The following is a 72,089-nucleotide window of genomic DNA, read 5'->3' on the forward strand; positions in this document are numbered from 1 at the left end:
TGTGATCCGAATAGCTGTGGCTCTACCCGGATTAATTCCTCCACCATGACCCTGAGTTCCTCCTCATAAAACCTGGGGTGTCTTTGCGGTGCCATGGGGTGGTGTGGGTGATGTGTGAGGGTGTGTGTGTTGTGATGTGTGGGGTGATGTTTAATGGTGTGTGGTGTTTTGTGCGTGGATGTGTATGTGTGATGGTGTTGTGTGCCTCTGTATGCTGGGGGTGTCTTTGCTCTGCTGTCTCTCTGGGCTTCGTCAACATTTTTGGTAGTAAGGGTTTGTGGGTAATGTGGGTGTGTGTTTTATATTGTATTGGGTGTGTGGGAGTGGTGTGTGTATGTGTATCAGGTGTGTGTATTTGGAATTTTCCAATGTGGTAGTGTTTTGTAAATGTGTGTGTATTTTGAGCACGGTGGTGTGTACCGCCAATGGAATACCGTGGTTGAAAGACCATTAGTGGGTCGTGATAGTGTGGGCGTATTCCTGTTGGCGTAACGGTGGAGGTTTTTTGTTATCGCCAGTTTATCACTGACCTTTGGTGTGGCAGACTTGTGTGGGTGTCTAGATTTTGGCGAATTCCTAGCTGTGGGTCGTGATAGCTGTGGCGGAATTCTGCGGCCGCGGCGGTGTGTTGGCGGTCTTCTGCACAGCGGTAAGCGGGATTTACCGAAAATGTTGTAATGAGTGCGTATGTCTCCTAAGTTAAGCCTTGTCGCTTGTTGCCAAGCTACCAAGGGTTGAGCTGGGTTTAATTTACTGAGACCTAAGTGGAGGTTAGTGGCCTATAGCTAAGTGTAGGTACCTACCTGCCCTTACCAATAACCCATTTTCCACCAATATCTATATAAGTAAATATTTCTGTCCACTATATTCTGATTTACAACCCAAAAGTCATCAGGGTAAGCATCTACGCAGGAGATTCAAATGTCTTATAATTTATACCCTCAACAATTCACAGGTACAATCAATCCAGACCAACAGGTGTTTGCTCTAATGTTCTGTTTAGTTAGCGTCTCACTGCTGTTTATTTACAGACCATGACCCAAGAGACTGCCAGGATTAAATTTTTATTGTACCTTATGTAGATTGACTGAACCTCAGCAGATCACAGGAGCAAAACCTGATCCCTCATTGCGAGTGGCCTTTTATTTCACACGGGTCAGTTAATGTCACTACCAGGCCCCTGGAAATCATGGGATCTACGAAAACACAGCCAATCCATTTTGTTTCACAGCTGAAAGTAGACAACATCTATGCATAGGTGCCAGGGTAAACAAGTGAATCAGTTCAGAAGCACACATTTCTGCAAATTATTCCCTGAAAATCCATATTAGATAACTTTTCCATCCCAGGAGCTTTAAAGCCCCTGGTCTACATGAAGATGGGTGGGGAACAGGGGTGGGTCATATGAGACCGAAATCTGCCTGGATTGAAACTCCACCCATAGCTGCATGTCATCAAGGCTATCTCTTGTATTAAAGATTTGTGCTATTTACTGCCTACGCCTACTTCATGGTGCCTCTAATCTGTTTCCTGCCTGTGGCCTGCAGAATGAAGGATCTCATGTAACAGCCTGGAACTAGGTGTAGTCTTTCTGACAGCCTGAGCCTTGGCTAGTCAACTTCTAACTCTGTCCACTGTCAGAATTTTCACCGAAAATCTCGTTCACTCTCAGCACCGACACCACCAATAACCATTCTAGTGCAGTCATCCATGTAAATGCCATTTTAATGTCAACCTACAGAGCACTGTTTACAATGATCGGTTTAAAGTAGGTGGTGTAATGCAAGAAGTAGGGTGATGGGATACAACCAGAAAGGTGTGAGTTTAAAATTTAAAGGAGAAGGTGCAAAAATGGAAATCTTCCTAAGCTGAGGGTATTTCTGATCGTCGGAGCACGGAGTGTTTTGTGAATCTTCATTTCCCCTCTGCTTTTCCTGATTTTAATTTTGGTGATGTTATGGCCTTGTATTGGGTCTACTTCACATATGTTCCTAGTGATAGTGCGTCAGAACCTTGATATGTAAACTTACAAGGAGACACGCCTAGGCCGATGAACCTTTTGACCACGTTCGGGGACTTCCCAGTCCGAGATAACTTTCTGGCATCACAAAATCAATAGATCAATAACCCCATCAATATCCACAGCAACTAATCAACAAATTAATCAATAACATTTAATAAGAATCTATATAGTGAACACACCATGACCTTTCAGTCATGAATAACCACACCAATCTAGTTAAGTGTTAGGATATTTATTTCCCTATTAGTTACAATCTAATATTCATCTCCGTTAATCTCATTAGCAATCAATCTCATTAGTAACTCTTCAGATTTTATAAGTAGAACACAATTAATCAATGCATAGAGAATATTTGTTCAGCATTAACACATCATTAATAAGAACAGTTTAGCAAAGTCTCAGAGTGCAAGATTCAACAAAGCAAGAAATCAGTCATTTGTCTATTTGCGTCAGGTATTTGTGAACACCTTAACTAACCTCGAATTAGCATCAGCATGTTGGGCTTCATGCAAAACAATTTAGCAAACACAAATTTGGAAAACATCTAACTATGGCCTCTATCAAAAGAGCAGTTGGTACCTAGAAAGAAAGGGCAAGCAGACAATTACAATTTTCATCAGATAGTTACCCATCTAACGAATCAGCAAACAGCGTCAGACTTCGTCCTCAGGACATCAGTCGATTCACCATCAGCAAAGGTAGGACAGGGCACAGTCTCAGTATGGCACAGCTAAGGACTAAGGCTCTTCCCTCATATGAAGGAGAAGTAAGTATAAATAAGGACTTAGATAGAGGAAGGTTAAAGTATCAGGAAGAATAAACGGCAAAGTCTCAAAAGAATAATGGCGAGGTATGGCTTAAAGTAGAATGTCCGAATAATGGCTGATTTCTCCTCGGGTTATGCGGTTAAATCAAAACTGTCGAACTAGCTCTTGATTCCCCATTGGATAATATTTGGTGCATCATTGTCTCTGTCCAATAATTCTCCAGGCACTTCACTAGAATTGTCCACAAAACACAGTTCTCATGTCATTGATTGGCCCGTGTTATTGACGTCTTCATCTGTTGGAATGTCAGGTAAGAAAAGTTACACTTTACGCTCCAGTCAGTAGTCCCATTATTTCTCCTACTCCAGGCAGACTTGCACCTGTTACGAATTACACCGTTGCATTCAGCAAGAATGTCTCCTTGAACAAGTCGGGTCCCTTGAGAAAGAATTTACTACAGCTACACACACATCTAGCTTCTAGAAAAGTACAGAGTTGTGTCCTTCAGGAAGACAGCACATTGCACGTTAGGAAAAACACCGTTTAATATGAGACCAGGCAGCTAGGCCCAGACCCTCGCTAACTAAGGCCTAGTCATTTAGTTTACAAACCTCCAATACATAACTCTAATTATAATATGCTAATAAAAATTCAGAACATTAGTACATTATTAATTCATCATTAATAAGTTTCATTAATCTTCGCATACATTGGCAGCCACTCCCCGTGGGCACATTTCAGACATGTGCATTTTTTTTTCTACGTTAACACATTTTCTCTGCAGCTTAATTACACAATATATTGCAAGTTTTACATGTTAATATTGCTTTTAAAAGACACACTCCAACACTAGTCGCTACACTATAGCCGTGCAATTAGTAACGCTCCAGTTTTTTCCGTTTATATGGATTTATATTTACTCATAAATGTAGTGACAATCTATTTGGTGTCTGTATTCCTATTTAAAAGTGTGTATATACAGAAAAACTCAGAGCAGGACATTCACTGTCTCCCCTTGTTTGAAGAATGAAAGGGTGTATTTCTCAGGCTGCATCGATTCACGTTCTCATGGAAATGTTAATGAGGCGCACAGAAGAAAGCGTTAAGACCAAACACTTTGAGTGTGACACCAGACCTGGCAATTAGTAGCTAAGAGCTGAATTCTAAGGTGACCTAAAACAAGCAGTTGGACCAATTTTGAGCGTTTTTAGAGCCACTAGAATAGAGGTCTTTCACTGTTTTCAGTGTTTTGCACTGAGCACTTCAAAGCACTTTAGGCCAGTTTTACAAGGCCCTTTCACCTTTTTCCGCCACACAGCATCCTTTTTTTAAATGTTAATGTTGTGTTAAGGAGGCCATTTCCCCCACGCCATATTTACAAAGTGGCTCCATGCTTGCATTGCGCCACTTTGTAATCCCTTGCGCCACATTATACTTACACCAGATATCATGTGTGCAAAGGGGGCATTCCCACACAAGGAGACCTCAAAAAATGATGCAGTGATATCTACAAGATTTCACTGCAACATTTTTTTTTGTCATTTTTAACATTTTAACACTTTTCTCGGGGCAGGCATTAAAGTGGCGGGCCATAGTAACCTATGGGCCTCCCTAGTGCTTTGATGCTATCATTTATGGTGGTGGTGAGGCATACTGAAGCAAAAAAACAGGACAGCATGGAGGAGTACTGAAAGAATGGGCAGCAGGACAAGGGCCGGGGGAATCCAAAGAATGGACAGCAAGGTGGAGGGGAGAAGCTGGCATGCAGAAAAGAAAGAAGACGGCATGCAGCGAAGAAAGGAGAAGGCATGCAGTGTGGATAAGTGCTTGTTAAGAAATGAAAAAAGAGGTACCTTCAGCATCGTAGCCAGAGGAAGGACACTGACCAGTAGCCAATGGTAAGTGACCAGAAGAAGTACTTGGTCCTGAGGCAACACAATGGCATGGACGGCAAAAAAAAGCAGGAAGTGAAAGCAGACAACGTGCTGGCCAATCAGAAACATGTAAATTAGAGTGACGTTGGACTACTCCAATGGTAAGTTCAGATAAGTAAGGGGTGGGTTCTAAGCCCCATTTAAGTTTTTTTAATCAACAAAAGATATTGCAAGCACAGCATGCAAGCGCACGTGTGCAGGTGTAACCTAAAAATGAGCCCCACATATCTCCATCTTTTCAACTCTATTCATGGATCTCTTCATTTCTTTTTTCTGCTCGGAAATTACTCTGAGGCCCCAGGGGTTCAGAGGATAAGGGCTCCGCATCTGAATGCAAACCTACTGGCCTCCATCCTGCCAACCCCTGGAATCTCCTTTTTATAATAACAACCTTCACTGAAGGGTTTAGACTGACCTTGAGGTGCCTCTGCCTGAAAGTGAAGGGGGTGGAGTCTTTCCTGTACTCTGAAGCCGAGAGAGGGACAGAGAGCTGAAGAAGAAACAAGCCTTCTCACCCAGGAGCCTGCAACCTGAACGAAAGGTGAATGTGCAGTATTGGTTGATCACCAAATACAAAGGTTTCTTGGGGACTAGTGTAGGCTTTAATTAATGAGTCACTTGTAAGTTCATGGAGACAAAGATTTATTCTTTTTGAGAGGTAATGCAGGAGTCTTATCACCTGAGTGTTGGAGTGCATCCTTTTAATCGAAACATAAAAATGTTTGCACTAGGTATAATCTGATTATTCATTGCTAAAACATATATTTTGAAAGCAGTTATTTTATCTTAAACATAATAAACTAAAAACGGTGTTCTCTCATTTTACTGAGGTAGGATTATCCCTTCTCAATCAGTCTTTGAGTTGTGGCTTGGTCCCCAGCTCCTTCATGGAGGCAGGCAGCAACAGTAGTTCCACTGCTTAAGAAAGTCAATGATAATCCACCTAACCTAACTTAAAATCCGACTGTCCCATATCTCTGCTTCCTTTTTTGGCTAAAGTGCTCGAGGCCCATGCAGCAGGGCGCATATGCCCTTTTGGGAAGGAAACCAACTTCCTTGATCCCTATCAAGTCGGTTTTCGGCCAGCCCATTCTACCGAGGTGGTCATTCTCTCAGTTGTAGATGACTAACATGACGTAGTTGACAAGGGTACTACCCAGGCGCTGGATTTTTGCTGTCTCTAAGCAGCCTTTGACACAGTCGACCATGAGATTCTGGTGGACTGTGTTGAGACCCTGGTCTCCAGGGTACTGCTCAGGAGTGGATTACTTATTTCCTGAAGGACCCATCTCAGACAGTGAGGCTCTCTTCCTTTTGCTCTCCCATGGCCGGGTTAACCTGTGGAGTACCTAGGGGTCCTCCTTATCCCCCTACTTTTGTATTTATATATATATGTCCTTTAATGCATTCTTTGAATAAAATTAACGTTAAAGTGTACAACCTTGTGGATGACATGCAAGTGATTTTCTCCATTCACAACTCATCGGAATCCAAAACATCTTTTCAAAAACATATAATGTTATTTATCTGTGACCGGATGAACAATAATCAACTTAAACTAAATTCTGATAAGACTGAGATTGCCATTATTGTAAGCAAACCCGACTTGTGGAATTCCACATTTTGGCCCACCACAATGGGCTTGTAAAAGAGAGAGAATCCAGGGAAGATTTTGTAGGTTCTTTATTAAGAGTATCCCATCCACAGATCAGGAACACCTTCAATATACATCTCTCCTCCAGTCCAACCGCCTTCCACAAGAATCCATCCAGAACTCCCACTCCCAACACTGTAATGTGATGTCAAAGAGAACACAGTCCATTCTTTAGCATTCTACCTATCCTACAATCTAAGACACAATCTACCACACACCTTCCATCTAGAGAAAATAAAAAAAATAATGTTACATTAAAACGAAATAAGAAGAATGCAAAAGGTACGAAAGGGGTACATACAGGATTAAATTCATGAACCTTTCTTTTAAACAACCACCCGATTAAGATTCCACACTCTCCCATCTTTGATCTTTACAGCATTTCTAAACAATTTTATAACTTCAAAAGGACCCATAAATCTGCTTTCACATTTGCGCAACATTGGTTGCTTAATTAAAACTTTGTCCCCCACTCACACATCAATGTCACACGTGTTCTTCTTATCATCAGAATACTTCTTCCTCCTCTGCACACATTTCCTTTCATGTTCATCTCTGTCTCTCATATCATCCCACAGCACGCAGTCATTCTTTCCCCAACTTACCCAACCTGGTGCTAATAAAGTATTGCCTCTGCGTCCTCTAAAGAATTAAAAAGGAACCTTACCAGTTGTAGTGTGGGGAGAAAACCTATATGCATGCAGAAAACTTTTAAGACCCTCCTTCCAATTCCTGTTGGCCGCAACCTCCAATTGTATGCACTCCTTAACACATCTGTTAAACCTCTCGACCATGCTATTTCCTTCAGGGTGATATAGAGAACACTTATTGTGTCCAATTCCTCTTTCTTTAAGATAAGATTCCATTTCCCTTGACACGAACTGTGGACCATTGTCCGTGACAATAGAATTGGGGAATCCTTCACGATTAAAAATCTCGCTCAGAAAATCAAGTATTTTCCTTGTTTCCATACTGCAACCAATGCATAGTTCTGCCCATCTAGAAAATTGATCAACCAACACCAAAATATAGTTACAACCACCCTTCACATGAATAGGTCCAACCACGTCTAGAGCCACACCCTCCCATGGTTTATGCGATTCTACTCTAATTTCCATAGGGGGTACTCTGGTCTTATATACTTTGTCACTATTGCAACAATCCGAACAATCTCTAATCCTTCTTTTAATCGTAAGATCCATCCCTGGCAACCAGTAATTAAGACGAGTCCTGGCTTTGGTTTTACCCATTCCCTGGTGCCCTTCATGTCCTAAGTCTATTATCTTCTCCCTCAATTTGGATGGAACTACTAATCTCGAACCACGCAAAAGCACACCACTATCTACAGATAACTCCTCTTTAACTTTGACAAATCCTTCTAATTCCCTCTCTCGCTTGACATCCACACTCCAACCCTCACAAAATTTTTCGCAAACTCGTTGCAATACCTCATCTTCTACAACTGCCTTCTCCCATTCTTCTCGACTTACAATCCCCTCTGTAATACTACACACACTTATTTCATTTTTCAAACTCTTTTCCAAACACACTTCTGTCTCTGTACTAAGTCTAGATAAACAGTCAGCCAATTTATTATCAGACCCTGGAACATAAAGTACTTTGAATGCAAAGTCCTGTAGGCCAGCAACCCACCTACTAATTCTACTAGAAATCGTTTCAAGACCTTTACTCATAAATACTTCCACTAAAGGTTTATGATCAGTGAAGACCAAAAATAATTTTCCCCACAAAAAATGTCTTAATTTGTTAACAGCCCAAAACACACTCAAGGCTTCTTTCTCAATCGTGGAATACTTGATTTCAGCTCCACGCAATGTTCTGGAACAATAAACTATAGGTTTGAGAACCTTCTCATCTGTTTCTTGCAACAAAACCGCACCTAAACCTTTCATACTCGCATCCGTCATAATGACACTTTGTTTATCTGAATCAAATGACATCAAACTTTCAGCACCTGATAGATCCCTCTTTATACTCTCAAACTCTTTCTTACATTCTTCATTCCAGATAAACTCACAACCCTTCTTAAGTAACTTCCTCATGTGCACTGTCTTTGAGGCCAAATTTGGCAAAAATTTGGCTGGAATTCTACCATTCCAAGAAATGACAACAGTTCCTCTTTTTTCTCTGGATTGCGTAGATTTATAATGTTCGTTACGAGGCTTTCCTTCGGACGCACTCCTTTGGATGTTATTTTGTGACCCAAATACTCCACTTCCGTTCTGCAGGAAGAAAAAAATTTAAGCTTCAAAGTTAAACCATGCTCCCTCAAAATGGTAAGAACCCTCCTGACTCTCATCTCATGTTCTCTTTCCGTTCGTCCATGAATTAGAATGTCATCTTGGAAGCATTTTACCCCTGGCTCAGAACCAAACAAATTGTACATAATGCGTTGAAACACCGCAGCTGCAGACACCAGACCAAACAGAATCCTCTTATATCTGAAGGTCCCAAACGGCGTGATAAAAGTTGTGTAATCTCTAGAATCACGATCTAGCATGACTTGATGATAAGCTGACGTTAGATCCAACTTGCTGTAAAACTTTGACCCGTGAAGCAAATTGACCATCTCAGTGATGTTTGGCAGAGGGAATTGATCACTGACAACGCACCTGTTTAAATTTCTTAAATCCACACACAATCTGATTTCTCCTGTTGGTTTGCGTGCGACCACAATGGGCAAAACCCACTCAGATGATTCCACTGGTTCAATAATGTCTTCATTACACAACCTTTGTATATCCTTTTCAACATCATCTTTCATTGAGATTGGGATGAGACGCACCTTTGCCACCACCGGTACTGATCCTTCTTTAATTTTTATATGATGAACATACCTTTTCAGGCAACCCAACTCGTTATTAAATACCTCACTGAACTCTTTAACAAAACCAGGCGGCTCCTCTACATCACCATCCTCGATGGAGACTGCAGAAATCTTTTGACACTTTGCTATAAATTCTTCTTTAATCATAACTGGTGTGGAAGAATTAGGATCTAGAATAATGTTTAGATCCCTTTGGTGTGGCCAGCTCAAAACACTGTCCCCTTTGATAGGAACATAAATCTTCCCGAATACAGTGTTCATTTTAAATGTGATCTCCGATTCGAAATATCCTCTCACGTCTATGCTCTGACCACCGTAGGCACCAGGAATGACATCCGGCTCTTTCAACTCAACTTTATGGCTAAAATGTTCGTCAAAGATTTCACTTGATATTAAGGTTGCCCACGCTCCTGAGTCAAATAAGACTTCACTATTGACTCCTAAGATGGTAACCCTATCCTTTGGGTAATTTTTATTTTTAACATTGGAGGTGACGGACAATACGCAATCCTCAACCACCTTCACCGAAGTTTGACTTTTAGATGATTTACAGCATTTAGTGAAATGACCCTTTTTGTTACAAAGTCTACAGGTTACATTAATGGCTGGGCATTTCTTATAGGAAGCGTAATGTCTATTGTTGCCGCAGCGAAAACACCTTGCATCCTTGAATTTGGGCCATTGTTCTTGAGCATTTCTGTTCTCTCCTTTGTCACAATCACTTTCTTTCTTTACATTTTCCTTTTTTACAGAGACCTTATTTATTGATAGGTTTCTCTCTCTTTCTAATTCTTCGACACATGCTAAGGTATGTTCCACACTTTTAGCCAACATGATAACTTCATGTAAAGGTGGGTCATCTTTACTCCACAATTCCTGTCTCACTTTATCACTCAAACATCTCAGCATAAACTGGTCTCTGATGCGCTTGTCGATCATGCTTCCAAACTTACACGTAGAAGCTAATTTTCTTAAAGCTGTGATATATTCTTCTACAGTTTCTCCGGGTTTTTGTTCCCTCATCCCAAAATGGTACCGCTCTAAGATAGTGCTAACCTTGGGCAGGAAATGCAGATCTAGCTTCTTTAAACATATTTCAAATTCGTTCAAATCTGTACCTTCATCCCCTGGATCTGGTAATGTCTCAAAAATCTCCTGCCCTTCACAACCTAAACAGTGCATAAGCAGTGCTGTTTTCCTTTCATTGGATAAGTTGGTGCCACATACTCTGGAATAATGAAGAAATGTCTTTTTCCATTTTGACCACTTGATAGGTGGTTCCCCTGGTATAGTAAGGAAAAATGGAGGAGGTGAAATATTCTGCATGTTGTATTTTTTTTTTTTAACTTCTGTATGTTAAGAACAACAAATTATTATTATTATTTCTATTTTTTTTTAAAATGGGAAGTGATAAGATGTTCAGTATATGAAGCAATTCAAATTCCACTTTAGTAGCTTCTTCATGTCGTTGTGTATACCATAAACTTTTCTGATGGTTTCTTTAGGAAAGACTCCTTGTTTCAGCCTCTTTTTTTTGTTTTTTTGTTGGAGAAAGGAAGACTGGACTGCCAGAAGAAATTCAACTCGAACAGAGCTGATCCAGTAAGTTAGCTTTATATTAATTATTTATTCTGTCTGCACACCTTCCGCTTTTACACAGCCTCGTAACAATGTGCATGATGCGGGACACGTAATTGTGGAACGAAGATTTAAACAAATTACTTTTTACGCGTTATGTTGTACGCGTTCGGTACTTGGGATAAGCAATGATAAGTAAACTGCCGGTACACGGCTTAGTGCGTGCGCGCCCAAGTACACGCGTGGGACACGCAATAGTGTACTTGAAAGAAAACTGTGCACGTGAAGAGACGTGCGATGAAATATTTTGTTCTCTCGCGCTTAGCACAGTCTGAGCGCGCAGCGGCACGCGTTCATTTCAAACCCAAACACGTGTGAGCCGCAGGGAAAAGCAAAACTTTAAAAGAAAGGCTCACCAGCAAAAAGAAAAATCTTGATGGCAGAAGGAGTAGCTTTGTAGAATATGGCTTGAAGGAGTGCCTCTGCCCTGTCCAATTGAAGCAGATAAAGTTCCATAAAGGATAAAATCCAGAAATTCTTTGTATTCCTGTGTTAGGATACTCCTAAGGTCTTCTCGTTGCCAAATTGTAAATGAGAGAGAATTCAGGGAAGATTTTGTAGGTTCTTTATTAAGAGTATCCCATCCACAGATCAGGAACACCTTCAATATATATCTCTCCTCCAGTGCAACCGCCTTCAACAAGAATCCATCCAGAACTCCCACTCCCAACACTCTAATGTGTTGTCAAAGAGAACACAGTCCATTCTTTAGCATTCTACCAATCCTACTATCTAAGACACAATCTACCACAGGGCTCCCCTCCTCAGCCCAAGAAGTCAGTCAAGAGCTGTCAAGGGCAGTAATTTCATGTTGCCTCTTTCAACTTTGCAAAATCAGGAAGATTGATAAATTTTTCTACTTTGAAGCTCTTACTCTTGTTATCTATGCATTGGTCATTTTTAGATTAGACTATGCTAACTCCCTTTAATTGGGTCTTTCTGGATGCCTGAATTAAGACTCCACTTAGTACAAAATACGACAGCCAGGCTTTTATTCCAAAAACCCCGGGAGTGCCACATCACCACGCTGATAAGGGTATTGCAGAGGCTCCCATTAGAACAGCATTCTGCCCTTAAGACTGGTTGCGTTATGGTTAAATCACTACGGAGTTGTAGTCCTGCTTTCATCTGCGTTCAAAATCAATAATACATTCCTAGCCATAATTTGAGATCTATGCATCTGACCTGCTCATTATTCCCTCATTTACAAAAAAGACACGGGATGGCTCCAGATTCTTTGTGCACCCCACCTTTGGAACACCCTCCCCATCTGATATCAGGTCCTCCGCCTGCTTTTCTGAATTCAGGAAACTCTTGAAGACTTGACTGTTTAGATTAATTTATGACTAACCAGTATGTTGTTTGCAATGTTTCTGTTACCTCAGTGCCATGAAACCGACCAGTGTACATGCACTGTATAAATATGAGTAACATAACATAACATAACATAACATAATTTTGAGGCAGCTTATCATTTACTGTGTAATACAATTTTAAAATAATGACATACGTAATTACAGTGTTTTTTTTAACTGCTGGGACCTGGCAGCAGTATAAATACATATGTGTCACTATTCCCCACTGTACCAACTAGAATTAAATTCTGCGACTCTCTGGTCATGCACACAGACATATGCAATGATACCTATCCTCCCCATCACAGTCCATTACGCTATGAGGAGCTCACACCTCTTCCACAAAGCCAAGCTATCAATGAAGTTCTTTTTTCCGTGTTTATGCAGGAAGCATCTTCCTTTCCCTCCACATACATCCACTCCTCACTAACAATATATATTTTTTTAAGTTTCTGTGCAGGTAATACTTCTTTGGGAAAAAAGTTGTTGCATTTCAGCATTTCACTTTAGAAAGTGATACATCATCCATCGGGCTGCTCCAGACTTCCCGTCCATGCATTGGCTGGGATGCGTTGTATTCATGCTGAGCAGCCCGGAAGAGCCGTTCTTTCTCCCTTAAAGAGTTGGAGTTTTACATAGTCTGTCAGTCTCCTTCAGGAGTGTGGGTCAGCCAGTGAGGCACAGCACCAGGGGAGTTTCCAGAGCAGTGAGATCTCTTGAGATGGGATCTTGCCGCTATAGAAACTCCTCCAAACAGGAAACCACTGCTAGCACAGAGGTTATTAGCAGTTCATTGCAAGTGTTTCTGAAAGCAGAAGCTATAGAATATTCCAGGAGCTCATCAAAAGGCACCACAGGGAGAAGCAGGAGAAGTAGGCGGATTATGTTGTGATCCTATCAAGATCAGACTGCTTTATCTTAACCTGCTACCAAGAAGCAGTTATTGGAGTGCTCTAATGACATGGGGCTAGAGAGGACCCAAAGGGTAATACGTACAAGGGGCTCATTTAGAGCAGATGCTGATACACATAGGCGATGTGTTCTGTATGTAAATCCTACTTGAGTACCAGAAGAGTGTAACTTCTCCAATATGAGGACCACAGAACTTATCAGCAGCATTTTCGTAATGGTTTAAAAAAACATTGCCTTGAAAGAGTAAGATGACATTGATAGATCTAATGCTCCACATTTCCTCAATAAGAGATATGTCATGGAAAGATTTGATAATGACTTTTCCCTGATACCCAAAGTCAATTCCATACTTTCTAGTAGTAGGGCATCATCTTCATCTCTGGCCTCCAAAGAATCTCTTTTGTTGGAGACGTGACAAAAAGTAGAAACCCTAACAAAGTGTTCCTATACTGCATCAAATGTTGCTGGAAAGATGAATAGATACGTGCCACATGCAGCACTAACCTTAATAAAAGACTTCCAGTCCCTATTCGATTTTTTACAAGAAGGGGAAGATCTTACCACAGTTTTTATGACTATGGATTTACTGGCAAAGTTTATTTCTGGCACAACATTTGACTCTTTGTGGTTTGCTTCAACATCAGCAGGGTAGTTGGTGAAAGAGGCTGCTATGGTTAAAATATGGAAGTCAGAGGTCATTGATTCATAAGCTGCCCTTTACAGGTCACAAGCTCTTTGGGGCTGAGTTGGATGAACAAAGATGAAAAAAGATTCTTCAACAATCTGCTCTGAGCAAGAAAATCTTTTTTCAGAAAAAGTTAACTTTACGCCTCTCTCAAGGCCGAGCATGAGCTCAGGGGGCTGCACAAGGAGAGAAATCCCCAAGGGCAGCTCCTCCGTGAGAGTGGAGGAGGTTTCCCCCACTTGAAAAATGACCTAGGGCAGCTGAAAAACAAAATAGTAATAACATTTATTACCATTTTATTTTTCAGCAAACTGTCCTGAACCCAGTGTCAGGATGGGGTGGGTCAATTGCTGCTGAATGGCAGCAGGGAGCTGTGCACTATGTTTAAAGTGTGCTTGTCAGTTTGGCTGGCCATCTTGGGTTGGTCAGCCTGGCATGCACACACTAAACTTCTCTAACCCAGAATGCAAAGGACCTTAAGTGCTCTTAAGAGTGTTGAAAGAGCCTGCTACCTCCAGTCCTGATGCTTCTCCTATGCTGTTTAACAGCATGAGAGCAGCGCAGAATTGATTAGTACAGTTTCCTGGGTCCAGAGCTTCGAAAACAGAAGACCCCCGAGTGAGGAGGACATTGTGGCAAATAAATAAGGTAAGTGTATTTTTTTATTATTATGGTTTTATTGCTACCCCCCACTTTATATGCCACTGGAAATACCGACCTCAGGTGCCCTAATACCAAAACCAAAAGTCATAACTATCAACACAAGGTTATTGAGGCAAGCTTCTTGACTGCCGCAGCAGATGAAAGCAAGTAATCAGTGACAAATAGGTTCTTACAGTTATAAGCAGTGGTTATTTTAGTGGTTTAGAAGAAAAACCATATACTTGTTTTCAGGAAACACCAATGACCAGAGATAAGGTAAAAAGGATTACCTGTTGAAGGTGCTAGAAAGTCAGTTGACAAAAAGACAATACCAGAACTTCCAGTAGTGGTGAGGAATCAGGGTGTTTTCTCAGTTTTGTTCTTGATTCCCAAAGAGGATGGGTCCTAACACCCAGTTCGAAACTTGAAGAGAGATTCCATTTAAAATAATGCCACTGCAAGAAGTAATTCCATTGGTAACAAATGAGATCACATGGTGACCCTAGATCTCCAGGGCACATACTTTTCAAGTACCCATCCATTGAGAATGTCAGCCCCTGCTGTGATTTGCAGTACAGGTGAGTCAATTTCAGTTTGAAACTCTCCCTTCTGCAATGACAACTTCGCCAAGAGTCTTCACAAAGGTATTGGCACCTATGGTCGCTCTATTAGATTTAGGCAGTATTCATGTGATGCTGGTCCTAGATGACTTTCTAATTGTGTATTCTTCTCTCTCTAAGGCCTTGATCGATGTGGGAAAAGTTGTTGAGTGTTTCTTTAAGCTGGCGTTTGCCCTTAACGTAAAGAAGTCACACCAGGTGAAATCACTATAGAGAGTTAGGAGCCCTGTTAGACATGGTCAAAGCAAGAGTGTTCTCACGAGAGACAAGGGCAGAGGTGTTGCAAATTACTTTGATTAATCCCCTCTCTTGTTAGGAGGCTCCAGCCAGAATGTTCTTGAAAGTGTAGGGGTTGATGGTGGTGATGACAGCAGTAGTTCCATGTGATCATTCCTATCTAAAGCATTTGCTCTGGCAAAGAGCCCTCTAATAGGGCCTGTCAGGCGTTGGAGTGCCGGCCTTACAAGGAGCATGGCCCGATGATGATGCATGTCACCCAATGGTGAGTGAGGGCTACTGTTCCTGTAAGACTAATGCATGTGGTGACTGAAAAGATCCCCTACCCTAATTGGTTGAATGAAGTCAGTTATTTTGGAACATTGCATCTTATTTCAGTTATAATACTTAAATACAACTTCCAGGCTGACTCACTCATCAGAAATGTGCTAATATCAGTGAACTTCCAGTGGGGCAAGAGGTGCTCCACCACATTGTGAAAACATTTGGTCAGCTGTCACTGGAGCTTTTTTGCTTTCCCAAACAATGCTCTTCTTTGGCATTACTGCATGAAGATGAGAGATAGTCAAGCTTGGGAGTAGATGCTCAGTGCTTGAAGTGGCTGATGGGTCAACTATACATTTTCCTCCATTCCCCGTCTCGAGATGATGCTACAGAAGATATGGGAAGATGGATTAATGGTATTCTTAATGGCACCACATGCCCCAGTCAAACACGGTTTTCAACTCTGAAACATTTGGTAGATTAGGATGTAATTCACTTTCTTCTATCTCCTAATGCAATCAGCTTTCCACATCTTTCTCACAAGGCTGTATGCGTGTTAAAGCTATTGGCGTTTAAATTGAGAGGAGGGGTTTGCACGTTTTATCTTGTTCCAGAGAGGTGGCCATATCAGTTGAGAAGTCTGGAAGCCATAAATTCTGTCAGCTTATGGAACATACTGGGACAATTTTGAAAAACAGTGTTTACTCAACAACTGGGTGGCCACAACATGTATTCCTTTTAGGATGTTGCAATGTTTGGAGGAAGGATTTCAAAAAGGATCATCTCCTTTAACATTGTCCTCAAAGTAGGCAGCTATTAGAGTTTATCGTTGCTCATTTCTGGATTTTGCCAAAGTTGCCCCATTGTTAAGATGATGCTGAGAATTTCAGGAATAAATTACCTATCGAGTCCTCAGAGCCCTCCTTTTCAAACCTTTGGAGTTAGCATCCCTGCAGAGACTGACAATCAAAGTAGTCTTCCTGGAGGCCATGACATCAACCAAGAGGTTGAGGGAATTAGGATCCCTTCCTGTGTCATACCCTTACACCAGTTTGTTTTACTGATAGGGTTATTCTCACTGTAGACCCTGCATTTGATCTGAAGGTACAGTCACAATGCCACAAATACCATGAACTAGTCCTTCCAGTATATCAGCTGGAAGATAGGGTTCGATGACAAAAGAGCATTGTTCATTTACTTAGGACAAACAAAATTCAAGATATGAAATTCTTTTTTTATTTTCCTTGGCCCTGCAAATAAAGGAAATAAACCATCTACAAAGACTATTAGTAGATAGGTACGCCTGGCCATTTGGAAAGCCTACTCTAATTTGCAACTACAGGTTCCATGGTGCAGTTGGGGCAGGTCACTGAGAGGGATTGCAGCGAGTGAGTGGTAGCAAAGGAGGTTCCCCGAATGGCAATATACAGAGTCTGCACATTGAGGCATTAGAATAATACATTGGGTATATCCTCATCAAATAATGGACTATGATGGGGAGGATAGGTTTTAGGGCAATGAATATATTATTTACCAGTGATGTTCATTACCCAAAACCTTAGTCACCCATTTCACAGTCCAAAGTTCCCACCTCCTGCCCTAGATTCTTAATTTCTCAATACATCATGGAAATAAAAAGCAAGGTTGTGAGGGAGGAGAGTTCTTATGTGGAGGGTAGGGAGGATTCTTCCTGCATAAACATGGAAGACAGACTGCAGGGATAACGTTTCTGTGGAGGAGGCAGAACTCCTCATAGAGTTTTAGAGAAGACTACGGTTTCAGGTAATGAAGATCAGTGGAACGTATTATGTTCATTATCCTACTATGATTTCATAAAGCAAAAGAGTATATTTCCCATAAATTATTTTAACTTGCATTTATTTTTCATTTAAGGTGTGTGTACATTACTGTATAGGTAGTTACCTAAACGTGAAAAAACAGCAAAATACTTGCAGAATATTTTGTTCTTTTTAGCCACATCTTTGACCCTGCCACCATGCTCACTGACCCGGCCTAAGGCCACCAACTAAACAAGGTTGTACTTCCAGGTTTTCTTTATTTACAAGTACTTGCCAGTGCTTTTGCACTCCCCTGAAAATACAGCCTCAAACTCCAGGTGAGCATGCCCCACAACTTGCCGACCTCTGCCCCTCTTCACATTACCCAAATTTCAGAAATATATGTTTGATTCAACAGATTGGTGTAAACTGCAGAGCTGTGTGAAAAAGGGCTTATTTCATTTTAAAACACCAATTCAACTGTTTTTGAATGCATTAACAACCAAAAATATCTATGTAATGAAATGCTTGCAGCACAAATCACAAAAACTTCAAGACTTTACTGATCTGAGGAGGATCAGAATGAGGGTTTGTTAGAAATAGTGTTCGATATGTATATAACGGGAAATGGAGGCCAAGAGTAATCCCCTGGGCTAACCACTGTCGTAGTTTGGACTCTTGCTTTGAACAAGAATGCTGGTCTCAGGATGACAGTACTTTCGTTCGTAGGTGACTAGGTCTCTTCCTACAACTATTTGTAACTGTTGTCCAAACCTTACCGGCTTACTAGCAGTACCTCACCGAAAACACAATAGTAAAAGGTGATTTGTAGCAGTCGCTTACGCATGGACTCAAAATACAATATCTCAGGGTTGTCGTGGTTAAACGGAAATTACCCTTTTCTCACAGATTTATAATGTCTCATACAAACAAAGGCAATAACACAGATGCAGTAAAGTTATAATAGTTTTTATTCAACATAACTGCAATTTGTGATAAGTTGCATGAACTGCAATGATTAGGATAATGAATATACCAAGCAACAGTGTAGTAAAGAGGAGAGTCATTGTTATAAAGACCCCCACCATTATGCAATATAAGATAAAAATATATGTATATGTAAAAGATGGAATAAGCCCTAATACCCTAAGGAGAGTAGGTCTAACCTTCTACCTAAAAAGGAAGAGCTGGGTTCGTTAAACCTAATCTGCCAAAACCGTGTCCATGAGAGGAGCCCCCAACCCTCGTTACCTTGGAATGAGGTCTCTATCTCAGACTCCGCAGGGACACGAAGACTGGATCAGTGTCAAGATGACTGCAGCATCGGTATCAGCGATGGTGGCGATGCCCTCTGGTCGGAATCCCTCTGATTATCTGTCTAAAAGTGTGTTGTATTTATACAGATCTACAAGGTCCCCTGTCATAAGTGTCATTCATAACAATAGATAACAGGCATGCTTGGGACGGCAATTAATATCAACAATCCCTTGAAAGTATAGAGAGGGAAAATCCCTAAGTGTGAATGCCTACTGTATGTTTGTCTTTCGTGCTTGATCTTGACGCCTTGGCGCAGTGACACTGATAATAGAACCCATAACAAGTGGCCTAACTATAAACAAGGCCGCCATTTTAAAGGAAAAAAATAATTAAATGGACTAAGCCAGAGCAAGCTAAGTAGGTTAAAAGTCACTGGGTGACGGGGGCACGAGTTTACAAGCCTATGGCTAAGCTAACTCCTGTTAACCCGTTAAAACAAACTAGGATTCACTACACCACCTGTGACAAAGGGACAAGTGTGGACATGAAGGTTTATTCCCAGAGGTGGAGAAGCAAATGAAAATCAATTAACACCAGAGCATAATGTACACTGGCGTGACTAGAATCACGCCCAAAGTAAATGGACATCACTGACTGTTACATGACATTGCAGAAACACACAAGGACCACGTCATTTATTGTAGAAAATAAGATTTAGATCTAACCATACAAAATATACAAACTATTCACAATGAAAATGCTTAAAAATATTAAACTAACTAACTCGACACCCAGACTAAATATAGCAACCCACACATTGCCCTGGATAGGAACCATCCCTGTAGGTTACTGCGACTGTCAGCATAATATAGCGGAACATACATTCAAACTCATAGCAGTCTTGTTTCTCTTTCAACAACGACACGGAACTACCATAATTTGCTCAGAGGTACACTTTGCAATTGTTGCAAAACTAAGACTCTGGCTTAGCTCCACAAGGTTTGTTTTCACACTCCCAGGTGACATGAGTGAACTTCAATGCAGCAACACTGGAATGTGAAAGACAGGTTATTGTAGCCCCACCCACTAGATAGCTTAAGTGGCGTCAATGTTCTTGGGTTACTAACAGTCCCTAAACAGGGATCTTGGTGACTGGAAACAAACCTGTTTCATTCTTTAAAATATCACACACACAAACTGTACAAGGAAACATAAATTTTAACTAAAAGTGTTCATTATAACAGTCTGAACCCCGTGCTTTACAGCTAAAATAAACACACATAATACCATTAAAATAGCACAAATGCATGTTGCAAACAACTAGAATAAAATGAAAATTTCTACCATAGTTTGAATGTCACCTGTCAACCTAACATGCTAAAACCTACTGCTCTGCCCTGCACTAGGAGCACTTCAAGAAGCATAACTTATTTCTAGAGTTTCTTTAAGGAGCGTTAACACACTGCATACCTGTTTACAGCAAAGCACTGTAGTTATCAGAAATTGGGGAGGCAGTGTTTCCTGTGAAATGCAAACACATGACGCATCAGCTCTTCTATTCCTAGACTTGGCTTAATGTCAGTTTTCAGCAGGAAATGCATTGCAGCAGCATTTCTTGCAGTCAAGGTATCATCTGACAGTATCTTTCACAATAATCTGGACGAAGGACTTCTCCTGACAAGCGGTCAAGTGGCAGACATTATACACAATATCTTAAGATGGGAATGTCTGACTCAACTTTAGGAATGTTTAACATAACCTATGTCCTTCAAGAATCTAGGGGGTTATTACAACTTTGGAGGAGGTGTTAATCCGTCCCAAAAGTGACGGTAAAGTGACGGATATACCACCAGCCATATTACGAGTCCATTATTTCCTATGGAACTCGTAATACGGCTGGTGGTGTATCTGTCACATTTGGGACGGATTAACACCTCCTCCAAAGTTGTAATAACCCCCTAGCCTTGGACACATTCTTATAAAAATATTAGGTAAACACATCAATTCAGGCTACATTGTTTAAGTTATTGTTCATGTCTGATCTTGAAATAGAGATAACAAGGCACTTGCCCAAGATTGGTGATGCATCAGATGTTCTTATTGATGTCATTATCTGTGCATCAGGTGTCTTATCTGTGTCACTGTCATTGCCTGAGTTATTTGACACTTTCACAGGCTGTTTAAAAGATAAAGACAGACGATGTCTGCATCAAAGGCAGACTACAATAAATATGAAAAAGTAAAGAAAATGCAATCTCTACCTGCTCACGATAGAGGGTGGCCCTATGGGCTTTACGTCAACATAAGCCTTGGCTCACACTTTAATCAGTTGTGACGAAAGGGCTATCCCAAACTTGTTTAGGTTGAACTACTGTATGCAAACTAATATATTTGCGGAAAATATATGAATATTTTGTATAAGATTGAAAGAGGAAAAATGCCAGCTGCTTTGTTGTTACCCCCCCCACACAGAAAGATTTACATGTGGATACCTTGAATAAAAAAATAACTACAAACTGAAATCTCAAACAATAAATACCATAAAACCTGCAATCTTAATTATGAGTCAGATCCAATGCTTATCTTGTTTGCCAGTGGGGATCACTGCCACTCGTTTTTGGGAACCTGTACTTATTTTTCCCGATCAGACATTTCCCCAGAGCTAGAGGGAGAAAAACACACAAACATGAAAAGAATGAGGAAGATAAAGATGGAAAAATGGTCACAAAGTGAATTAACAGGAACCACATGCACTAGACTTGCTCTGCTACTATGCACAGCTTATAGCCTTTCGTATTACATCACTTATATAACATTAGATCATAGCATTCATAGCAACACTTACAACATCTAAAACAACATCATTTATTAGAACTAATGTCTTGGTAGCAGGATGAAGTACAGTTAATTTAGTTGGCCTAGTAAGTTCGCACTGTGAACAGAGGTCTGCATGTTATAGTAAGTTTTGCCCGGGGTTTAATTTTTAACTTTATGTAAAAGATATAACTTTAGAATTTCTAATGTTTGTGTAGCTTAATTTCTTTTGTATAAAAATAATCAAGTTTTCCTAACTATAACAGATCTTTAAACTTTATTTTTTTATTGAATATACGTATATATACATATATATATCTCAGAACCCCTTTTAATGGGCCACGTGGCTCTCAGGGGCTACTGAGTCCTACCTGTGGAGGTTGAGGCCTCTTACTACTGTAGTCCTGGGGCCCGACATACTATGGATCCAGAGCAACTGGGCCAGGTACCCCTTCTGCACTTGACACTCTGTTGTAGCTGTGAAGAAGTAGTCAAAGGCTCCCTCAGCGGAAAGTGTAGATACATGTAAGTGAACACGACTCACAACTAAAAGTTTAAAAAGTACAAAGAATAAAACAACGTTCAGTCAAATATTTGCTTTTATAAGAAAATAAATATTTTATATCTAACACATGCAAAGGAATAATGATTTTCAGAAGCAACAAAACAATCCCCTTGAGGTCTGGGATCCAGTAGATGTCAGTCAAATCCCTGTCCCACCCTCTTCCTTGTAATGTGTTCAGGGTTATTCCCTATTCACTGGTGGCCGCATCCAGAAAATACTCACAAATAGGCCACACTTAAGAATTCCCCTTTGACTCTTCAGAAATTAGTCAAAAATGTCTAGGGGTGCTGCAACACTGTTAGCAGAGAGTCACCTGGGGCCCAAAAGGACCGGTACAAGTCTTACCTGCTCCTGCAACACTGACAGGTTCAGTGTTTTAGCGAGTGCCCTCAGCACGAGCACCTGTCACTTCTGATCCTGCTCAGAGAAGTCAAGCTGCATGTGGCCCACACCCCAGAACCAGCAGAACAGCCTCTATCTCCTGAGCGGGGCTGCCAGAGTTCTCCAGTTATTGGAGCAGCTCTCAGGTCACGAAGATGTGGTAAGCTGACCTTCCCTAGTGGAGAAGCCAAGGGGTGAATCCTTTCTTCAGCTCCCAATTGGAGCCCAGCGACAGTGTGATATCATCTGCAGCATCCTCGACAGTGCACAAGGTTATGCCAGGATAGTTGTTAAGCTGTGTGGGATTGACCTGAAAAATGCAGTGGTGCAGCAGAGAAATGGTTGCTACCTTTGATGTCACAATGTTGATCTATATGTGACTAAAACAACAGACCCCACCTGATTTTGGCCCGAGAGCCCCATTCCACGGGGTCTAGAATAATTTATTATGAAAGGGTGGCACATGGTCACCCTTCCCTGGCCAATTTCGGCCCCAGAGACCCCATCTGCTGGCACCTGGCATTATTTATTAAGGTAGGGCGTGTTGGAGAAAATATAATATATATACATATATATATCGCCATGCATGTACCTAGAGATATGATACTTTAGTTCCAATTCTCTCCTCCATTATCTGAATCCCAGTAAGCTATTTATTCTTTTCTCTTACCAAGATGCTTGCTCCTCTCATTCACAGAACGATTCCACTCATCCACATTACTATTTTAGCACTGCCTCAAGTCTTCCCTGCTAACCTCTCTGACACCTATGCCACCTGTGCAAACATACCTCTCCAAGCCACGTTGCTAAGTTTAGCTCAGTCTCATATTTTAAGTTCAGCCAGTCAGCAACCCAGCCACCTTTTACTTAGGGTCCACCTGTTGTCTTTTCACTTGCTCATGCTCACACTGCATTATGTATAGTTTTACTCTGTTGAGTTGAAGTTTTTATATGCAGCATTTCTTTTGTATATGTGAGCCCATGTTTGGACTATGTCCCCTTTTGGGGTTTTGCTGTGACAACACTTATTAACATATATAACTGCCTGAAATATGCTTCAGGGCAGAAGTTGCTTGCTTGTAAGACCTACAATGGGATGTGTGTCTGCCTTCTGCCTTTGCCTGCCAATAAACCTTGGTACCTCAACAAACACTTCATCTATTCCGGATCCTTGCCTGGTGTTTGTGTTTTCTTTGTGTCACTCTGAGGAGGGTTGGGAAAATAGTTTCCCTAACAGGTAGAACACGCCCTCCTCCCTGGGGAAATTTTGATATCAGAGATCCCATCCCCTGGGGCTCAGTGCAGTTTTTGTGGCAAGGGGGCATGCATCACCACTCCCCGGGCAGACTTCCCGGCACAACAAAAGGTGGGTGCCCTGGTGCCCAACCAAGGACCCACCACAATGGCATTAGAGTGTCTGGGGATCCCCAAGCCCTGCAGCCTCAGTGGTCCCCACATTCAGCAGGAGCTGGCATTGCTTCCGCCTGCAGGTAGCAGCTCCTAATACTGGTCCTTGTAGGCAGGTAACAATATTTTCACCTGTTTCCCTGCCTGCTTCACTGCAGGCAGGGAAACACAGGAAAAGTCTGCTCCCAGTGGGCTGAAACATTTTTGAAGCTTCCACCCACTGGGAGCAGAGTTGGTGTTGGCTCCTACTTGTCAGGAGATTTAAAAATGCTCCCGCCAAGCGAGAGCAAACATAGGTTTCCAGGCCCGCACCGCTGCAGGCTAAGAAACTGTTACGTCTGGGGGGTGGGCTCCCTGGGATATAGCCTGTAATGTGGCACCCTGGGAAGGGGTCCCCAGGGCCATTAATGGTACAGAAATGGGAGCCACACAGCCCCTTGCCTTTAAGGATTCTGCCCCGTGGGTGGGCTCCCTGGGACCTTTTCAAGCTCTAGGTCAGGGGACAGTGCAGCCCCGCCCCATTTACTTAAATGTTGGCCCTAAGGGTGAACTCTACGGACCTCTCAAGGCTTTGGGAGGAAGGCTGCATGGCCACACAGGTCCGCCTCCCTATTTTTTTTCAGTTTCAATAGAATTCCCAAGGGATTGCGGCATCTTTGCCATTTGTTTTTTTTTTGTCCACAGGGGGGTCTCTTTGGGTCCCACCCATGACGCGTAGGGGTTAGGGTATCCTTAATCTACCTTCATATATCTTTTTTTTACCGCTTCAGAATGATATTCCCAATGAAATTTCAGAATTCAAACACTGTTTCAAAATGAGAAATAAAAACTCTTTTGTGAAACAGTTTGAATTATGAAGTTTCACTGAGAAAATAATTTTATTTCGTAAAATACCAACATTTGTTTGAAGTTTATATATAGCCATCCAAACAGGCCTATGTATGTGTCGACTGTTGACAAACCGGTATGCCCACTTGGAAAATATAGGATATGGTGACATTGTTCTAGTAGGAGAAAAAGCTACAACCATGTTCAGTCCATTCTGCATGAGTTAGAAATAATGATTTACTTTGTTGAACTGGAGTTTTATTGAAGATGCTTTATTAATGTTCCTTCCTTAAGTACATACATAGCCATGTAAACAGATATGTGTAATGGCTAATTATGAACAAAGTGTTATCCCCACTTGAGTATGTTATTATGGTCTGAAAAGCATAAGTAGATAGGGTAATATCCAGTCAGCACAAGCGAGGGATTGTACTTTGATGTACTGACATTGTTTAAGTTGACCCCAGCTGTGATGCGCTAAATTAGATCATACATCTCGTAGTGCTTTATCTATGTTTGGTGAGTAGGGCACACATATTGGCCCTGATTCTGACCTTGGCGGACGGCGGAGGCCGTCCGCCAAGGTACCGCCGCCAAATGACCGCACCGCGGTCAGAAGACCGCGGCGGCCATTCAGACATTTCCTCTGGGCCGGCGGGCGCTCTCCAAAAGAGCGCCCGCCGGCCCAGAGGAAATGCCCCTGCAACGAGGACGCCGGCTCAGAATTGAGCCGGCGTAGTTGCAGGGGTGCGACGGGTGCAGTTGCACCCGTCGCGTATTTCAGTGTCTGCAAGGCAGACACTGAAATACTTTGCGGGCCCTCTTACGGGGGCCCCGCGGCACCCCCTACCGCCATCCTGTTCATGGCGGGTTTCCCGCCATGAACAGGATGGCGGTAGGGGGTGTCTGAATCCCCATGGCGGCGGAGCGCGCTCCGCCGCCATGGAGGATTCCCCCGAGCAGCGGAAAGTCGGCGGGAGATTGCCGACTTTCCGCTTCTGACCGCGGCTGAACCGCCGCGGTCAGAATGCTCGTGGGAGCACCGCCAGCCTGTTGGCGGTGCTCCCGTGGTCGGTGGCCCTGGCGGCCAGTGTCAGAATGACCCCCATAATGTCCTTTGTCATTGATTATAGCTACCTCGTGATCAGTTGCTTACCAAACCATTTGAGTGCTAATACATCAACTACTGGAGTGAGTATGGCTTTTGTCTGAAATCAGTGGCTGTACTTGTGGATTTGGTACGGATCTCAAACCCAAGCATGCGCCACTTGGGGAAGAAGGAGTTTCAGGGAAGGGTGGTTTTGTTAAGCACAAAAAAAAAAAAATATATATATATATATATATATATATATATCTTGCCAGTATGTATAGTTATGACCATGTTCCTTTCCAAGAAAAAACATTCTTTGACTAGCCTATAACTTACTTGTACAAAACCCGAGAAATTCAGTAGTTATAGTTAGAGTTATTTCAAGTAACGATAACGTCCCTGTAACCTTTGCTTTATTAAGCCTTTTAATTGAGAATATATACTGAATAAACAGAGATTAAAGTGTCATTATAATTGATATGGTAGTAACACCTTAAGGTACATTAACAAAAAGTAATTCACTGAAACAACAAAGGTGAAAGTGAATTCATAGTTAGGTGAAAATGTCATTTACAACATTACAATTTACACTGATAAAACCACTGAAAGTCACCAGTTACAGTTAACGGAAATAACTACAACTGGTGCCTTGAAGTAACTAATCCCCACACCCCTGTCATGCACAGTGTTATCATAAATGATGTAAATTCAGATGTCATCAGTGGTGTTATTAATGCAGTCATTAAACATGTCATGAGTGATGAAATATGTGCTGGTATAAGCAGTGCACGGCAAGGGAGCAAGTTTTAGTTACTTTGGTAACTAGGCTGTGTGTAGCATGGAGCTGGATGCAGGGCCTGCCCTGCTGGAAAGCCCTATGTGCAACCCCTGTGCACAGGCGTGCAGAGTATGAGGTTGGGTGCAGGGGCTGGCCTGTAGATAGGCCCTGTGCGCAACACGTCAAGGGCAGGCTTGCGTGGTGTGGGGATGGGGGCAAGCCTGGCCTGTGGCCTTCTTGGGCAGGCAACCCTGCATCATGCATAGCCTGAGGCCATGCTTGGCATGGGATTGGGTGTTAACCCCATTCAACACAATTGAACACATTTGGCAATGACCTTTGTTCTATTAATTATTCTGAAGCAGGGACATCTGAGTTTTCTCAAACCCCGATCAGACTCACATTATTGCTATGAGAGTGCCCCTTCCCATTATTTTCAATTCAAGTAAGGTTCTACACACCCGAGAGCAAGTCTTTCAGGACAGATTAAACACATTTTCTGTTACTCTTTCAAGAAGTTTCTTGCTTGAAGTAGGGCAACATCAATTGCAACATCATCAATCTTTCCCACAAGTGTGATTTTATTATCTAGGAACTTCGTAAGGGTAAAGTCAAATGTATTCTTGTAGCCCTTGAGTATGAGGGCAGAATGTGCACTGGGACAGCCTGAGGATGCATTTTCTGTGCTTCTTCACGAGGTTGGAGTTGATTTGAGCTGGATTTCACAATCTTGATCAGTTTGTGAAACACTTCTAATACAGCATTCAACTGGTGGCTGAGTTGTAATGTGGTTCTCTGTTGGAGCTGCATTTATAAGGCATTGGCATCACTTTAATTCCCATTGCACTATGAAACCCCAGGCTGCCAGAATTGCTTAAGGACAGGCCACCCATGTGATATTCATAAGTGCCCCCTATTTCCAATGGTCAAAGCTCTGAAGCACCCATCCACAGAGTCAGCACTCTCCCAGATGTCTGTTTATTGTGCCAAGTACTTACTTATCATTTTTCACAAAGATCATCTTTTTTGGTGCTTTTTATGCACATCTGCCCAGTTTCTGATAATTGACAGTGCTTGAAGGGAGTACCCCGGAGCAATGCCCGCAGTCCACCCAATGCTGGCATGAGCCTGTACACCGTTGCCAGGGCAATCCAGAGGAAACCCTTCGGGCAGGCACACCCATTTCACCAGCTTCCTGCAAGACTCCTCACCACTAGGCAGGCCATGGGTGTCAATTCATAAAAATGCCAGGGGGAGTGGAAGTGACATCACATTCCCTTTGACCCTAATGACTTCACAGGAAGTGACATCATATGATCCTTGATCCTGACATTTTTTTCCCAAGGAACTCGTCATTTGACCTTAATCATAATGCCATAAGAAACACCTATTTTAGATACCACCTATGCTGATTTGAGCTTTGAAATTTCTGGAAAGTATATTTTACCCTGTATTGCAGTGAGCAAGCAAAGCCACAAAGCCAGGCCACTACTTACAGGTTATACCTCCTCGCCCAAGATAATTGTTACACAAATGTGGTAATATAATGGTTTTTTCAAATTTTCTAATACATTTGCTAAAACGTCATAGTCTTTGAAATGGCACTCATTAAATTTTCAAATCCTTTCATGGTGTGCCAAGCCAATGAAACCTGATGCTGCCTAGGAATAGCCCACATTTCTTCCGAAACGTGCAATGGATATCACCATATGTCCAAAATTATCTCCATTGTACCAGGAACAGCATTTTGTCCTGGATTCATCATGTGCCATGGGTGCCCCAATATTCCAGTGCCAAAATGTTTCCATTTATACCATTTATATATGATATATTGTAAAAAAACGGCCATAATATGTCATGGCCAGCATTTGGCATGGTTGCCCTCCTCCCATATGTCAGGCTGTCCTCATTTGTGACAAGAAATACCTCCAATGTACTATTACCAGCATTACCTCTAGTATGGCAAAACAGTATTTTACCATGGATGCTCCTTATTCCAAGAATAACCTCCCATGCGCCACCTGGATTTTGTCACAGGTGTCTGTCAGGCTACAAATTGCCTCAAGTATTCCAGCACCATTTTTATACCACAGGCTGCCGTTAAATGACAAGAATTACCTTTAATATGCAAGCAAACATATTTGCAAGCAAACAGGAGTTGCAAGCATAACACCACGTTCTCCCATTCAATTACATTCACTCACTCACATGCACTGTCTCTCACATAAATATCCTCTCACCCACAAGCACACACAACATACATTTAAATGCATTTTTTATTTACCTTAGCCGCCGTCAAAGGTCCAGTCCAGGTAATTTTGGTCCATTTTTTATTACACTAATACTGAATAACTGACTATTATTCAGTTAGTATAGTGAAAATGCACAGAAAATAAGGAGTCCAAAGTCACTTATGTGTTCCTGGCACTGATTTTGCCACCTCTGAGGCTAAGGGTCACAAAGAGAGTTCCAGGGACGCATAAGGCAAGCTAGGGGTCGCAGCGGCGACCCCTGGCGACCCCTAAATGACATCCATGCACTAGGCTGCCTGTCACCGAGCACCTACGCTGTCTCCTCCGGAGCCGAAGGGGTTAGGCCAAAGCCAACATGGTGACCAACTGTCCTGCCGCTCTGTAGTGCCCCCTCACTGTCCCATCAGCTTGACAAAATTTATAGACTTGTCAGCCATTGTGAGACCAGCACTGCGGCAGTGCACTGGTCACCACAGAGATCTGACAGCTTGGCCATTGAGTTGGAGATTCCACACCTCTGAGCCTCTGACTACAGAACCTGCCCCGAGGGTCCGATCAATGGGCATGAAGGGGACAAAAACACTACTGTAGTGTGAGTTTGGTGCTTAATTTGAATCAGTGGTTTCCGGTGCGGGGCACCAGCACTTATTTTTGAGAGCCGGCACTTATTTTTCTGCATCGGGCATTTACTGCGAGCAAGAATCACATATAGCAGGGTTCTTCAAACTTGGGGGTGGGCCCTTCTAAGGGGGCCTCGACTGATCCCAGGGGAGGGGCGCCTGGCCCTGGCCAAAATAAGCATCATGTTGATAACAGGGCTTTGTTTAAGCTGAAAGAAATGAGCAGCAATAAATCGCTTTGTAATGGGCCAATACTAATATGTTTTGTCATTGATATCCAAGCTGCGAGTATGTGTCAAAAGAGAGGAGACTCCAAATACTTTTGAAAACCCCCACCCCAACCCTAACAATAACAATGTGGACACTATTACATGTTAGTGAGGCCCGCCTGAGCCAGAGCAGTACTTTTGGTATAATGTATTTGATTGCAGTTTTAAAACACTAACACAACTTAACTGCATTGTTTAAATACGGTTAGATCTATTTAAATATTGCCAATTTATTAGATTAATTGTGGAAAATTTGGAGGAAGGCCCTGAAGATTTTGTTTTTTACTGGGGGGCACGGCATAGAAAAGTTTGAAGACCACTGACATATAGGAAAGGCAGAGAAAAACGGAAAAGCGCCATAAGGGAGAAAGAAAGCTGCAAGGGTGAGCAAATGGTCAGGGAATTACTGTAAATGGATTAAAGAGGCCCGAGATGGCTTTAGGATTAGGGTGCCTCAATGTTCTGTGTTTGTTCATTTATTTCCAGCAGCCGGGTGTTTCACAGCAGAACTTTGGGCAGGGCACGTTTTTATTTACAAATTAAGCACTGTTGCATTGCAGGGCTGGAGTGCCACTCATGGACGTCAATTCACCCAAATGCCAGGGGTAGCAGAAATTACATTGCATGCCCTTTAATCTCCACTTTCACTCCCACACACACACACACACTCACGCACTTATAAATCCAGCTAATTGTACTCCATTTTTATTATACTAATAGTGAATATGTTATCATTCACTATTTGTCTGATAAAAAAAAAACTGACAGAAAGGGAAAAAAGAGAGTGCACTACAATTGACATCCATAAGGACAGCTGCAATTGTGTTCCTGGCACTAAATTTGCCACCTCTTAGGGCAGGGCTCACAAAGGCAGTGCCAGTGGTAGCAAATGCAAGCCAGTTGTTGCAGCTGTAATCCCTGGCGACCCGTAAATGACATCCATGGCGCTGCTGCGCTGCAACTCACACAAATAGTATCATGGCCATGGTCCCTTTGTTAACAAATTTAACATGAATTTAGGAGTACCAAAAAAGAGATTATGGAATTGACACATGTCGGTTTCAGTAAATGCATTGAAGGCTTTTTTTACTAGGCATCTGAGTCAAAGGTAACTACTTATGGGTCGGTGTCTTCGAGCTTGGTGCCTTGCATGATCTCACCTATGGGTGATTCACGTAAAGAAGTGATGGGAACAGGGGCATTTTATGAGAGTCTTTCCTTCATCGCAAACGGTGGAAGGGAGTAGTATTTCTGCATGGAGTGAGGGCACCAGTTTTGGTTTTCCTCAGGGCTCTATCTGTTGTGTTGCACATATGCTAGTGGGTCCACGTCATGAAGGTAACTTTGAGCCAGCCCTGTTTTTACATCCAACATGTTTAAATTTGGTGTAGCTCTTTAGACCTATTCTTTTAATGAAAACATTTTTTAAACGACAAGTCCCAGCAGGTTTTAGTGTGTTTTGCTCAAAATACCAGGGCCGAGAGAAAGCCCCATAATGACAAGGACACTCTGACCTCTGTTCTATTCAGTCTGTGTACTGTGTATGAGAGACAGAGAGACATTTGGCCGCTCTGTATCGAAACATTTAGATTCTTTAACGTGCAGTTTCGGTAATTTATGCATAGCGTCTTTTCTCCACGTGACGTACTTGGTGAGTGAGTCAGTCTCCGAAAGATATGCTAATCCGATGCAAATCGAACAGAGAAATAGATGAGACAAAAAACACAGTACGCAGCTTTCTCTGAGAACTGTTCATTTATATTCTGAGCCGCTCCATGGAATTTGGCAGCAACAGTCTGTGCTAAGGTCCCACAATAGCAAATTATTACCATAACAACAAAGCATCCCAACATAGCAACCACACAGCAATATGAAGCAATTGGACACACGTAAACGAGATGTTGAGAGGATGGGGGTGGGGGATAGGCAGATCACTATTCATACCTCAGGGGTCTCACATAGCTGAGCTACTGAGAACGACCCCTTTGAAGAAGTTTAACACAAACAGGCCACATCCTTCCCCGTTCCCTGCTTTCATCCTTGTCTGCATAGATAGACAGACTGTGCTTTCATGCCTCCCAGCAACCCTGCCTCCTCTTGCCTTGACCTCGGAAACAAACACAGTCAGTGAAAAGCGATAGCCGGAAGAGCAGCTGCTTTCAATTACAGATGTGAAAGCGCTGTAGGTGTACGGCTCAGAAACTGAATTAATACTTACTGACAACTTGTTTAGAAAGCAACCCTTGCCAGAGCATTTGAGAAGCGAGCATTGACAAAGCCTGCTGGTCTGGCCGTTGCTTACTATAAGTGCTTCATCAATGAGTGGTGAGTTTGTGTGAGTTGCTATATGGATGAGTTGGCGAGAGATTGTGAGGATTAGTCAGTAGTTTAATAGATTTATTAATAAATGGATGGATGATTGACTCGTTGACTGAGTGCATGGATAATAAATGGATGAGTGCGTGGACAGATGGTTGAATATGTGATAAAATGAATAGATGGCTTTATGAATGACAGGTTGTTCCATTCTTACAGGCTGATGCCTCAGAAAGCAGTAGTGATAATGTTATAAAAATGTGAACCAATACTGCTATTATGCCATTCCAATCTGGTTAGAGCCTTCCATTACATTATAGGCGCACACATCACTAATTATTTTGAGGAAAATTAGTGGCTACCTCAAACACCAAGGTGGAGTGGGACGCATTTAAAGTGGTTGTACGGGGCCTGTGCATGATGATATAATTTGTGCCAAGAATGCCAAGAGCATATAAAGAATTGCCACTTTTATACTACCACAATTATTTCACCTGCCGCGGTCAACATTGTGCCTAGAATGACTACAATGCGCCATAAATTCTCCCACGGTACATGTTCAGATTTGCAGTCTGTGGTGCATGCCCAATTTGCCATCAACAGTTTAGAGAGTAACCCCTTGTTAAAATCCAGAAGCTTAATTATCAACACAAGAACAACATATATAACTTCACTCTCAAACAAAAACCAATTATGCTGCAACCACAATATTTAGAACCTCATAAATATTTAATAAAAAACACACAAAATACTAGTGACATTTGTTAATATTGTTCATTATCCATTGGACCTGATATATCATCAAACTAATTTGGCCTAAAAATAACATAGAAAAGAACTGTTCACAATAAAAATACAAAAAAAAGTTATTGTATCGATCCACCCAACGTTTTGGTGGCTCCATGAACTTTATTCCTCCGTCTTTAGGCCCAATTAATGAATTAAAACCAATATTTAAGACACTGCAACTCACATTTCTCATGAGTAAAGCAACTATGGCAAGTCTACTGTTCCTTTCCTGTCCACTTGTGTTCCTGCTGGACAATGATTTTAACAAGGAGCACGGTGCACCGTATTGGCATCCTGCAAGACCAGTGTTAGTTCATAAACTAGCAGATACAACAAACTGTATTGACTGAGTATCACAGCCTGTATGGGTCAGAGCCTCGGTCCCTTGCATTACTGTGGACCCCTGCAGCTGTTTCGGGTTGCCGCAGCAGGCGACCATTGGTGCCACACTTCATTTGGATGGACATCCGGCACTCCACTGCGAGAGGGAAAGAAGACGGCTTTTCTGTGCTACCCTGGTCCCCACTAAGGCTGGTCATTTTTACTGCTGCCCCATGATGGATTGAGCATGTCGAAACCCAATGGACTGCTGCGTAAACCCGTCTATCCCAACCACTAGCACCCGAACAGGGCAGCAGCAGAAGTAATAGAGGGGGTGCACAGATGGGAGTGAGATGGCTTTCCCCACTGTAACTGTATCGGCTTAGCTCATGGGGGGCTGCTCCTCAACACAGGTCTTACTACCCCACCACCCCAAATTAAGGCAAACAAGGCAATTGGCCTTGTGCCTCCTGTTTATTGCTACAAATCGAAGACCTGGGCTCTGGGATTGAGCTGCCCCCGGCATACACGGAGAGGGTGGTCTTCCCAACAAACCCACCACAACTATACTCTCTTAGAACCACAGCACGCACAACGGACTCAATAACCAGCTGGTGGATGTGGATCACAGAGAAGTCCAGGTGCGGACAAGGAGAACTTGCTGCTGTAGACCTGTGTGACACTGAGTGGCAGGCTTTCTCCTTTATAGTTGGCTTTGGACTGTAGGAGATGACTGGGGCTAATATTTGGTGCTGACATTTCCCATCTCTCCCAAGTCTTCATACCACGATGATGGTAAAACAACAACACCCTAAATGTGGCTCAGATGTAGGAGTTCTGCCCGCTCTACCCCCATCTGATGGAGGCAGTATATGGCCCTTCTCCATTCTCCACATGGGCACAAGCAGAGAGATTGCACAAATTACTACGAGCCATTAAGGATGTGAACACCACCCTGGAACCTTACTTGAATGTTCTGATATTAGATATGGTGCTCTTAGGGGCTGACCATTCCAACATCAGAGACATGGTGAAAGTCAACAAGCCTACTCTGATTAGGATGCACCCCACTCTGTTGAATATGCCGTCTTACATGAAAGCCCTGCAAACAGAAGCTTTTTTCTACTGAGCGCCAAGGTGGAGCATACACCATCCGAGTGGTGAAACTCCCAGAGGGGACAGAAGGCCCTAAGATGGAACTATTCTTAGTGGTCTGGCTACTCCATACTGTATGGACAGTAAAAGATCTACATTCTTCTCTGTAGAGAGGGTCCCCAGAGTATCAGATAGAGGTCCTCCCCTGGGATCACCACCGAGGTTGGTGGTAGATTGCCTCTTCAACTGTCAGGATTGTGAAAAAATCTTACAAGTTGCAGGAACCAAGGGCCCTTGGCAGATTGATATTTGAGTTGGTGATCTTTTATCCGGGTTATAATGAGGAGGTACAGTGACTATGTGGCTTCATCATGTCAGTTAAAAATAAACTCCAGCTGCTCGGACTGCAATATTCCCCCATGTTCTCAGCTAAAATACACATGGTGGACACTAACACCACCCTCTTCTTCATGTCATTGATGGACACCTCGGAGTGGGTGAAGTCAAATGGGGTTTCCCCCACATCCTCAGATGCACAACCAGACATGGACTGGAGACACCAATGATCGCAATGATGATTGTTGCCGACTACTCAGGGGCAAGTACACAAACGAACAAGCAGCACAGGAGTTCCCCCTGGCTGTCAGGGAGCTGGATTCTCAACACAGCGTGACTTTGAGATCTCCCAGCCCACAGTTGACTCCCCCAAATGGGAGCTAGCCTTTACTCTGGACAACATTCTGGCAGAGCTGTGATCAGGTACTGATCTCACTTCAATGATGTTGGATCGAGTGATGTGACCTTGGGTACAGCATCCTGGTTTCAGATCTGGCTGGTATCCTGGTTTCTAAAGAACATTGCCTCTAGAAGGCAGGGGCGGAGAGTGGGGTCCCTCTTCACCGACTTGATGGGAAGGGCATATATTGCAACCACATGCTTTTTTCAACCACTTTTTGTCAAAGAACCCCCCCATTGCAACCAACCAACAACAATTTTTAGCAAACTTACATCCCACACTGTTGCATGACTTGATGGCACCGAGTTTATGGGTTGGGAATTTCAATACCCTCTACCACACCTCCTTTAACAGATCCTTTTCCCCCTTCAGGGCACACCGGCAACCAGAACTGCACACGCCTTCAGAGAATGTCTGGCCCACAGACATAAGCATTACAATTGACACTCCATGCACCCCACCACAAGGGAGTACTCACTCTTCTTACCAGTCTATCAATTGCATAACAGAATTGACCTCCTATGTAAGTCAAAATGGCACCATAAGTCTTAGCCTCTGAATACTTAGGTCGTACACTGTCCAACCACAGTCCCCTAAGAATGACAAACAGTGGGACAAGTGTCGAGAGCAGGTTCCTACCTGGAAATAGTTCACACCAGCACAGCAGGATAGAGTCTTCCATGACACTATAGACTCACACATCACTAATTATTTTGAGGAAAATGGGGGGACTGCCTCACACACCAGGGTGGAGTGGGATGCATTTAAAGCTGTCTTATGGGGCCTGGATATAAAGACTTTATAGGGTGTAAAACTACACAGATCCTCAACCTTGAATATGCCATACAAGAAGCCGAGGTGCGGGTGAGGATGGATGCAGGAAACGATGGGGACACCGCCCCTTTAGGAGACAGAATAGGATGCTATAGGCCAGACTCGGGAAATTGGATTATGTGGAATATGTGGATAGGCAACCTGCAGAAGGGGACAAAGCGGGAAGGGTTTTGACATGGCTTCTGAGGTCAGAAGACCCTAAATCGCAACTTAATCTCATTAGGTATCCAGCAGGGAAAATGCTTAACATGCAGACTGACATTATTGAAGTCTTATTTGACTACTATAACTTCCTCTATGAAGAAGCAGTGGAAAAGGCGGACCTCGCTTGTAGGAATATCTTGATAGACTGTTTATACCAAGACTCGATCCTGTACAACCTCACATTTTATACAAACTGTTCTTGATTGCTGAAATCTGCTTTGCCACCGACTAGATAGCATGCAACAGAACTCCTGTCATGGATGGATCCCCAGTGGAGTTCTACTCCACATATAAAATGCCTCTTTCTCCACAACATTCCCAGTTGTACAAACTGGCCAGAGACAAGGGCACTCCACTGGCATCCATGCTTGAGGCAATGGTCGTAGTCTTGCCTAAGCCAGGATGGGACCCGCTAGAAGTGCTCTCATACAGGCCACAGACACTTCTGAACACAGATTATAAAATCATAGGGAAGGTCATTGCCAACAGGCTGCTACAGTGTCCACTCACCCTAGTCCACTACAACCAGAACGGTTTTATTCCGGGGAAGAACACATTCTTAAACTTAAAACACCTCTTCTGTCTTTCAGAAGAAAACTGTCTAGCAAACCTACCACACAAAAGCCCTACCTCTTAACATAGAGAAAGCCTTTGATACTTTGGGATGGCCCTAACTAATGAAAGTGTTGAAGAGAAAGGGGCATGGCCCAGAAAGATCAGGCTGGATTCATCTGCTTTATATGACTCCAGTGGCCTGGGGTTGCATGGCAGGGAAACCTCTACTGCATTCAGAGTGCACATTAGCACCAGACAATGATGTCCACGGTAGCTTGTCATGGTTGCCCTGCCTCTGGAGCCCCTCGTGGTGATTGTTTGTCTGCATGGCCTGCAACTGGGAAGATATTCCACTTTATGCAGATGATGCATTGGTATACCTGAGGGATGTGAAGAGAGGCCTCCCACAGGTGATGGAGGCACTAGAAGAATTTGGAAAGGCCTCAGGACTATGACTGAACTGGGAAAAATCCTGCATGTTCCCCATTCAGAAACTCAAACAATCGCAGTGGAAGGCATTACCTCCCTTGACTGTTGAATGGCAACCCAACGCTTCTGGATACTTGGGGGTAAATCTACCATTCCAAAGATGACCTTGTACAGGTGAACCTATGGGTGGTAGTGGCTAGTTTATGCGGCTCATTGGCATTCTTTGGATCCCTGCCACTGTCAACTATGAACAGAGTGACAGTAGCTAAAATGATGGCACTAGCCAGATTACTGTACCATTTCTCTGCTATTTCCATTTACTTATCCAAGTGCTGCTTATCAGAGACCTGGATTCTGTTCTCTCTGACTTGATCCTTGAGCACAGTTGATAGAGAGTGACACTTCATAAATTACACGCTCCACTTGAGGACGGAGGCTTAGGAGCATTCAGTTATGAGCTATACTATGTGACAGCTCAAGTACAGTGGCCAGTGGGTTGGCTCTCCAACTTCCCCAGCCCTTAGCAGACGATCATGCAAAGAGATTTAGGGGGCTGTGCGGGTCGCCGTAAACCTCAGGTTGTCTGAGCAAGACTTCCAAGTGGTGCTGGCACACATATAATCAGCTCAAATGTCACCCACTGCCATGCTTCATACACACAAAAGAATAAATATGCTGTATACTTTATTGAGCTAGGCTATTTTCTTGCAAAATGTCACATAGCCATGGGCTGGAAATCCTTGGCCACCCCCCTACACAGCTTTGGATGAGAAATCTGTCCAAATTGGCGACTGCTGATGTCACAACCTGGCATTCGCTAATAATAAGTCAAGGGAAAACTCTGCAATGGGATGCCTGGGACACTTACTTAGAAAAAATGGTAGCACATACAGGTGACAGGCCCCCCTGAAGGATTGCATCTCTACTAAACTCTTGAGACTGTGGTATTAGTGGCTGCATTCTCACCCACACTACATGAACGCAATGGACACGTCACATCGGATCTGACCAGTATGCTTTCCTTTCCTCTTCTGTGCTTCCTCCTCCAGGCATGGGACCATGGCAATGATACTATTATCCTCTCCTTTATGGCTAGGATCCGCCCCACACCTTGATATGTCTCGGGAAAAGTGGAGGCACAGTGCCTTGACTGCAGGAGATGCTAGATTAGCTCCTCGGATATATTGTTCCATGGTTCAAGCCCCTGTTTGGCACTTTTCTAGACTATTAGTAGTAGGTTCTCATCAAATAATATACACAGACTCTGCATCAACCAGCAGGGTTACACAGGACAAGTTTGGCGATCATTAGAAACTCAAGGAACCAAGTGCAGTGCTGTACAGATAATACGCTCAACAGTGATGATCTCTTTCTTTGCCACCTGCGGCTAATGTACAACTTTATTCCTGTATCCTATATGCTTGCTCCATCAATGACCCATGTATGCTTTCAGCTTTATTAAATGCCCACTTGTTAAAAAAAAGTACAGAACAATAGTGGTTCTGTGCAGCTGCAGTTGATCAGAGTGGGAACACAGGTACCAATGTCACCTTCTTTTTATTCCTTCTGAGTCCTGACCATGCTTTCTCCAGTCTTCTCTTCTTTTACTATTTCCCTCTAAAGTCTACCATGCAGAGTGAGGAGGTGAAATAAGAGCGATTGAGAAACTATTTTGTTGCTCATGAGATGAACATAGTAACTGGGACCTCTGATAACATGTAGGGAAAGCAGCAACAGTAGAGGAATGTGGAATTTCAAATTTGGCAGCAATTTTCCAAATTTCAGTTCTGACTTTGCAATAGCTGATGGGATTTTTTCATTGATATAAGGGGTCCCAGAAGAATTTTCCAAACCGTGTTGGTTGGAAGGAGGTTCCTCGAGGCCTCGCTTCAGGTAAAAACATGAATAAAGTGCTGAACCCGAACAGGGATGCTAGGTGAGGCATGACATGGGGTCTGTGATGGGCCTGCTCTGATGGAGGTACCCATGGTGTAACTTCTGGTGATGGGTCTGTCTCCTCTGTTGTCCCCTTTGCCCACCCCTGTTGGGTTGACAGCAAAGAATGTCTCCTGAAATGCACCCAATTATATATTGCTCGTCATGCTCTCCCTCTTTCATTGATAGATTGTGCCAGAGATCACCTCAAGGTTACTCCAAGGTTTACTCCAGGAAGCCTCAGAGACAAGCCTCAGAGACTTGATTGTAGCCCGAAAGCACCGTAGTGGGAAATTCCGGCCATTAAATGCCTGCCCTATTGTTAAAGGCCCAAGTCGAAGGCGAGGGCCTTTAGCAAGGTTGTTGGAGTTTAATGCTGGTATAGCCCAGCTATGGAGGGCTATAAGGCTATTAGAATGTTCTGTCACTAGAGTGCAGAATGTTCTAATAAATAAAACAAAGGCCTCACATAGCCCGAGAGGATTGAAATTGAGCAACAGCTGTGAACGGCAACATTGGAAAGTTGGGGCTCTGGGCTTCTACCGGCCATTCAAAGCCCGGAGCACTACATTGTTTTCAATAGAGCTCCCAACATTCCACTCTTCTAATTACCTTTTCCCGAGCTACAGCAGGCCTTGCAACACTTGACTTATATTGATCATGAAAACAAAGCGGTCGTGCAATGTCATGAAAGGAACACAATGAAGTACTTAAGTGGCAAGCAAAAGCAAGCAAAGGAGCTCCCATAAAATGTAACCATCTATTTTTAATATGTTGATGTGACTGTTGTTTGTGGAGGAAAAGAGAAGGTGTGATTTATTAGGAAGTAGTAGAGGAGGGTGCAGAATACAGATGACATGAAACTCCCCTCTGCATTACACCAGACATAGCCAACCTCCTCATTTTTATACTCCCACTGCATCATAATAGAGATAGCTGGCCTCCTCTCTGAAGGTGTCTGATGGCTTTAGGAAACTTATTAACTAATTTAGGGCCAGATTTATGGAAAAGTGGCAGCGCCGCACTGCGTCACTTTAGAAACCCAGGGATGCACAGTATTTAAGTGAAAACGGTGCGCCCCTGCGTTTCCCCCTGAGCTGGCGCTACATTTTACTACCAGGGCCAACGCAGGCATCCTGCACACAAATAATCACTAGTGAAGAGAACTGCCAAAGTGTCATTTTCAAATGATTGTTTATGTGCAGGAAACAATAATTTCTGGAATTTTACTCTTTCTATGCGTGCAGCAAAATGCAGCATGCATAGAAAAAGCAAAAAAATGAGGATGAGTAAAAGTATTCCTCCTTGTTGCGCTCTGCTAACGCCACCCCTGGGGGTGCCGTTAGATTTTGGCGGCGCCTCAGGTTTACAAAATTTCACAAATCTGAGGCAGCGTCAAAATGCAATGGGTGTTGCTGTGGCTCGCCCACAGCAACACCCATTGCACGCACCTTCCGTGCACAGTGCTGTGTGGGAAGGGGCCATATTTGCAGGGTGGCGGTAAGCCACAAAAAATGGTTTAACGCCACCTTGAAATTACGCTGCAATGCTTAGCTCCTTTGGTGCTAGGGGCCTATAAATACGGCCCTTAGTGCTACCACAAACTCACCAGTCTACTTCTATAATCCTGCAGAAGCTTGTCCACAGATGTGGCTGGCTCCTCATAGCCACATGGCCACCCTCCCAACACCTCAACAATTCTCAATGCCGCAGACCACGGTGGGTGGTGCAGGCTGTAGGCTCTAGAATACAGGCTGCATTATGAGGAGCATTCACTACACACCTGATGTGTAAAATGAACCAAGTCCCACTATGCACACATATGAATGCTCCAGAGTGGGGGCACTTACAGTCTAGTGCATAGGCATACAGGCTCATATTTATGAAAAGATTGTGCTGCCTTTGCGTCATTTTTTTTAATGCAAAAGCAGTGCAAACCTACCTCCATATTTATATTTTGATGGTAGACTTGTCTAGCATCAAAATGTCAGAGTTGGCGTCAGTTTTTGGGAGCGCCAACCCACCTTGCGTCGTTTAGCAACAATGATATGCGAGGTAGGCATTTCCTTCCAAAAAATGACACTAGCCTTCTAGCCCTATATTTACTGACCGATGCTAAAACGATTCACAGGAAGGAATTGGTCTCAAAAAATGACACAAAGCCTGATTTGCGCCACATTTTAATGCCTGGTCAGACCAGCTGTCAAAACGAGACCCACACACCACTACTTGGAAAAACACACAGAAGGAGCATTGGCAACCTCCTGGACAATATAGAACTGTTAATGCTCAAGCTTGGCACATGCCACAGAGGACAGCAACAACAACAGGTCCCTCTAGCACCACCTCAGCAACCCCAAACACCACCACAGCATCCACAAAGGCAGTGCAGAAGGTAGGAGAGAATATTCTGACAGCGCACAACCATCCTTTCGCTCAGGTAACACTATATCATCAGAACCTACTGTCTGAAGCGGGAGTCCATTGTATGCCTGATGCACCACATAGCTCCAGATATCACTGCAAGGGTGGAAACTCCAACTATTATACTACCCATGGCCAACCCTCTCGCTGTTCTCTATATGCTGATGTCAAGATCATTCAACACAAGTGGCTGGTATCTCCTAGCCATTCTTCTCGGCCTTCCTATCAAGGGTTCTGGATGCACCAGAATCCCCACCACATCTGCTTCACCAACACCCAGCCACTGCAGCAGGAGACCAACCAATGTTTCTACCTAATGGCTGCCTTCCCACATGTGCTGGGTGCAATGGACTGCACCCATGTCCAACTTGTGCCACCTGCTGCAACGGAACACCTCTATAGGAACTGCAAATACACCCATTTGATAAATGTGAAGGCCAATGTGGGCTCTTCACAAACATTCTAGCCAAATATCCCAGCAACGTCCATGATGCTTACATATTCCGGCATTCCACCATTAACTAGCAGATCCAGGATGGGTAATATGGTAATGGTCTAACCGTAGGTAAGCCACCATACTAACCTGTACACAGACAACACACAAAACTTGTAGGACAAACAAGACATACACCATAGTAAACCGCATGGCCATTGGAACACAGATGTACAGAAAACAACACATATGCCACATGCCACACTACACTGCATTCATTGCACTTCACTTACACACATATGTACATAATGCAGCCACAACCTGACTGGCACACCTCGTGAAGGACAGGTTGAGCTATGTCCCTTTTGCATACAGAAGCTGGGCCCAAACCACAACTAATTACACCAAACAATGAATAGCTCAGCTATGTGAATAGCATTGGCCATGTCAATGTAAAGAAAGTCACACAGAGGCACATCCACACATTTGTCATGGTGTACTATATCAAATGCCACACAAGTGTTGCCATGACCAACTACATATCACTTACACACTACCTGACGTACCTGTAGTGAACACCTTCAACCGGCTGCTGCATTGTGCCGCACACATAGGAATACAACATCACCAGCCATGAAGGAACATGGGGCAGATTAAAGAGAAGTGGTGCTGCACTTAGTCCAGGTCCACTTCACATGTGCCCCTTAGCGCCCCGTAACGCCACCATGTGTGCACCATATTCAAGTAACGGGCTACCATGGTGCACAGTAGGTGCAATACTGTAAAGATAATGGATGCCATAGTAGAACTTTGTAGGAGTATTGACATTAAACCTGACCCTTCATGCACTGTCCATACGGACCCATTAAAAAATATGGTGTTCCTCCTCCCAACTCGTGCAGCATGCATGTGTTGAAGTGTCTGTGAGAAATCATGTATAGGAACTTGGAGATTTCACTGTACCTATTTTGCTTCTTCTCCAATTGTGTGAATCACACCCTTGTACAGAGGTTGGCTGGCACAGCCATCATCTGCCACAAAGGGTCACAAAGTGTTGCACTGCATTCGTAGTGCCACATTGTAACACGGAGGCCTGAGTTTGGCTTGTAGGGCTACCATGGTGTCAAAACAAATGACAGTATTGTGGTGCAAGGAGGTGGTAGGTCCCACTAACAATAGGACACAACTTCAAATAAGGGCAACACAACACATTTGGCACGTTTGAACTGTCTGTTTGGATTATTTTGACAATCACCAGGTCCCTGAGCCACAACCCATGATAGTAATGTCCATCAACACAAATCAATGAAACCATACTACAAAACAGGAACACACACAATACCAGAAGCAAGTTGGAGTGACCACTACACCGAAAACTGACATCTGCCATGAAATATACAAAACCTCAAATATGCATTACCAACACATGTTCTCTCAGTGATGACTCCTTCTGGCAAATTGATAACGGTGGAAGAGCGGGCATACAATGAAGGGCACAACAGGACACAAAATGTAGTGGAGAAGACACTTGAGCTTCTGAAGTCTAGGTTCAGGTGCTGGCCCTGACAGGAGGAAGCCAGATGTGTGCACCATGGCTGGTATGCAAGATGATACTTCTATGTGCAATCTTGCATCACATATTGCATCACATATGTATACGGATCAATGTTCCCTGGGATTAATTTGTAGGTGTCCCCAATGAGAATGAGGATGACAATGGTGCATTGCAGTTGGAGGGGGACAACAAAACACTGCTGCTGCAGTTTGCAAGAGACAACAAATAGTACAGAACGTCTACACCTAGACATTGTACAAATAATATCACTTTGTAATTATCATCAATAAATCATTTTACACCAGAATGTCAATGGTCACCTCTTTCTCCACTGCATATAGCATTGGCCTGTTGCTCATACCTCAGAGAGCAGGAAAGAAACACAACAGTAACAAAGATGGTTAGAACATAAGTTGTAATATAAGAGGGTTGAGCGCCTCCATGCCACACATCAGTGTCACATAATTCACGGCCATGTAGTTCTCGTAGACCTACATCCATGCACCACAAAACATATGTAGTGCTAAGTGGCCGTTGTGCAAATTGCTACCCCTTCCCCCAAATCATCATCATGCCTGGCAAGATGAATGCAAGGGGGGGCGTACATAAGGTGGTGGCTGTTTCCAAATGGTGCATTAGAAAGCTAGGAACTGAACTGTGTCACATCTCAGGCAGATAGCTGCTATACCAGCAGTGAGCATGTGTGACAAGGGGGGGGAGACCATTGGTATTAATGGAGCTTCATTGACCTTTCACGTTAGGAACCAAAGTTTGAGCCAAAGACTGTACCGTATATCAATGGCATTACATTCCAGCACCACCATTGAGCCCAACCCTGCCACATGGTGTGCTGTACCTCATATATAGCACACACATGTTGGCTGTGGAGAGCGATAAGGATTGCTAGACAAGTGACGCAGCAATGGGTGCTGATCCAATCTCCATACATATGGCCCAGAGCCAGGATTTAACTTTAAAATGGGAGAATGCACCACCAAAATAATGTCCGGATGAAATGTAGGTAGAGTCTGTATCATTCCTTATGTAAATTCTAACACACTCATCACACAAATCTGCTGCCTTGACACATGCATGTAGCTAATCCGGATATACTTGGTAAGGCTGTTGTATGGGTGTATGGCCTAGGTAGGAAAGGGTTTAAAATTTCCTACATTGGCTGACATGTGTCAGCAAGGTTACCCAGAATAGACTGTATGATCCCATCACACACCACATATGAAAACAAGTCTCTCATTGACACTCACATGCCTGACTAAGAGAAAGTTACCAATAGTGACAAAAGTCCCTAAAATGTCTAGGTTCCCAACATGCCACTCAGGTGTAGGATGTGCAAGTATCTCTAGCAATGTCCAAACATGTCACAGACCCATCCTAAAATGGATGTCAGAAGGAGGAGACAGATAAGTTGCAGGTGGCCACAAAATAATACAGCTCACTAACAAGATACGCTCATGGTGACAGTGACATAGGTTGTGAAATGCTGAATTTAGTGCAAACACATGTACTCCAAAGGATATGGAAGGACAGGTGAGAAAATCCTACAGATACTTGGAGATACAACATGGGGAGGTCACTTGGAGACTACACTAGTGCTGTGGCAGGTGTACTGTCATGTGTGTGTGGAAGTCATGTAATCTCACAAAGCCTGGAAATGGGACGGAAACTATCATGAATCCAGTAGTAGAAGATGTGTACATCTCCAAATTACCCAAATCACACGTTGCATCCTGTCCATGTATGGCTGGACAATGTTGCAGTAGAAGATGTATTCAAAGTGTGAGCAGCCTTAAGAATGCCAGCAATGTAGGACCTAGTCTATTCCAAACAGGATATGCCGTAAATTATGGAGAAGGTACACACATAAACCAATACTGACTGTGCAAAACAACAATGTCACCATGTGATCACCCAACATATATCAGAGAGGATGGCTAGGTCAGTACATAACCCACTCACGTTTGCTACAACAACAACGTTGAAGTTGCCCAAAGCATAGTATTCTGACAGAAGGCAGTGACGGATGACATCATCTATCCCCTGGGTCATGCGAAAATTACAAGTTACACTAGAGATACAGGCCCTAACCAAGCTGCAAAATGGAAATTACTAAGAATATATTACCATGTCTGTCAGTCCATGCCAAATGATGAGACATGCACCTCATGAACAAGTGGCCAGTCCTCTGTACATGATAGGGCAAGCCTAAAATCATATACCCAAAGGAAAATTAAAATACCTGGCCATATGATCACAAATGTACATGTGTCAGTCTGCAGGAGACTGCACATTGCTCTGCTGAAGAGCTATAATGAGGAGGCTAGATCCACGCCCACCCGCTAGCCCCACTGTTGAGGCTACATTGACTCTTGAAAAAGTCAGAGGCCTGATGCATGTGCACATTGGACTGAGCATAGTGGGGCACTGTAAAGCTGAGCCAAAACATGCAACCATGTGTCTGAGGGCATAAATAGTCACACAGTACAAAGGCTCACTTGGCTCACTAGGATCATTGCCTAACTGCAACACTACTACACAGTTGTATGCCATTGTATTAGACAGTCATAACATACATGTTGTGGTTGATTGTGAGTACCTAGTTTATAGCATGCACACATGTCTGATATCTCAGTACACATGTACCACTTAAATGGCACAGGCTTGGTAGTGTGTGTTGGAGTCTGCACAAAAGTCAACTTTCCATAATGAAAATGCATTTGTATCACATGATTATTGATATACTTAAATGACCATCAGATGTGTTCAAATCTATGGAAACATAGGTGGGACTGATATGACTACAGAGCCATTTAACAAAGTCCAACATGTGTCCATGCAAGAAGGTAGATATGTGAGATTTCATATCCCATGAACACACTGCTGTGGTAAATTTCGCACATATGACACTACACATGTCTTCCACCCCCCGCGGCACATGGCAACCTTCCTTGACATATGTGAGTACACCAGCTCCTGCATTATAGATGCATGGGGAACTATATGTCAAACGTGTACCAGAGCATCATGAAGCCTTAACTAGCAACACACCTCAGTGTGGACAGACATGCACTCACATTTCCAGGTCTAACGTGAAATCAACCCAGCCATTGTCCACTGCACCCTCAGGGTACAAATGGTCATGGGTATCACATGCATTACCATGTATTGGACATAGCCCATGATATCTACTGTGTTGAAGTCATATGTACATTTGAAAAAGACATTACAATGTGGTAGACCCACATATATGTGATATATCACATATGTACACTCCTAGTACACATGTGGTAACATGTATGTGTACAAAGTCTGGCAACACATACACATATGCAAACGGTATCAGCCATCACATGCATCACACATACTTACAAACACAATAGTAACACATACCGATGTTACCATTGTGATTTGTACGAACATGCACACATGGGTAGCCATACCATACTTTTTACATATACGCATAGCCCCTGTGGCATGGTATGTAAATCAAGGCGCATTGTCAGCTTTTCCAACAAAATCCTGCATTCCCGTTATGCGTCAAAAATTTTTACGATGACGGCAATATTCAATACTCTGCTATGCCAAAAATATGATGCCTGGCCGCACGTCAATCTCAATTCCACAGGCCTTGTCAGGCTTCATGGGAAGGAATACCATGCATGACCATCATTTGTCAAAATATCAATGCAAACACCAATACTTCTTACTTTGCTAAGCACAAAAATGATGCCTGGCCCCTGCGTGTCAATCATAAGTTTTGAGGCCTTATCAGTCTCAATGGGAAAAAATCGAAGCATGACAGTCATGCGTAAACCAAAAACACCACATATCAGAAAACATGATGCACAGGCCCAGGAGTGATGAAACAGGACTTCCTGGCTGCATACATGGTACAGTGCATTTACTTTCACTTCACAGTCCTTTTGTCTGTGTGAGGGTGTGTGGAGCTGGTGCTAGTGGAGGATTGGTGTTGTTGGAGAATTTTGTGCTGTGCCCTGTTGCTGTTGTCTGCTCTTTTGTCTTTTTCCTCAGACTTTTGTAGTGTTTTGTCCTGTATTTATTATTGTAGTGTGGGCTGTTTATCCAGGGGTAGCATAGTTTTTTGGGGTAATTGGGCTAGGTGAGGTAGTTAATTTAGTTTTTTTGGGTTGGCTCATTTGCAGTTTGTACATACTGCATAATGTCTGGGAAAGGGATGGCAACTAAGATGGTAGCTGATGAACTGGGAGGGTTAATTTGGTTGGTGCAGCATTACCTTTCGATGATGCTTGTTTTGGGTGGCAATGTTATCCACATCTACCCCACAGAGGCACAGAAGCTGCGGTGGGGCCAGGTGCCTCACCACCTGTGCAGAATTTTTGGAGTAGTGCGCACCGACTATCATTTGAAGCACCCTTGGGCTGATCTGATGGCAAAGGAGCAGGATCTACTGAATCCACTGGATTACCTGGGTATACAGATTGGTGGACCAGTTGGTAAGAACATTGCTGCATCCTTATTTTCATGTTCATGACAAGTGGACTTGAGGTTGAGTGCAGCATGTTTTGTAAAGGGCCAGGACAGGTTGTTATGGTCCTGATTTAGGAGCCCATAGCCTTATTGCTGCCATTCTGAAATTCGCAATTGACCATAAGCCAGGGCTGAAGTGCCATTTTTCCAGCACCATATTTACAAAGTAGCGCCTCTTTGTTAAGCCTTGCATAACATGATGGCTGCGTCAGGCATCATGTACGGGAGGGAGGCCTACCCCTGCAAGGAGGGCAAAATAAATGGGGCAGGGAATAACTTTATGTATCCTAGCACAATTTTTCCTGGCACTTTGAGCGCCCGCACAGGGCAAGCGTTAAAAACCTTTACGATGGTCCCATATGTACTCTGCAGGAGTCGTGCTAAATGTAAGGTGCCACTCCTGTTGAGTACCCAATTTGTGTCTATATGTAATGATGCAATTGACCCCTACCCTGCGACATGGTGCACAGTATATTTCATACGGCGCACACATGGTGTGGGAAAGGGGGTGCTAAGTGGCCGAAGAACAGTTGTGAGGCACTACGTGCAGCACCACTTTCCTTAAATCAGCCCCTTTGTGTCTTTGGCCAACGGCATTAAAGGGAGCTTAGCTAGGCACCGAGTCCAAACTACTTGCACATTCCTCTTTGTGTACATTGTGTATCACATACACCCCATAATGTTTCTATTTTCTGACCCACATGTGCTGAATTTGTACCACTGGCCTGCCCCATTTTACAGACAGTATGGGGCAGGCCTGCATCTGGGTCAGCACTAGCAAATTACTTAGTAACCAGCACCAAGGTAGGCATACTTGGACCACAGTGCAAGTGTGTCTTTGTTGAGGGAAGTGTATATGCGCAGGTTGGAATCACTTCCTGGACATGAATGGTGACAAAGGCTGCACACACAGTATTGACAAGACATCCGTAAAGTCATTCAGTTAATTTGCAGGAAGGGACAGCTATGTGAGCATGAGGAAACTGCCATGGCATTTTAGCTCTAGTGTGTGTGCCTTGACATGGGACACACATTGTAGTGACAAGAAACAGGGATGTATCAATATATTCCTCAACACTTTACATATGCTCACACCACCCCAGGGCAGTTGATAGCCTTTTAGCACTGATAATGAGTGAGGTGTCTTCAATATCTGGGACTGGGTTAAAAGGAATGGGTGTTGTAATGGGACGGCCACTGCAACAACTATTGCATCCCCCTCGGAGATGCTGCCCCATATGGACATGGAGGTTTAATGCTAATGAACAGCTGCATGACAAATCCATGTACATATGGTGCAATGAAATACACCAGAGGAGTGTCAGTGAAAGTGATGCTTTAGTGGTGCCAGAGTCTCCATTATCTGGCCCTTCATCTCACTGACAGATTATAAATGTTTGGCAGTTGTTGTGACCTACCCCTAAATTGACTTGCTTACTCAGCTTAACACAGTGAATGTGAAACTTGTCCAGGCAAAGAAATGTCCAAAAATCACTAAGCTATGTTTTCCTGTCATAAATTGCAGGTAGGCGTCCACCATACACCACTGGAGAAGTGTCCCGATTTGAAGACCTCAATGCAGCCAGTAAGTATAACATTGTGCATCTCATGTGTCATCCAGGGTTTTGTGTGAGAGGGTCTGATGTGTGCAATGCAATGATGAAATGTAATGTGTAACCAATGAGATGACGTCATCTGAGTTAGGATAAGGTCATCATGTTTGATACTATTTTGAGTATGGAGTTTGACTTGATTTTTGTACAAGTGCCAATGTGTGCGGCTCAAAATAGTGGGTGTTAGGAAAAGGAAAGCATGCCCACAAATACATTGATGTCAATCATGATATGTGTCTGAGCTGCTGTTTATCTGATTAGCATGCCTGTTGCCAACATATATGTCATGGCACTTTTGACAGCACTGTGTGCCAGACTTAGCTTTCAGTTACCAAGGAAATGGTACAAGTGATGTACATGTTTAGAGTTCTCTAGGGGGCTTATGTAGGAGACACTTTCACCACCTGTGCCTCCCTACCCTTCAGATTTTGAGTGAGGTAGCAGTCGTAAAAGGAGCCTTATTGTGCTGGCCAATTGTAAGTTGAGTACACTATGAGAATACATCTCTGCTCAAGTAGGTTTTGGGATATGTCTACAGTATATAACAGGCAAGATGTGTGCAGATTTACCAACATGGTCTACTCATCATATTTGTGAGTGATCTTGATCACATCATGTGTGCATAGAATGTGAATGCTAAGTGTGTACCTGGTACTTAAGAGATGTCTGCCATGCATGTGTGCATATTGTTCAATATATAGGAATACTGTAGCTGCACCCAGTGCACTGCCAATCTTACTGTGCCCCTTAGGGCACCCATAGAGCCACCATGTGTGCTGCATTTCCCAATTTGCACAACATAGCACAGGGTAGTGAGCAATAGCTACCAATTCTATAGACAACATAGATGTACTGTTCATGTTTTGCCCAAATTACATGGGCACTAAGCCTGAACTGTACATGTGAGCCCATTGTGACCAATGGTGTGCCCCCTTGTAACTGTTGCCCGAGCAGGTGTTAATCCAAGGACACATGAATGATGCTTTGCCAAACCTTAGAAATGTCAGTGGGAAGTTTCCTGTCCCCCTATCAGATGACCCCTACCTTGCACCCATGATGCCTGGCCAAGGCTTGATGTAGCATCAGGGGTGTCAAGTGATGGATTGCATACATTACACTATGTATTGACAATGGCACAGGGATTCTGGAATTGTAGGGCCACTTGATCCTCACTAGTCTGATGACACAAATGTTGAGCAAGGATGCAGTTGTCCACTTACCTCTGGGCCCTAATGGTCAACATTGGATAGCCGTTACCCCAGTGACATGTACATGATACCATAGACGGCTGGTAGTGAAATGTGTGGTGGACAGCATGTGTCATTTGAGGATGCTGTGTACATTGCATGTCTGTTCTACCACTATCCAATGCTATTTTTAATGCCATGTTCTCCTCATGTTTCAGCTACCAATATGACCCCAACCGAAAAACACGCATTTGAGAGGAGGCCTGACAGGTACCAGCACATACCAAAGGATGGAGAAGAGATATAGGAGGGAGAAATCGACTTGGGCTTGATGTGCATTTTCAAACGGGGGGACCTCCGCTACAGCCTAGAACTGGTCTGGCCACATCGGGGGGGAGAAGGCCTCTGCTGGTCCTACCCCCTCCACTTCTACAGCACCAATCCATAGTCCGCCACCCTAACAGCCACCTTCTCCAGCCACAAGCTCTACTTTCGAATCCTACGTGAGATGGGACATGGCAGCCAATATGACAAGGCTGGATAAGTTGGAAAGAGACAACGCCTGCAATTATAATCTACTAAAGTATTGCAAGAAAAAGTTGTAAAAAACTTGTGCCATAGCCTCCCAGGTCCTCCCTCTCCCTTTCACTGATGTAAAATGTGTAAGTGGGTTTTAGGTGGGTAGTGTTATGATAGTAACATAATATAGTTTAGGTGTAGGTTAGTGTAAGTATAGTTGGGGGGTTTAGTGCATTTTTCGATTTGGGGGATGTTGGGGGGTTATGTTGGGGCTTCTATGTAAAAAGAAAAACTACATAAAATATATATTTGTTTCAATAGTAGTTTAGGTTACCACATGTGTAGCCTTAGTTTATGTTGTCCTACTCATGCCTTGTCTCTTAAGAGGGCATGGGGGACAATGTTCAGAGTGTGGCGTTACATATATACGATTAGTTTAGAATAGGATAGATAAGTGTAGGTGTAAGTTAAGTTAAGTTAGTTTAGGTTAGTTTAGTGCAGGATTGTGTATAGGATAGTTTTTGTTACAATGGTTTCAAAATGTTTAAATAAATCCTGTTAGTATTAGACAGTAATCTCTCCATGTTATTGAGGTTCTGGGTGTTCTCATGTGTGCACTGGTCAAGAAGGAGGAATGGCTTAGGGTATGCTTTCTGTCTTTATCTCCACGGATGATCATGTGCATCCCCTAGCACCAAGGAGCTGTCAGATTGGCTGCTAAATGACATCAGCTACTCAAAACATTAGTCATCCACAGTTCTAGCCATTCACATTGTGTATGTATACAGTATCTTGGACAGGTAAGTATGGAACTTCTACTGTCGTTGCTGGGGTAGGCAGTATTATTGGTGGAAAGGGTGGTACATATGACATTAGCCATGTATGGGTCTGTATCCTGCCACACTGACAACTGCCTGTCACTGATTAGATTTGCCTCTTCTGAACCACACACATTAGTTGTACGGTTGCCCTCATCTAGGAAAATTACCATACACTTGGGTCAGACCCATACATGCCATATGTCAACTTCCATTGATATCTGTTCAACACATGTATTTAAGACTCTGTAAGTTGGTTTTAGCCCACTACACCATCATTCACCTTTTTCATGTTAGGATTGTAGTGTGTGGCTTAGTGTCTGACAGTAATGCACACATGTAATTATGTTCTGTTCTCATTGACATAGCTTCACACAATGCATACATTTAGCTGAGCTGATGGATCACAGTAAACGTTGAAATGTTAAATGTGAACATGGTGATTTATTTACTGGTGCTAGTGTCTTTTCCAATGCTATACAAAGTCCAGTTCACAAACCCCATGAGAAACCCCGAACTGTTTGTTGTACAATCAGAGTCCAGGGGTGAGGGACATGTCATGAGACATGGCCAGGAGAAGTGTGCATTAGTGAGGAGGTGTCCAAATTGCCAATAGGTAAGATTTGAGACAATGACAGTAGATAGCAGACAAGTCAACAGTGGTTGAGTGAAGAGGGCACATTGCCTGCTGTCACAACACTGGCATGATCTTAAGCACAGAACTAATGAGATACTGTTCATGTGGCACATACTGGTGCTACCATGTGGTTTTCCTTGTGAATGTTGTTCCTTCCACATCTTCATCCTCTGATATGTGTGGTGCCTCCTGTGCCATGGGTGGTGCTATTGTTGAGGTTGAGGGGGCCCCACACACATCAGGGGATAGAGATGTGGAGTGAAAGGTCCAGTCAGATGCCGTTTATGGGAGCACATAAGGCATTACTGCAGCAAGGAGGAACTGCTGATTTCTCAATGCTGCAGCAACATCATGGTGATAGGCAGCCATGTTTTCCCTGAGGGAGGCTACTTCCCGCTGGATAGACTCCAGGGTATTCTGTATAGCCCCCCAGCCTGTTGTCTAACATGCTGCTGGCACTTTGGGAGGGCAATTGTTGAAGCCTCTGCCTCATGCAGCTATGTCGGCCAGGGACTGCTGGAGTTCATGTGGTGGGGAGTGGGTGCCTCTGATGGCAGCTGAGTTGTCCATAATTGGACTGAGGCACTTCTGCACTCCCTCTAGGCTGCCTGCCATTGTCTCCATCCCCACCCACACCTGCTTGGCCAGCTCCCGCTGGACTCCTATCACTGTCCTCTGGAAGATGATGTCTGGGTCCTCGGAGTCCAGTGCTGTGTCAGGACTGGCTGGTGCTTTTCATTGGTAGCTGGGAGGTAATGTAGAGACCCCGCAATGCTGTGTGTCTTCCCTGTAACTGGATGTGGTGTCTGGAGGGATCCGTGGACATCCTGGAGAGTCTCTTCATTGATGTCATCCATGTCATCTGTAAAATCCAGGACAGGCAGGTCCGAATGAGTGAAGGCATCATCCTCTGCAATTAGATAGTGATATGTCAATCTTTGATTATGGTGGCTGTTGTCATGGCACATCATTTACTTGCTAGTGGAGGCTAAGTGACATGCTACAAATCCCAGGTTGTAGTTGTATATTATGTGTAGCATTGTGCATCACACATGGGACAACCTTACAAGGTATTGTGGGCCACATGTAGCTAGCTTTTTGCACGTCGCAAACAGCTAATTTCGCTGTTTGCGACATGCAAAAAGCACATCGCAATCCACAAACCCGTTTTGCGTTTCGGTAACCTGCGTACGGACCACTGCCTTCTCTGAAAAAATGAAACGAAAACGTTTCATTTTTTGTTTTTGTAATGCATCTCGTTTTCCTTTAAGGAAAACCGGCTGCATTACAACAACAAAAAAACTGCTTTATTGAAAAGCAATCACAGACATGGTGGTTTGCTGTCTGCAGCAGGCCACCATCCCTGTGAGGGCTGCCATTCGCAAGGGGGTCGCAAATTGCGACCCACCTCATGATTATTCATGAGGTGGGCATTTGCGACCCCCTTGCGAATTGCAGATAGTGTCAGGGACACCATCCAACATTCGGATTTGCGACTCGCAAATAGCGAGTCACCCTAACTCGCAATTTGCGGGTCGCAAATCTAAAAGTTGCTACATGTGGCCCTTTGTGTTTTGATCCCACACCATCCTACTTCCTTGCAGGCTCCTCGTCACTGCCTCTGATACCATGGTGGCACATAATTTACCTTCCTATTCACCATGGTGGACATTCCCACAGTAGTGTAATGTGTGCTATCACTCTTTTGGTGTTATAATGCATTGGCATCATGAATGATGGCACTAGTGCAGCATACCACAGGTAGCTTAATTGCATACAATGCTTGTGGTACATTCTCATCTGTCTGTAGCAGGGCCCACACATGTACTAATTAAAAGGGACAGTGCAACCATTATGGATTATCTGCCCCATTAGTTTGTACCTCCCTACATTTGGGACATTTCCTTCCATACAGCATATCAGCCACAGGCATATGTTGGTGGAAGGATGTAGAATGTGGATCAATGCATGCATTTTGAGACTTTGTTGCTGTGGCACAAGGGGAATGTGTAGTTTGGATCCACATGGGCAAATATTTATACAATGGTACAGTTGCATTTCTGGCTAGTGACATTGTGTCAGTAGTTCAACTTTGATGCCACCTGTGTGAGTTCTTACTCATGTTGAATGTCCCATTAGGCAGGACACCAACCATCCACACAACACCCTCAATCTTGTTAGATGGTGATATTACAACTACTTGTACAGCTGCACAAATGATGCTCACAGACATGCCCCATGTGTTGTATGAGTTAACTTTTGCGGCCATTCCCAAATGGCCAATAGAGGTGTGTGAGAGTTGTTGGTCCACCCTGTGCGGTTTGCGTCCCACAGGTTGCATATTTAATGCCTGATTTTTTTCTCAAGTGGCCCTTCTCAGTGCAGCAGCAATATGTGTTGCATGGTGCTGCACCAGTTTTGAAACTCAGGGATGCACCATGTTTACTGGAATAAGGCACACCCCTGCGATTCCCCCTTTGCCAGCGCAGATTTGTTCTCCTTGCACCAATGCAGGCATTGTTGCACCATGAAGAAGGGATGTCTGCATTGAGGGGATAGATAGGTTATGTGCAGGGAGGCATCACTTCCTGCACATGTAAAAGCTACTATGGCAAGATGGCATTTCAATGTGTGCTGCAGGATGCAGCACACATGAGAAGGGAAATGACACAAGGAGGAAGGAAAGTATTTGGCTTAACTGACACCACCCCTGGGGTGATATTGACTTCAGTCACAGTCTCTGATGAACATGTTGTGTTGGATCGGGGGCAATGACAATATGCAATGGGTGTTGTTGTGGCACAGCCACAGTAATTGCATGTCCCTTCCAGGCAATGTGCTGCATAGTTACATGGTGGTGTAAAGCTTATCTCCACGTTGTGTATATATGTCAGAGTGCATTGCACATCCAGAGCGTCACTACAAGTGTGGCTTTGATGGAAATGGGGCATTTTGATTCAGGGCCTATGTGTCCCAAACCAACCCTTTAGCATGCATTGAGTGTGTACTATGTGCCTCCTCCTTCTGCCATTTGTGGGATTGCAGATAGTACCCCCCTGCAACTTACCCTGCATTTGTGGTAGTTCTTGGTAGTCTGCACTGTCCTGTCCTGCAATTCCAGTGAACAGCTCATCCATGATGACTGCTGTGACCATCTCCTCCAGCTCATCCAGGTTCTCCTGTGGTGTCGGACTTCCACCTCCAGTCTGCAGTGCTGCCTTTCGTTTCCTGGACAGTTTCCCCTTAGTCCCTTAGTTCCAGCGCTTATTGCAATCAATGACAGTCCTCCTCACGTCTGCCACTCTGTTGACTTTGTCTACTATTGCCTGCCATATTGTCTCTCTCCTACATGTTGGCAATTTGGAGGTGACAAAGACAGGTGTTGCTGCTCTGTCACCTCTCTGACCAAGATGTTATGCTCCTCCTCACTAAAGCAACATTTAAGCTTCCTCTTCTCTTTCTCCCGGGACTTTGCTGGACCCGCCTGGCTGGTACGTGGTTGATTTGGGTGTCCCTGGGGTCTCTCCTGGTCTGCATTCTCCATCTTGTCTTCCCAAATGTTTTTTCCTACTTGTACGTTTTTTAACGTTAATATGGTAATATATGGCGCTAATACATTTTGTGTCAAAAGGCGTGCCACAAAATGGTCTACTGCCACTTTTGAGGCATTAGCGTAATTTTATCTTACTGCAAGTCCCAAAGGTTAGCGTAATTTTTTTTCACAAATCTGGGCCACACTCTCTTACTTCAGATCATACCATGGCCTTCATCTTGTTTATGCCTAAAGATGTCAAGCAAAACTAGCTGGTCATCAAGCACAACACTCAAGCCAATGTCTGGTCAGTGGAGCATTCACGTCTTGTTGGTGACCCTGACCATCCATTTTACATACTGATGGTAACCTCTTGAAAGTTTACTCAGTGATGAGAGATGTCACAAAAGCCATGGCTTTTATAAATGGACTAGCGTAGGCATGTCTTGGAGACATTTTTTGGGATTAATTTATTTTCTCTCATATTTGACTAATGGAAAGTGTGTGGTAGAGGATGGAGATGGGGATTCCCCGGGAAGCTTAGTAGACATAGCATATTGAGTACTGTATGTTTAAGAGTGAATGGGTGAATGCTTAAAAAATTAGATGAGTTGCTGCGCTCTATTAAGATGTCACACAAAGAGTCATTCGAGGGTGATGTAGTTGTAATGGGGCCGCAATGTTTTTTCTCAGCTTGTGCTTAGAAAGGTGAGAAAGCTTGTGCTTAGAAAGTTGAGATAAGAATGGCTCCCAATAAGTTCTGGAATGATTATCAGACAGAGACGGATCATCCAATTAGAAGGCTAGGCATGTATTTGCCTGTTTTGCTTATGGTTGAGTTATGTATGTTTTGAAATATGTTTTTGATAAATTTCATTGTGGCGGTTGTAAAACTTTACACACCGCCGTAGCCTCAGTAAGCTTTAGGGTAGGATACATGTAAAAGAACAATATTTTCAAATCTTAAAGGTCGATTTAAAAGTGAATCAGACAATGTAAGGGTGGTATCTGTTGGTCTAACCACCCTTCAATTATGCAGTGGAGTGATGATAAAGCCTTATATGGGTTAGCGATGTATGAAAAATCTGCAATAGTGGAGTTCTCAAGTGCCTGACTGGAATTTTTAGTAGTGCGTTTTCCATACCATGTTCAGGAGGATATTGGAAAAAGAGGGCAGTTTTTTAATCAGCTGTTTCAAAAATGTACCTTAGGAGCAGCATTAAGGCTCCATGTTAATCATTAATCTATATAGGTAAGTATTAGGTTTGTGCACCGCACCACCACTTTTTTGATGCAATGCCTGTTAAAGATAGACTCCACTATTACATTTTAGTTTTAATTGAGTAAAATGTACCTTGAATTAAATGTGTATGTTTTTAAGAAAGTGGACCAGTTCCTACCTCGAAATGACACCGTATCTTCCATAGCCTAATATCCCATTTGAACAGGTTAATCATAGTACAGAGTAGACTGTTGCAGTGGAGTTCCTCTTCTAATGCTGTGCAGGCAACTGTCTGTTTTTATGTTTCTATACTCCCTCTCCCCAGTTATGACTGGTTATTTTGAATCTGTTGAAGTGTAGGGGGCGATTCACCAAGTTGTCATCTGGTTGAATGGGAATGTGGACTGTAAGGAAAGTTTGTACGGCTGGAGCTAAGAAGAATAAGGTGAAACGCAACATCAAGGCAATGCAGAAAACCATTAGAAGGACTACAAAGACTGTTTAGAAATTGTAGTGGAAACAGGATCCCTGTAAGGAAATCTTCTGAGGCATATAATGCATTGTTGTTTCTCCTCCCTAGTCTTTAGTGTAAAGGGAGAATGAAAGTGATCTGGTTGAAGTCCCATAGGTCAACGAATGTGGCATGGATTGTGGAAATTGTAGCATCCTCCCCAGGCGGGGTACCCACCAGTGACTACGCCACACATGGAGCTATGTAATATACATCTTTATTCGTCGTCCTGTAACCACAAACTCACTGTCCTAAACCTTAATTCACTTCACCAGATTCTAAAACTTACCTCAACATTCTGCTGAGTCTTTAATGATCCAAAAAGGTTCCATCATATATACTCACAAGCCACAACATGTCCCCCTCTATTAAATAAAATAAAATATAATTTTCTGTTATGGCATATACACATGATAACTCTTCAATGAGCCTTTTTGGTGCTTTAATGGCTTATCCAGATCCTGTCTTTGGAAACTGGGAGTCAGTAATCAGAGTGTCCACAATCTGCCTCGATGATGGCAGAGCAATGGCAGTCTGGGATTCTCCAATGAGCCTCTCTAAGTTAGTATCTACATTGGCATTAGTGTCTGACGAGTGTTGAGCCACTTGTTCGAAGTGCATGGAATCTCTCATGATAGATTTTCCTGGACATTGGGCATCCGTCATGTGCTCTTTGCTGGTTACAGTGTGAAAAGGCTTTGCATCAAAAGGAGCACCCGATTTACATTGTTGTGACTGACAAATGAGCACTTGATCTCCTTGTGTGAAGATAATATTCTTTGCATGTCGCCGTTTGGCAGCATAGGCATTACATTTTTGTTTACGACTCAAGTCTATTGTACATGTCTCAGTATCAGGTTTTGATCTGGTGTTGGTCCACTGAGGTAACTTGATTATTATGGCTCTCCTGAACATCAGCGTTGCAGGGCTTTCACCTGTGGTCAAGTGAGGAGTTGAAGGTTAGCTCATAGAGTAGAATTCAAGACAGTCTTGAAGTTGAGCTTCTCTAAGGTAGAACACTAAACAACTTTCTTTACCGTATTCATGAAATGTGCAACGAAGCCGTTAGCCTGTGGCCAATGAGGTGCGCTCTTCTGATGTTTCACATTAAGCAAATTGAGGAAGTCTCTGAATTCTATTCTATTAAAAGGTGGGTCTTTGTCAGTTTTCAAAATCGTAGGCGTACCACATGTCACAAAGATGCCATTTCTCAATGACTCAGTCCTGAGTGAAAGACGAGAGATCTTTAACTAATGGGGAGCAAGAGTATTCAGGTTTTCTACTCTTTTTCAACTTGTTCATCAAGATTAGAAACCTGACTCGATCTCGGAGAGCTCGTTTAGTGGCAATGATTCCACAATATCCTTCAAGGGCCACTTTATTGACTTGCTGTTGCAGACTCTCTGGAATGACAATTCTTGAACCACTCATGATAATTCCTTCTTGTGTCACAGACAGTTCGCCTTTGACATTTTTGTACTTCTGATGCTCGCGGTCACTGGTAAGTGGTCTAATATGTTGATTCCATGACTGATGTGTAATAATATCTTTTAATTTTAACATCCATCTTGACTCATGGCAGTGACAATTTCTACAAACAAAATGGCAGCTGGTGTGTTTAATTTCACAATTAAATTTATGTAGGCTTCAGCAGGCTTAGATGGGGTACCTTGGCATTGCTTAGGCACTCTTGAGAAGTAGTTAGCAGGGTTTTGATCTTTCCTTTGATGATGCACAATTGTGTAGTTGTACTCTTGCAGTCGTAGACCCCGATTCATGGTGGTATCTTGGCTTTTGGATTCCCAAAGATAGACAGCAATGCTTGATGATCTATCACAAGCATGACAGGTTTTACATCCAGGAACAACTGGAAATGTTCCCAAGCCCACACCGCTGCTAAACATTCCTTTTCTGTTTGTGCATAAACATGTTCGGTCTGGGGCAGACTTTAATTTACATGTGCCACAATATGTCTTTGAGGATTTGGCTGTCCGCTGTATTGTACAAGAATAGCGCCTAACCCGACTGGGCTAGCATCAATAACAACTTCAGTATTAGCTTTGAGTCAAAATATGCCATTTCAGTAGCTGCTTCAATTGCTTGTTTAATTCTCTTAAAACTTTGCTCCCATTCATGTGACCAGTAAAATGAAGCATTCTTTTTGTCAACTTTCTCAATGGAACATTGTGGCAAAGTCTTGTATATCTGGAACAGTAACTGGCCATGCCAAGGAATGAATGTAACATGGAAACATCTTGTGGGGAACTGACTGTTGACCACATTTGTACCATGGCTGGATCGGACGTCATGCCTCCATCAGAAAAGATATGGCTAAAGAACTTTAGCTCTTTAGTCTTATTGAATTCACGTTTCTCAGCATTTAATGTTAAGCCTGCATCAACAAGTAAGCAACACACTTAAAGCTTTGACATGCCTCACTCTGTGAAGCTCCGAAAAGCAATACGTAATCGCTATAGTTGAAAGCATTTACAACAGATTCTATATTACTTCTAATGACATCTTGAAAAATCTTGGCAGCTGATGGCACACCAAAAGTTAGGGCCTGATTTAGATGTTGGCAGTAACGGTCCCGGTCCCAACATCGCTTTTCAGACTGAAAACCCATCCACCACCATGACAGTCCACCTGCTATATTTAGATGTTGGCGGTGGGTTTACCCACCCGAGTCCAAGCATTTCTATCCACGTTGATTGCACCATTGGAAAGTGTGGCTGATGGTGAGACCCCAGCCATACTTACCGCTGAGCAGATTTGGATGTACCATACCGCAAGCAAAAAGTGGCGGTCTGACCGCCTCTTCCTTGTTGGGGGATTGGGGAAGAAAGGGAGGTGAAAACCCACAGTTTCTGCCAATTCCACTTCCGTTTCTGGTGGGACCTAACTGGACAGGAGCCTCTGTCGCTGCTGCCATGAGTCCCTGGAGTAAGCAAGAACCCACCTCCATTGCTAGACACAAAGGTAAGCAACCCACATTGGCTGTGTACATTGGGGGGTCACTGCACATTTGCACGGGACCACTGCAGACATATACACATTACAGTAATTTTTTTTTATTTACTGTGACATGCATATGTCAGGGACACTGGTTGGTCAGACACGGATAGGGACATACTGTACACATGTCGAACACAAACACCCCTGTCATTATGGCATCAGTATTCATTTCCAAATTAATGCTAGCACCACAATGACAGTACATTCACACTTGTCAACTTTGCTGATGTGTGTACATTGCAAGGGGACCAGTACGTATCATGTTGTGCTAGAGTGGTGTGTGAGTCAGTTAGTGTATATGTGTGTGTTTGCGATGCGATTGGGTGAGGTGGAGGGAGGTGTAGTTGGTGATGTGGTTATGTCAGTATGTGTGACACTTGCATATGGCATGGACATTGTTGTGTATGTTGTGTTGCTGCGTGCAGAACTGAGGTGCATGTTATGTGGCGGTCGTTGTCATGATGTGTGTAGTTGTGCTTGTGTGTGTGTTTGTGTACATGAGTATGTTGGGTGTTATGGTTGTGTCATGTGTGATGTGGGGGGACGCATGAGTGAAGGGTAGAGTGCATGTGAGACTTACCTCTCTTCCACGGGCACTGGCATTGTCCGATGTCTATAGAGTCCAGCGATGTCCTACCTCCATCAGCAAACTGCTACCAGTACACAGCCTATCCAACTGTAACATCTAAATACGGCCATCAGGAACCCGCTTGCCTGACAGCAAGGAAGAGCACTCAGTTGTCTTTGGCTCAGCCACAATACATCTAAATACGGCAGGCAAATAATCGTCGATTTGAGGGTCTTATTGTATCCACCACCAACATGGCTTGGCAGTGCGACTGCCAAGATCTAAATCAGGCCCTTAATCTTTTGTATCGAAATAGACCAATATGTGTAGAAGAAGTTCTAATGTACCTGCAATTCTCCTTGAGTTGCAACTACTGATATCCTTTATTTAAATGAAGGATTAAGAAAATGTTAACTCTGTTCAATGGTTATCATGTCAGCAATGTGCGAACCTGAATGTTGTTCTCTTTCAATTGGCTTCTTCGCTTGTGGCATATCCACGCAGATGCTTACAGCTCCTTCACTGTCCTTTTTAGGCACTACCACAATGGGAGAACCCCATGGGTCGGACCAGTAGAGCGCTCAATGATTTCTTGCTAAAGTACTGATTCAAGTTCCTTTTCAACAGCTTCTTGTAAATGAAATGCAATTCTTCTGTGCGTTTGAGCAACAGGATGATCATTCTCATTGATATGCACCCGTACTTTCATAGTGTTAAGTTATCCTAACCATTGAAAACAATAAAGGAAACTGACATTCTATTTCATGATGAGTGTTCATATTGTAATTCCCTGATATCAGTCCGATATCAGCAGCTGTGCTGAAACTGAGTAGACAGGCCCTTGATACTCTGCCTTGAAGTATGTGAATGTTTTCTTGTGCTTCATAGTCGCTATGAATGAACCTTTACTTTTCAAAGGTATCGATGCAGCCCATGTGTACACTTTTGTTTGTGAAGGCTTGAGTCATGGTAGTGGAGATAGTTCATTATAATTCTCCTAAGGCATATTATTTATCAATGCACAACTTTCAATAATAAAAGATATTGCACAACATTTATTTTCAGTATAATCTTTGGACAATGCTTGATTGACTTGGATGCTTTCTTATGTCTACTTTTCTTTGACTGGTACTTCTCTTCACTTGCGGCCAGTCCAACTTGTGCATATTTCGTTGAGGTAAACATTTACATTGCATAATCATGTTCTTTACTTTCACACAATGTTGATACTGACAACCCTTTCGACAATGATTTAGATGACGATCGACTTCTTTTGTTGTTGATTTGTCTCAACTGATGTTGCCACTTGTCTTTGTGGATGTGAGTCGAACGCAGCTTCGGGAATGTTGAGTCAGCTATTTAGTCTTCTCCCCATGACGCAATTACTTTTTCTTTCATCTTGCAAACCAACAAAAAATGGTTCTCTTTACCATAGCCTTTGCATATCTGTCAAAGGGCACCTGCATGTGGAAACAGCAATCCACACCTGAAACATACCTTCTTTTTCCATGGAGACATCACCTTGTGTCCTTCAGCTCTGTGTTTCTGCCTTATTTTCACGTCCATGACTGACTCTCTGTGGGCACTTCCGGCCTCCATGTCAGCAGCTTGTCGATCACAATGCTCATCAGCTCTAGCATCCATGAGAACTCACTCCAGACTAAGGGTTTCTCTCAGCATTTGTTGTTTGAATTAATCTGACAAGCATCCATCAATAACTCTGAGACGTATTGCTTCTTCGACATTAAACTAATTGAATCTGCACTGTTTTATGAGTGCGTCTAATCTCTCAACAAATTAATTTATGGATTCACCAACTCTTTGTTGTTCTTGACTGAAAATGTACCTTTCATAACCTACATTTGGCACTGAATTGAACCTGAGATTTAGGACTTCTTTAATTTGACAGAATGTAACTTCATCCGTTTGCGGCATTTTCTTTATGATGTCTTTTGCACCATTAAGAGCAAGATTCTTGAGGTATTTGATAAACTTTTTGTTACCAGTTTCTACTAGCACAGCAATGAAATCATCAAATGTCTCTATCCAGCAGTCTATCTATTGCCAATATTCTGCTTTTTGGTGGTAACAAAGGGTGGTGGTGTTGGTTTCAGAAAGGCAGCAAAATTGTAACTGTAACAGGATTGACTGACAATGTGGCTGGAGCTCTCTCCGCCTCCCTCTCCCAGTAAGCAGGATTGGTTCCATTAATGACCCTAGCTTGGCCCTATGATGTGCTGCTCTGTAGGTCATCTCTTTACGGACTCCATTGGCAGAACAGCTTTCTGCTGGGCCTTTCATTGCTGCAGGCATGGACGGCTCCATTAGCACAACCCCAGACACTTGTCTTGTAGTCACATTTGGCAGAAGTATGATTCTCTTTATGCAGTCCTAGTAAGCAGATGACCCTTTCATGCTTCTGAGTGGTTGTGTTCTCAGTCTACCCTTTTACTTTTAACACCTGGTTGATCTTTGTCTCAAAGCACTTCTGATCACATCTTTATTGCGTAGTCTGCTATAGCTAATTCCTGCACTTTCAAAACCTGGTTGTATCTTCCTTCAGCAGTAGCTCTTCGTATACTGTATAGCTTTATATTGCAAAGTAGCGTAGTACCTTTCTGTATGACCTTGTTTGTAGTTTCTTGACAAATGATGCATAGACTTCTCAGTAGAGCTTTCTTCACCCTTAAATGCTTTACATCAGTTGGTGTTGTGCTTTGACTCCACATACTCAAACCGTCGATTCTGCACTGTGACAAAAACACAAGCAGCAGTCACAAGCAGTTTGCTTGAACTACGGCAGACTCTCTGGGAGTGCACTGTCAGTCATTGGATTACGTATCTCCTATCTCTTTGCCAGTTGTAGTGTCCTCCTCTGCCTGGGTACCCACCAGTGACTATGCCACGTATGAAGCTATGTATTACACATCTTTATTCTTCAGTGTGTAACCACAAACTCTATGTTCTAAATCTGCATTCACGTCACCACGTTCTAACACCCATGTCATCACTCTACAGAGTCTTTCAGGATCCACAAATGTTCCATCAAACATAGACACAACAGAAATGACTCAAGTTCATGTGACTAGGCACAATGGACTTGTTGAAACCTTGGTACAAGAGGATGATACAGAGATTCCGAGTGACATTTTGGAGTCAATGTTTAATGGATAGTGGTGTGAGTTAAGTTTCTTTTTGTGAGAAAACAGGGCTGATTGCAAAGGCCCCCTAACTTTTTGCCCTCATTTTCCACTTTTTGCTGGTGTTTTCCTGACTCTGAGGGTGCCCTGGGTACTGCTAACCAGTCCCAGGGCCTGTGCTCTATGTAAAATCAATATGCAAATTAGGCTAATTATAATTGGCTAAGTCAACTTACCTATAAGTCCCAAGTATATGGTAGGGCATGTAGGTTTAGGGACCACAGCATAGGTAGTGCACCCATAGGTGCGCTGCTGAGATGCCCAGTGTCATTTTTAAGGGAAGCCTGCCTTGCTCGCTGCTTTTAAGTTAAAGTTATATGCAAATTCGACTTTGGAATGAAAAGTAGTTCCAAAGTCCTAAACTACCTTATTTTTACATATAAGTCACCCCTAAGGTGTGCCCTATGTGCCCCTAGGGCACTGGTGAGGCCGCACCTGCCCCCAAGGAAGTCTTGAGTAGTCAGGCAGCAGTCCAGATGCTGGGTGTTGCCCCTGCACTGACAGAAGGGAGAGTGGAAGGAGGGTGTCTACCACAGGAGGTGGTAGCCCCCAACTCTAGACAGCAAGAGGGGTGCCAGGACCCCACAGTTGCTCCTAAAGCACCTCAGCCACCTGTCAGTGGAGAGCTTAGGGTGTGGTTCTGGGTACTGACAGCTGTCAGTAGCCTCTGCTGGGTGCTAGCCTTCCTGGCAGCACTGTACTTGGCCTGGGAGGCAGACCCCAGGGCCAAAAGCAAAGTAGGCCCCCTGACCCTGTTGGTCATGGTGGGGTTGCTCAAGTGTTGGGTGACCTCTTTGGGTAAGCTAGGTGTTGCCCTAGCAAAGTTACGAGTAGGGGAGGTGGGCACCTCAATACCCCAGTTGAGAGAGAGAGAGGAGGAAGACCCCCCTAGAGGGAAGTTTCAGTTTGAGATGGGTCCTTTCACTGTTGGGATGGATTCACTACCCAGAGGGAGTGACCCTGGCAGGAGGATGTAAGGCAGAGTAGGCCCTGCAAAGGGACAGCCTGTTCTCTTCACTGTCTTCCTTGCCTGACAAGCCCGGAAGACTCCCCCTGGGTTGGTCTGAGGCTCCCGGGTGTGTGGGCTGGGGGGGGGGGCTTGTGTGAGAAAACAGGGCTGATTGTAGAGGCCCCCTAACTTTTTGCCCCCATTTTCCACTTTTTGCTGGTGCTTTCCTGACTCTGAGGGTGCCCTGGGTACTGCTAACTAGTCCCAGGGCCTGTGCTCTGTGTAAAATCAATATGCAAATTAGGCTAATTATAATTGGCTAAGTCAACCTACCTATAAGCCCCTAGTATATGGTAGGGCATGTAGATTTAGGGACCACAGCATAGGTAGTGCACCCATAGGTGCACTGCTGAGGTGTCCAGTGTCATTTTTAAGGGAAGCCTGCCTTGCTGGCTGCTGTTAAGTTAAAGTTATATGCAAATTTGACTTTGGAATTAAAAGTAGTTCCAAAGTCTTAAACTACCTTATTTTTACATATAAGTCACTCACTCCTAAGGTGTGCCCTATGTGCCCCTTGGGCTGGGTGCCATGTAACTATAAGCAGGGACCTTATAAAAATAGTTTTATAAGCCCTGGTGAGGTAAAAACAGCCAAATTCATGTTTCCCTCATTGTAGTGAATGGCCTCCATAGGCTAGAATGGGGAGACTTTATTTTTATTTTAAAAGTCCCCTTAAGTAATGGATACAAAGAGTTAGGTATCAAATTAATTGTTATAATAAATCCCACAACTTCCAGTTGTTGGATTTAATATAACTTGTTCAGGTAAAGAGTTTTTAACTTTACCTGAAAAGTTGCCAATTTCAGCCCTGCATTGTTTTTGCTGCTGTGCTCTGATTGGCCAGCCTCTGGCAGTCTGACCAGGCTGCCTTGATGAGGTGTGAAGTGGCCTGGCTTCACACAAAGAGATGTGCCTGTGGGAGGGAATTTCTCCTCAGCAGATGGTGAGGCAGGAAGAGGGAGGGCTGCCAAACTGGTCTTCAAAGACAGAGAAGGACATTTGGAACACCCCCACATCCTGAAACCCCAGACAACTAGGTACCCCCTTGATTAGATTAGGAAAGGGCAGGTGAGGGGTGTGTTTATGATTTTTAGCCACACCAGTGGGTGGGCTCAGCCAGATGCAACCTCCAAAAATCAGATTCAGCCATGATGGATTTTTGAAGAATGTTGCCTCCTGGGATTGATTTTTGCCACTCTTCCCAGGAAGTGGTCATCACAGGGGGAAGGACCCTGCACCTGATTGGAGAATCAGGACCCCCCTGTTTTTCACCCAGGAGCAAGGATAAAACTGGCAGACCTGCACCCACACCTCAGTTCCCTACCACATCCCTACCAGGAAGAACTACAGAAGAAGATGGACCGCCCTGCTGGACCCCTAGCCTGCACCTGGAACCTGCACTCAGAAGGACTGCATCAGCTGCACACTTGGGCTTCACCACAAGAAGGACTTTGCCTGGCTTCAACTGGTTCAAGGAGGGACTCCCTGTTTGCTACAGGTGACAAATTGCTAACCAGAGCCCCCTGCACCAACTCCTGAAGAAATCAACCAGCTGACCACTGCCCAGTGGCCAAAAAGGAGTTTGCGCCAGGTGCATTCTGGGAGTTGTAGTCCACACCCCCAATGATCATCTCAGAGCTTCTGGACCCTTGGGGTGGGCTGTGGACCCCAAAAGAACCTTAAAAGAACATCTGGGAGAAGACCCAGAAGTTTGGAGAACTTTTGAAAAAAAGCTCCATAGAGGGATCGACCGCCGCTGCAACTCTAGCCGGCTTGCCTCAACCGCGACTGGGCCTGATTTGCAGGTTCGTCCCAGTGATGAAAATCTCCAAAAAAGAGACTAAGTCCGAAGGTAGAAAGTTGACCGGGACCTCCCAGCCAGCATATCTGAGGAGGGCTCCAGGGACGTCGGATCAAGATCCAGGTTTGCCCCAGTCGAAGGATTTTCACCTAAAAAAAAAAAACTACGTCCGAAGGTAAAAATCTCCACTAATGGCTCCCACGACACGTATCTGGAGAAGAGTTCCAGGAGGTCGGATTGGACTGGCAGGTTCGTCCCTCTGAAGAAAACCTTCAGAAAAGTGACTAAGGGGGTCATTCCGACCCTGGCGGTAAAAACCGCCAGGGCCGGGGTCCGCGGGAGCACCGCCAACAGGCTGGCGGTGCTCCTTTGGGCATTCTGACCGCGGCGGTACAGCCGCGGCCAGAAACGGAAAGTCGTCAGTGTACCGCCGACTTTCCGCTGCCCATGGGAATCCTCCATGGCGGCGCAGCTTGCTGCGCCGCCTTGGGGATTCCGACCCCCTTACCGCCATCCTGTTCCTGGCGGTTTCGACCGCCAGGAACAGGATGGCAGTGAGGGGTGTCGTGGGGCCCCTGGGGGCCCCTGCAGTGCCCATGCCAATGGCATGGGCACTGCAGGGGCCCCCGTAAGAGGGCCCCACTTTGAATTTCAGTGTCTGCTCAGCAGACACTGAAATTCGCGACGGGTGCTACTGCACCCGTCGCACACCTTCCACTCCGCCGGCTCCATTCGGAGCCGGCTTCATCGTGGAAGGGTGTTTCCCACTGGGCTGGCGAGCGGCCTTTTGGCGGTCGCCCGCCAGCCCAGTGGGAAACCCAGAATGACCGCCGCGGTCTTTTGACCGCGGTACGGTCTTCTGGCGGTCCCAGCCAGGCCGGCGGCTACCGCCGCCAGCCGGGGTCAGAATGACCCCCTAAGTCTGAAGGTAAACCTTTGACCGAGGCCTCCCGCGAGCTGTAGCCGAGCAGGGCTCCATCACGGTCGGCCTTAAACTTTTACTTTGCCCCGGTCGAGGTGCAACCAGATGACCAGATTGGCGCTTTTTGTTTCTAGGTGCTAGAAAACAAACATTTTTTGAGAATTCATATCTCCGGTTCCCTTTTTCCGATTTTATTCGTTTTTGTGTCATTTTAAAGATAAAAATATAATCTATTTTTATAAATTGGTTCTGGATTTTTAAACTGTTTCCTGTATTTAATTTAATTACTGTTTTGTGATATTTGAATGCTTTACACTCTGTCTCCTAAGTTAAGCCTTGACGCTCGTTGCCAAGCTACCAAGGGCTGATCTGGGTTTAATTTACTGAGACCTAACTGGACCTAAGTTTGGGTTAGTGGTCTATTGCTAAGTGTAGGTACCTACCTGCCCTTACCAATAACCCATTTTCCAACACTTTTAATGCCAGTGATGGTGTTTCAGCTCCAAATGGTCCATCCTTTGCTCTGTCTGTCATTGACAGAGGAGTTGGGGCACAAGCGAAGTTGTAGGTAGCAGGCTCAGTTAATGTGAATGAACCCACGTGACCCAGAAAAAAATGCATATTTCTTGTTTGTGATCAATTGGTGCGTTCCATACCTTCACTTTTCTGTGGACATTATGAACAATTCTTAAACATTGTGAAGGTGGATGAAGTAGGTGCACCTGCAGGAGAAATAAAGAGACTAAGCAGTTATGCTGTAACTAGTCCAGGTTGTTGGCAAGACATAGTTAGTTTATGGGCCTACTGAGTAAATGAATAAAAGTTACGTCTGTCTAGTCACATTACAGTCAAAAAAGAGAGAAACGTGCCCTTCTGCAATAATTATGTGATTAGTTGTACAATGTTAAGTTATTAAGGTTACATAGTTCGCAGTCTACCACTAGCGCAGCACTTTTGATTTTATAGGGATGAATTTTCATATGGTTCAGACGTTTCCATGGCAGACTGAAGTCTGATTTGATTGGTGAATTATGAATGGCTATGTGCCTATGTTAGAGACAGAGGGATACATTAGGACAGCAACAAAAGGTGCTATTATGTTTTTTTAAATTATGGCCTATATTACTTCCTGTCAGGCCAGGTCACATGGCACCCAGCCCGCCTGCCTCCTTCACATGACTTTACCTTTAGACTGTCTGATCGAGCCAGCACTCTTTCTAGCTACGCCTAAAAAGAAGAGAGCTGGATTTCACAATTCTGGTTACCCTACCATACTCTATTGGTTCCTCGCTGGCTCCTGAGATCCGTTAGTACTGTTCAAGGTCTGTAACTGATTTCTGGAACCCTTAAACTTGCAGTTTTGTTCCCTTCCCTGTAAATGTCCAATGTTTGATGGTTCTGGGAACTAGCTAGCGCCCACTGCTCATGGCTTCCTGGGAGCCATCTAGAATAGAATTGCCTTAGAGCCCGCTCTGTTTTGCACCTGTCTTATCTCCCCTTCATTCCCAGCTTCTGGAGTTTTTGTCCCAGAATTCAAAATACTTCTTTCCCTTTTTGTCTATGCCTTTGCATATCCTTTCCCCACTCATGTGTTTCCTATGCTCAGTTCTCGCTTTTCTCTCTCCCCCCCCCCCCCTAAACCTCCCACCCCGCTCCATGCAGTGCAGTGCAAACCATAAAGAGCTCCCTCACTTTCCAGTCGCACGTTCAGCGTTATTATTTTGGAAAGATTTTTATTTGGAATTCAGCCTCGGCTTTCATAACGATATCTTGTAACCCCTTCGCTGCCAGACCTTTTCCCCCTCATGTGCCGAGCCTTTTTTGGCTATTTGGGGCAGTTCGCGCTTAGGGCCTCATAACATTTTGTTCACATAAGCTACCCACGCCAAATTTGCGTCCTTTTTTCCAAACATCCTAGGGATTCTAGAGGTACCCAGACTTTGTGTGTTCCCCTGAAGGAGACCAAGAAATTAGCCAAAATACAGTGAAAATGTTGTTGTTTTAAAAAAAATGGGAAAAGGGCTGCAGAACGCAGCTCGTGGTTTTTTCCTTGAAAATGCTACCAACAAAGAGTTTGCGGTGGCAAGATCACCATCTTCCCAGCTTTCAGGAACAGGCAGACTTGAATTGGAAAACCCAATTTTTCAATACAATTTTGACATTTTACTGGGACATACCCCATTTTTACTATTTTTTGTGCTTTTAGCCTCCTTCCAGTTAGTGACCAAAATGGGTGAGAAACCAATGCTGGTTCCCAGAAAGCTAACCATTTCTGAAACGTAGACAGAATTCTGAATTCAGCAAGGGGTCATTTGTGTAGCTCCTACAAGTGTTTCCTAAAGAAAATAACAGCTGAAATAAACAAATATTGAAATTGTGGTGAAAAACACAGCAATTTCTTTCCACGTTTTACTCTGTAATTTTTTCCTGCGATGTCAGATTTTTGAAAGCAACATACTGTTACATCAGCTGGACTCTTCTGGTTGCGGGGATATATAGGGCTTGTAGGTTCATCAAGAACTCTAGGTACCCAGAGCCAATAAATTAGCTGTACCTTGCAATGGGTTTTTATTCTATACCAGGTATACAGCAATTCATTTGCTGAAATATAAAAAGTGAAAAATAGGTATCAAGAAAACCTTTATATTTCCAAAATGGCCACAGGATAAGGTGTTGAGAAGCAGTGGTTATTTGACCAACTCTGAATTACGGGGTGCCCATATTTGCATGTGAATTACAGGGCATTTCTCAAATAGACATCTTTTTTACACACTGCCTTACATTTGGAAGGAATACATTTAGAGAAAGACAAGGGGCAATAACACTTTTCTATTCTGTGTTCCCCCAAGTCTCTCGATAAAAATGGTACCTCACTTGTGTGGGTAGGCCTAGCGCCCACAAAAGGAAATGGCTCAAAACACAACGTGGACACATCACATTTTTTCACAGAAAACAGAGTTTTTTTTTACAAAGTGCGTACCTGTGGATTTTGGCCTCTAGCTTAGCCGGCACATGGGGAAACCTAGCAAACCTGCACCTTTTTTAAAACTAGACACCTAGGGGAATCCAAGATGGGGTGACTTGTGGGGCTCTGCCCAGGTTCTGTTACCCAGAATCCTTTGCAAACCTCAAAATTTGACCAAAAAAACATTTTTTCCTCTCATTTCAGTGACAGAAAGTTCGGGAATCTGAGAGGAGCCACAAATTTCCTTCCACCCAGTGTTGCCCCAAGTCTCCCGATAAAAATGGTACCTCACTTGTGTGGGTAGGCCTAGTGCCCACGAAAGGAAATGGCCCAGAACACAACGTGGACACATCAAATTTTTTCACAGAAAATAGTGCCTACCTGTGGATTTTGTCCTCTAGCTCAGCCGGCACCTGGGGAAACCTAGCATACCAGTGCATTTTTGAAAACTAGACACCTAGGGGAATCTAAGATGGAGTGACTTGTGGGGCTCTGACCAGGTTCTGTTACCCAGAATCCTTTGCAAACCTCAAAATTTGACCAAAAAAACACTTTTTCCTCTCATTTCGGTGACAGAAAGTTCTGGAATCTGAGAGGAGCCACAAATTTCCTTCCACCCAGCGTTCCCCCAAGTCTCCCGATAAAAATGGCACCTCACTTGTGTGGGTAGGCCTAGCGCCCACAAAAGGAAATGGCCCAAATCACAAGGTGGACACATCACATTTTTTCACAGAAAACAGAGGTGTTTTTTGCAAAGTGCCTACCTGTGGATTTTAGCCTTTAGCTCAGCCGGCCCCAT

Source organism: Pleurodeles waltl, chromosome 6 (genome assembly GCF_031143425.1).
Source record: "Pleurodeles waltl isolate 20211129_DDA chromosome 6, aPleWal1.hap1.20221129, whole genome shotgun sequence".
Lineage (NCBI taxonomy): Eukaryota > Metazoa > Chordata > Amphibia > Caudata > Salamandridae > Pleurodeles > Pleurodeles waltl.